At 38.2% G+C, this 52,807-nt stretch overlaps 3 protein-coding genes across 4 annotated transcripts; 2 read left to right on the top strand and 1 right to left on the bottom strand.

Moving 5' to 3' along the window:
* Positions 1–15,575: 15,575 nt before the first annotated feature.
* On the bottom strand, positions 15,576–17,724 carry kcnf1a (potassium voltage-gated channel, subfamily F, member 1a). Its single transcript, XM_058392912.1, has one exon. It carries the CDS (start codon positions 17,665–17,667, stop codon positions 16,216–16,218), a length of 1,452 nt encoding a protein of 483 aa, XP_058248895.1. The 5' UTR covers positions 17,668–17,724; the 3' UTR covers positions 15,576–16,215.
* A 2,621-nt stretch (positions 17,725–20,345) lies between these two features.
* Positions 20,346–24,897, top strand: erh (ERH mRNA splicing and mitosis factor). The gene is made up of 4 exons (XM_058390795.1): positions 20,346–20,489; positions 21,080–21,167; positions 21,255–21,375; positions 24,390–24,897. The coding sequence occupies exons 1-4, from the start codon at positions 20,487–20,489 to the stop codon at positions 24,490–24,492; spliced, it is 315 nt and encodes a 104-aa protein (XP_058246778.1). The 5' UTR covers positions 20,346–20,486; the 3' UTR covers positions 24,493–24,897.
* Positions 24,898–25,175: 278 nt separating this feature from the next.
* Positions 25,176–42,127, top strand: smek1 (SMEK homolog 1, suppressor of mek1 (Dictyostelium)). Of its 2 annotated transcripts, none has more exons than XM_058392019.1 (15): positions 25,176–26,171; positions 26,256–26,311; positions 27,151–27,249; positions 27,649–28,266; positions 31,610–31,687; positions 31,788–31,904; positions 32,299–32,415; positions 34,201–34,332; positions 35,644–35,746; positions 36,700–36,858; positions 37,726–37,895; positions 38,120–38,262; positions 38,492–38,682; positions 39,547–39,758; positions 40,916–42,127. In XM_058392019.1, the coding sequence occupies exons 1-15, from the start codon at positions 26,030–26,032 to the stop codon at positions 41,030–41,032; spliced, it is 2,454 nt and encodes an 817-aa protein (XP_058248002.1). In that variant the 5' UTR covers positions 25,176–26,029; the 3' UTR covers positions 41,033–42,127. The 2 variants fall into 2 exon arrangements, with proteins under 2 accessions (XP_058248002.1, XP_058248003.1); XM_058392020.1 differs by having other exon boundaries at positions 38,495–38,682; positions 40,916–42,012.
* The last annotated feature ends 10,680 nt before the right edge of the window (positions 42,128–52,807 follow it).

The following is a 52,807-nucleotide window of genomic DNA, read 5'->3' as shown; positions in this document are numbered from 1 at the left end:
GGTACTCGCCTCACAAATTCTTGGGACAAATTGGCCAGGGTTTCAGGCATTAGCAAGAGAAATGTTTGTGGATAATTCCTACAGCAGTGGCTTGATTGGGGAGGCAATGCCAGGGCCGTCAGCATCAGGTCAGGGATTCCCCTTAGGGATTTCCCCTTGGATCAGCCATGCGATTAGACCCTGAGGCACACCTTCGACTGAGTAGTACTTGGTTATTTAGTGAAATATTGAGTGGTGCAGGATACTTAAATTAAAGCTAAAGAATACACAGCCCAGCTCTTGACAGCTCAACACAATCATATTGCTTGGGCCGAGATTAAACATCTCATGACCTATTTCTACAGACCGGCATTCATGGTGATGTTTAATCAAGGTCCCATATGAAAGTTCTGTTCATTGGGCCATAAGAAATGTGCATCAAAAGCAGGACATCAGTCTTCCATGCTATCTCTTGTAGTCTGGATAAGAAGAGTTCCAGACTGACCAGGGTTTATGTTCGTGTTTATGCCACTATGTGAGCTCTACAATTATATACTGGGATTAAATGGACTGGCACCAGTGTTTATCATCTGCAAACTGGTGGAGATGTTTAATCAGACACCAAAAACATGATTCCTTCATTTGTTCACAGTTTCGAGAAACATTGGCTCAAGCACCTGTGATTGATTGGTGGTGTGGTGGGGGTATCTGCAACAGGATGGAGAGGAGGTGGTTCAAACCGTTAGGTAGTTTGTGATACTTCTCACCTTTGTCTGATTATTATGTTAAGGTTGTTATTGCAGACCATAAGATTCAGAGCCAACAGGCTAAAAATGTATCGTGAGCTATTTTAGCTAGTAAAGGAAATCTCCAGAAACTCCTGAAACTCATTAAATATTAATTAAAAAATTAAACTGAAATATCTGTGATTCACTAAAATTTTGATGGTGTTTCATTTGTTGGTTGATTTATTATTTCTTTCACGTTAGCAGTGAGGACTAAATCATTCTGGCACCACCTTCAATAGTCAAAGTTGATTGAGAATTTTATTTAAAAAATTAGAAAGGTGTACTATATGTACATACCTCACTACTTTGAGCTGGATTTCTATTATTTAACTGCATTTATCCAAACCTGTATATGATTATTATTCTACTAAAATGAATTGATTTTCAATAGATTATAAGAAGGAAAATCAGATCTCCATCAGTCAAAGTGAGTCTAGCCAGTAGGACTGACATCAATATTACATTGCATTATGGGATTGATTACAGAATGTGTGAAATATATATATATAATAAAATCTATATTTTAGATTTTATGTATATGATTGGATTGAAAATCTCTCAGTGGTGATTACAGCTCTAGGTTAAATAATATGCCCACAGACTGCAACAAAACAGATTTTCTAACTAGATCATTTCTCATGCTTTCAGTCGATCCGTAGCTCAGCTCTAAACAATAATGAAGCTTCGGAGTTCATAGTGTGATGTTAATGATGCAGTGATTCAGACCTGCAATGCAATTTAACACCCAAACCCGTAACTGAAAGAAGACAACTGCTACTGAATTCACAGCTATTATCTGAGATGATCTGTAAAAACACACACACTTTATTATATTATATTATATTATATTATATTATATTATATTATATTATATTATATTATATTATATTATATTATATTATATTATATTATATTAGAGAGAAGGCAGAAAGATACATAAGTAAAAAAAAACAATCTCACAAACACCATCTGCTCTTATAAATGAATAGAGGTGAATTAATCTAATTTCCATCTCAATTAAAATTACAATTCAGGAAGACATTCTGAAATGTATTTTATTAAGCTGCAGAAATGAATGCTTGTGCCTCTCTATAACCTTTTCTAACTTTTTTTTTAGATTTTTAGATTCCACAATCTATATCTGTATTTACATAATTAGTATCAATTGATCGTAGATACAGTGGGCTGAAGTAATAATCTTTGCCATCAATATGTTCTCTCCGTGTTCACATGGGATTGATTTGATTGCAGATTCCTTCACAGCTCAGTGGCACAACAGTATTCAGTTGTACACTATGACTATTTTGCAACTACAACTAGAAGAAAAAGATGAATTTTCACATTGTTTTCACTCTCTGGCCAGTGAACTAGTCTCTCTTCAGTGGTTAGTGAACTGACAACATGGCGTACTAAAAGAAGAGTTTATTCTCCGCAGACAAATACAGAGGTCTCTTCTTGAGTCTGTGGTGCGAGTCAGAAGTGGTAACATGAATAAGCATGAAACAAAACATAACCACGACGTTATCCACGACGGCGCCAGTGAAGTCGGCTTACCTCACGACAGCTCTGACCACACATTTTCTGCGCTTTTCACCACTTTTTTCTGTTCCACCCTGGACACTTATGCTCATTCTATTTAATTTTATTTTATTGTATATTTATAATACAGACAGTTGTTAAAAAGCGTCTCGCTGCATGTACCGTGTATGATTATGTTTGTGACTAATACAATTTAAATTTTTTTATAAGATATAGTCATCAAGTAATCAAAAATAGTTAAGTATTATAAGTTTGTATTGTTTTTATTATTCAGTCAGGTTTATCTTGGAATTTTATAAGGAATAAAACATACCTAACTGGAGTTTTACATATTTAACTGTTTCTATCTTCTTCACTTGCACTTACAAGGCAGACATTTTCAGGCATGTATTCTATAAAAAAATGTAAATAAGCTTGTGACTTAAACATCAGTGATCTTCATAACTGACACTGGGAAGGCAGTGAACCTCCCAAATCCCTTATCTGAAAATCCCTTCACACACGTAACTAATGCATGTTCCACCTATTAAAGTGTCCCAAAAGCATGCTTGTGCACTGTTACACTATTCCACTGAGAAAGGCCAGTAATCCATTACCGAGAGTCCAGCACCTGCACCACTTATGGCCCCTCCTCCAATCCTTCCATCACTCATGGCCAATTTTGTTAATTAAACATTTCCTGATTTATCAGGTGTGCAGGAAAAGCAATAGCAGGCAGCAGGGAGTGTGAAATGTGGCCACAATAATGACTCGCAAAGCAAAGCACAAGTGAAGCGTTGCATGAAGAGCTGTATTCAGACACGCGAACAGAGCATCAGGCGAGGACATCTCGAGATTAAAGAGGGTTGTTTACGCACTTTTATGGTTCCAAGTGTGCATCCGAATGACCTTGTAGAAAGGCTTATTACTCCTTACACCAGTGAGCTACATAGGGTTGAAATAATGGCGTCACCTCTAATCACCCTTGAAGCATTCTTGGCTGTAACTCCTTATAGTTCCAGTACAATTTTTTTTAAAGAAACTCTTCCAGCCTCAGAAAGTCAGAGGTCACATGATTTCCTTGATGGTTTGCCTGATTTCTATCTTTCCCCCTATGTACAGAACAAGAGCGCTGGCTAAGCTGCTAATTAGACACCATGTTAATTAGCTGGCTGGTAAATAACTAACATAATCATTAGTAAGCTTCATGTTCATCAACTGTTATGTCAACCTTTTCATAGCTTTTATTATTATTGCAACATACATTTCTATGTTAGAACAGAATGGCTCATTAAATAATTCCAATACGAACACAGATCATCAGAGAAAACACACACACACACACACACACACAAGCCAAACATGATGTCAGTCGTTAAGAGATGGACAATAGTGAGTCCTGCTTGGACAAAAAAGAGGAACTGGCGCCAAAAAGGGAATATAAATATGTAGGTTGGGAACCAGACACAATACGACAGGTAGTGAAATGCTTTATAAACTAATAATAATAATAATAATAATAATAATAATTATTATTATTATTATTATTATTATTATTATTATTATTATTATTATTATTATCAGCATCATAATAATCATAATAATAATAATATAAAAATAAAAATATATTAAGAATTGAATTTCAATAAAATTACAATCAAAATAGAATTTACTCTACAGCTTGGAAAGGGAAGAATGTAGATATGAATAAAGATCAGTGGTGGAACGGTATGACTATTATGTGCTATAAAGTGCAAATGCACGCAATTATCATGGAATATACTGTGCTTAGTGCAATATATATGTAGAAATGTTCAGTAGAGGTAGTCTACTAAATCCCGGGTTTGGTGAAAAAACATGTGTGGAGAAGTGATGAAAATAAAATACTTTTACTTTTTACTCTTACACAAGTTCAATTCAACACTTAACAATAGACATTGTTGCACAGCAGCTTTATAATTATATTTTATATATATATATATATATATATATATATATATATATATATATATATATATATATATATATTTGCATTTTGTTTTATTTGAGTTATTAAAGCTCTGCAAATACTGCATGATCTTGGGTTATTTTGATGTGTTCTCATTTCCTTTAAATATACACTCAATAACAATAGTTATATTTTGAATTTAAGAGAAATATTATCAGCAGTTCACAAAAAAATGAAACAAAACTGTTCATCTCACCAATACAAGCCAGAGGTGGTGATGAGGAAAAACTCCCTGAGGAAGAAAACCTTGAGAGGATCCAGACACAAAAGAGAACCTCATCCTCAACTGGGTGACATCAGTGTGTGTGATTATCTATCTACTTTCTTTCTACACTATATTGTCAAGTGCAATTCTGCAACCAGGAGCTTTTTAACAACTTGTGACTATGGGCATGATTTCATTTTAGCTTTAACAAATTTCTTCCTGCCGAAGCGATCAACATTCATCGATGGTGACCCGAATGCAAAACAGACGACAGCTACAGCATTTTGAAGCCGATGTCATGATCTCCAAGTGGGACCATCCACATCAATCCCATGTATCTCTACCTGTTATATAAATCCACTGCAATCCACTGCATTCCAATCGCCTGTTCATCAGTTCGTCCACAGGAACGGTTGGTGCAGAGTATGTAATGGATATTACATTTACAGCATTTGGCAGATGCCGTTATTCAGAGCGACATACAAAAAGCACTTTGAAGTCTCCATCAATGAATACATCAATACTGGTTCACTAGGACGTCTAGGGGAAGTTCATTCCACCACCTAGGTGCTAAAACAGTCTCGAGGAGTACCTACCCTGTACCCTCAGAGATGGTGAGTCCAGTCGAGCAGTGCTACTTTAAAAGTCTACACACAAAACAACTACTGATGTAGAAAAATTAAACCAAGATGAATCAAGTCTGAACTTTTTCCATTCTCAATGTGAAAGTACAAAGAATAAACATTTAAAAATAAAAAAAATTACAATAACTTGGCTGCATAAGTAAACACACTCTTTTATAATTGGGGGTGTGGCTGGATTCAGAATAAACCCCATCACATTCAATTCCATGTTTAAAATTGATCTTCAGTGAAGTGATTCTAATTAACCTTCACTAAAGATCAGTAGGTGCGTTTACATGGACACTTTTTAATCAGATCGGACTAAATTCAATCAGATTGACGAATCAGATCGCAGCGTTTACATGAACGCGGTATAATCAGATTGTTATGCGCGTTTACATGACAAGATTAGAAACAGATTAGATCTTTTGACGTGCACAGTCCATGAAAACAGGATTCCCGCCGTTTTGCTTAGCGCCCGCCATTTTACCTACGACAACATCCGTACGTCATACGTCATTCTTGTGTCATTGCACAGAACTTTCGAAGAACATATTCCATCCGATTAAGTGTTTACATGTCCTCTTGATCAGATTAAAAATGGTTTAAACTACCCCTTACCATCCAATTGAAATTTTAATCGGATGGTAAGGGATGGCAAATTCCATCCGATTGACGTGTTTACATGACACTTTTTTAATCTGATTGTGCTTCTAGTCCTGTTACGATCGGATTACAAGTGTCCATGTAAACGCACCTAGTGTTTTCTTAAGGATCTTCTTGATATCATCTGACTGCTGAAGCCTACACTGCAAGCACGGTGTCTCATTTGTTGAAAGGTATCGATCAGGAGAGGAGTATAAAAGAATTTCCAATACATTAGATGTACCGTGGAACCCAGAAAAATCCATCATCATAAAAAAATAAAGAAACTGAAGCACAACAGTGACATTGAGAAGAACAGGACATCCTTCCAAAATGAATAAAAGGAAAAGACAAAAACTTACCAGGGAGGCTGCCAAGAGACCTACAGCAAAATTAAACGGCTGCAGGAACATCTGACACGTACTGATTACTCTCTGCATGGGATGACAATCTCTCATATTCTTCACGTCTTAGCTACGGGGTAGATGGAAACATCCAAGCTGAAATAAATCACCCCAAACCACAAAAATGGTCTTTTCCAAAACCAATTCCATACTTATGTTTGGTACCAAACATATTCAATTCAATTCAATTTATTTGTACAATGCTTTTGACAATGGACATTGTCTCAAAGCAGCTTTACAGAAGTATAGCAATTTATAAATTATAAAGTTTAAAGCTACTATTTATCCCTAACATTTATGAGCAAGCCTGAGGTGATGGTGGCGAGGAAAAACTACCTGAGATGATCTGAGGAAGAAACCTTGAAAGGAACCAGGCTCAGAAGTGAACTTCATCCTCATCTAGGTTACACTGGACAGTTAATAATGTAAATGTAAATAATGTCCTTTCTTATAACAGTTTATAGTTATGAAGAATTGTGCAACCAAGAACTTCTGTGGAGCTAATAGGTTCTGAGTTCATTAAAAACTAATTCCTTGACAGATGCAATGGCAGTTCAGAGATGGCATGATCGTTTCCAAGTGGTTCTATCAACAGCAGTCCCCTGGGTCACAGGCTGTCCATGCAAATCTACCCCCAGCTGCAGTGAGCACCACCAAGACACAAAACTCCAACCAGTGGTAGAGCATCTGGATGGATCAGGCAGGTCCGGAAAGAAGAAGTGGTCACACTGGAAAATCTGCAAAGGGCAGGACAACTCCATATTACATTTATGTGCATCTAAAGGCAGGCATCCCAAAATGTTTGGCAACATAGTGTATTTGTTATTCACAGTTCTTTCACGTTTCATCCTTATATCATAAAACCCATATATCATACATCATAAACCTTGCCATTTTACCAGAGGTGTGTAGTCTTTTTATATCCAATGTGTATACACAGTACATGTTAGGATATTAGGTACACCTGTACATCCATGCAGTTATGTAATCAGCCAATCACGTGACAGCAACACAATGCATAAAATCATGCAGGTACATGTCAAGAGCTTTAGTTCATTTTCACGTCAAACATCAGAATGAGGAAATAGTCTGATCTCGGTTACTTTGATTGTGGCAAAGGGCTGGTTTGAATATTTCTCTATAAACTTGTGTTCTCTATAAACTAGTGTGTGAATTTCTCAGGAGATCTGAAGTTCCTGAAATACTCAAACCAGCATATCTGGGACTAACATCCACAACATGATTACTTATTATCATTTTGATGTTTGATGTTAACTGCATTTTGAGGCTAGTTTCAGGTCTCTGTAGTTTCTGAGATGTTACTGTTGGGCTGAAAATGTTGCTGAAACCTGACCAACACACCAGCTTTAATCCAACACAGTTAAAAAAAATGTTACTATAGGCAATTCAATCATTTGAATATAACATCTCATTAAAAAGGACAGATTTTCACTGTTTTTGTTGTCCTTCATGTTTGTATTTCTCACTCCACCCCCACAACCTTGTAACTTAATAAGCAAGTTGATTGATTGGGAAATAATGATGTCAGAATCACTGAAATCAACCTCATCTTCTCCCATGATTTTTTGTGCTTGTTCCTACAGGATCCTATTGAGCAACCTCAGTTCTTCTTGTTACTCTTCTTTTTTGACCCGAGGCACAAAAGCACAACCTCAGACTTTCCAGTGTTAGATTCATCACAATCTCTATCATAATCTATTGACTTGGTGTGAGTATTTTTTGTCTGTGGATCCATTTCAGATCTCAATTTGGTTCATTTTATCGAGGCTGGATGTCAAAAGGTTTCTGATTATTTCTCACATTGGATTCTTTGGTGCTTTTGAATCATTAAGATTCTCCTTCACAATCCTCAAGTCTGTCCTTGACTGACTGGTCAGCACAAGCTGGCTCAGCCCAGACACATTAACATTAATATATTGCTCTCATTTGTCCATTAATAACTCGAACATCTTTATATGTAAGTTTTAGGCTTATCTGAGCTCTTTTTTAGACAGATGATGCAATCTATAAGAAAGTTCTTGTGGAATGACCTCAGAGCTTTACTGACTCAGCAATATGCTTTTCAAGACACATTATTAATAGCTATAAAATTTATACAGACTGTAATCTTTTATTTAATCCATAAAACAAGGGTGAGTTAACCTGTAAAATCTGTTTTCTGATGTATGTTGTGTGTGCTGTAATCTAGGCAAAAGTATTCACTTCTTTAGAGAGTGATACAAGATAAAATACATAGACTTAAGATTAAAACAAGATCAGGGATAAGAGCGATATGGTCTTGGTGGTCTGTGAGTGAGCTTGTTATTAATGTATAATTTAAAAGTCCCTAACAAAGCTATTAGGTAGCAGATGATCAAGTAAATTGTTCAGGGAATCCTTCATCTCTACGCATTGTGCCATTTGTACATTTGCTACTTCTCACAGCTGAATTCTAAGGACCTGATGTGAACACGGGATAAATTTACTCTGAGTTGCTAGCTTACTAAGTACGAAGGTCAACTTAAAATATACACAGATAATTACAGACATGCAATTACTTAGAAGACACACAGTTGCTAACTAGCTCTTCAGTTGCTATGCAGAATCTTCCAGAAACCTCCATCACCATCATCACATAAGACGCTGCTGGTGCGAGGCATTGCTGTATTACATTTTTTACCATCTCAATATAACTTTGTTATTATATATATATATATATATATATATATATATATATATATATATATATATATATATATATCCAATAATGGCAAATTAATTATTTTCTGAATAATGTTAATATTTCAAACTATCTCTAGCACATCTACTTTTTCTTATTTGCTAAAAAGTAAAATTTGTTTGAGAAAAATCAGCTTCCAAAGCCGCAATTCAGATGTTTTTGACTATGTTACTGACTATATTTGCTTTTGAGCCAACAGGAAGACCTGATTGTTATCTCTTATAGTTGTGATTTTTACTTTATTTAACATCATTATAACAGTGTTATCTGTATCGTGATCTCAGCATGGCACATAACCACCATCCTCTTACTGGAATAATAAAACTACAGCACCAACCAGTACATGAGCATCAAAACATCACTAATATTTCATGTATTTCAAGCTGGGGTTTAACTTTAAACCTCTTTGCCAGCACACTGACGTTTCATTCTGCCAGCAACTTGTGGAACATTTGATCAGTATAAAGAAAAGAATGATGTTCTGTCTGTGAGTCTGATCTAAAATAAGTGTGTTGGCTTTCAGTGTTTTCCCCTCTGTTAGATAACCTTACACAGAATTTTACTGGTTGAAGATCAAATTTGAGCTGCTTTTTAGATGAACAAGCACTGCTTCAAGTCAGATGCTCCAATCTCAGACAGCAGAAATTACATTAACTTTGAAGATACAAACACTTCTGTGGAAAAAAACTGAAATCCTTATGAAACACTACAAATTCTTAAAGTCCTGAGTGTCTACTTTCATATAAGCTGAACATGAGTGGAATATGTAAAGACACTCAATCATCAGTGTGGACACAAAAAACAGGCCTCTGGTATACAAAAACTGACTAGAATTTCTTTCTCAAGTGCTTTATCGCAGGCTAAAGGTTAAATTATAGGAAAGGGTTTTTATATTCTATATCTATAACACAACATATTGTATATATGAAGGTGAAAACAGAAGACATAAGAGTTAGGTTTTAAGAAAACAGTCCGGGATAAGGGGGTGGGCATCTGGGCCTCTTCTCAGACAAGCAGGAGAGAGAGAGAGAGAGAGCAGCAATCTTCTTTTTATAAACACTTCCTGGCTTTTTTTTCCCCTCTCCCTGGTTCTGAAAGGTCGGTCTTGATTAGTGTTATTATTTTTTTCCTCCCTTATTTAACCACAGGCTTAGTCAGCCGCTTCAAGGAAGGAAAAGTAGTGAAAAGGAGGCGAAAAAGCACTTCATCTTCTCACCTGTAATGAGGAAAGTGTGCTTGTTTTAATAACGCTTCTCGGAATTTTTTAATACCAAGCACTGCAGTCTGCAACCTTTGCCATGCTCTCTCGCTCTCTCTCTCTCTCTCTCTCTCTCTCTCTCTCTCTCTCGCAGTCTCTTTGGAAACTGACGGAAGGTAGACGGGTTTCATAAATGCCGTCATTATCCGCCGACTCACTCTTTTAAATGAGAGCGGGTTGCCATTGTCTCGGCGCGCGGTCACGTGTGCGCGCTCCTTTCAGCTCGTTCATTAGGCTTTAATGTTGCCGTGAATGCGGAGGCGCTCCTGATTGACACCTGTTGGAGCGCAAATCATTTCTGCTCACATTTGACAGCTAAAGCACATTTCGCTTGAAATCATTCTGCCACAGCCGACTCGCCTAGTGCTGAATTACAGGGTTCATTTATGTCGAGCTCTACTTACAGCTGTGCAAGCTGTGTGGCAGAGAGAAACTAAAGTCACACTCCTTCTGGGAGAACTTAAAGAAAAAAACTATCCTGAGTGATTTATTGTTTCATGCATTTCAGCTACCTGTTTCATCTCTACCTAAACAAAGCAATGCAGCTGCGCTTTATTCCTCAGTATATCCATCTCTCTGATTTCCTCATTTGCTCAGAGTACACAGTTTAGGTTCCAAAACTGCAAGCTTCAGACTAATACCACATCACATTAATATATATATATATATATATATATATATATATATATATATATATATACAGGGGTTGGACAATGAAACTGAAACACTGGCCAATTTAGTGTTGGAGGTTTCATGGCTAAATTTGACCAGCCTGGTGGCCAATCTTCATTGATTGCACATTCCACCAGTAAGAGCAGAGTGTGAAGGTTTAATTAGCAGAGTAATAGCACAGTTTTGCTTAAAATATTGCAATGCACACAACATTATGGGTGACATATCAGAGAAAGAGGACAAATTGTTGGTGCATGTCTCGCTGGCGCATCTGTGACTAAGACAGCAAGTCTTTGTGATGTATCAAGAGCCACGGTATCCAGGGTAATGTCAGCATACCACTAAGAAGGACGAACCACATCCAACAGGAGTAACTGTGGATGCAAAAGGAAGCTGTCTGAAAGGGATGTCCGGGTGCTAACCCGGATTGTATCCAAAAAACATAAAACCACAGCTGCCCAACTCAGTGCAGAATTAAATGTGCACCTCAACTCTCCTGTTTCCACCAAAACTGTCCGTCAGGAGCTCCACAGGGTCAATGTACATGGCCGAGCTGCTATAGCCAAACCTTTGGTCACTCATGCCAATGCCAAACGTCGGTTTCAATGGTGCCAGCAGCGAAAATCTTGGGCTGTGGACAATGTGAAACATGTATTGTTCTCTGATGAGTCCACCTTCACTGTCTTTCCCACATCCGGGAGAGTTACGGTGTGGAGAAGCCCCAAAGAAGCGTACCACCCAGACTGCTGCATGCCCAGAGTGAAGCATGGGGGTGGATCAGTGATGGTTTGCGCTGCAATATCATGGCATTCCCTAGGCCCAATACTTGTGCTAGATGGGCGCGTCACTGCCAAGGACTACCGAACCATTCTGGAGGACCATGTGCACCCAATGGTTCAAACATTGTATCCTGAAGGCGGTGCCGTGTATCAGGATGATAATGCACCAATACACACAGCAAGACTGGTGACAGAGTGGTTTGATGAACATGAAAGTGAAGTTGAACATCTCCCATGGCCTGCACAGTCACCAGATCTAAATATTATTGAGCCACTTTGGGGTGTTTTGGAGGAGCGAGTCAGGAAACGTTTTCCTCCACCAGGATCACGTAGTGACCTGCCCACTATTCTGCAAGAAGAATGACTCAAAATCCCTCTGGCCACTGTGCAGGACTTGTATCTGTCATTCCCAAGACGAATTGATGCTGTATTGGCCGCAAAAGGAGGCCCTACACCATACTAATGAATTATTGTGGTCTAAAACCAGGCGTTTCAGTTTCATTGTCCAACCCCTGTATATATCCCTCTTCTGCTGCTAATGCCCTGACCTGTCAAGGCAAGGACTCCACTAGATCCCTGAAGGTGTGCTGTGGTATCTGGCAGCAGATCCTCTAAGTCCTGTAAGTTGCGAGGTGGGGCCTCCAGGGATTGGACTTGTTTGTCCAGCACATCCCACAGATGCTAGATTGGATTGAGATGTGAGGATTTTGGATGCCGGTTCACCGCTGTTCCTTCCTTGGACCACTAGATACTGACCACAGTATCTTTTGATAGATACTGACCATATAATGGCTGGTCTGTCATGACAGCTGTCGGGGAGACACTCGGCTTGGTCTATAGCTGAATATAGCATGCCTTTTGCAATGTTCAAGTATAATTTCTGCCATGACACTTTTCTGAGTGTGAAGTAAAATCTACTATAGCTAGAAGTATATACTGCACATTCATATAGAACATAGAACCTTTAACATGGTGGACATTTCACTTCAAATAAAAGTTCTAAGTTCTATATGAATGTACAGTATATACTGTTTGATGTGAGCTTAACTGCTCTTGATGTGTATCTGCAGGATTTTATGCTACAGTAGATTTTACTTGTCACTCAGAAAAGTGTCACGGCAGAAATTATACTTGAACGTTGCAAAAGGCATGCTATATTCAGCTATAGACAGAGCCGAGCGTCTCCCCGCCAGCTGTCATGGCAGACCAGCCGTTCAATCAGACACTGGCTGTTTCATGTAAACATATATCTGATTCATCATCAGGTCTGCACCACCATTGAACTTGTTTTCTGTGATGAGTTTCCATTTTTAAGTCATCATCAGTGCAGTGAAATAATGACTTGTCCTTCAGATTTTCAAAATATTATTCTTATATATAAATTCCTTATATAAAGGCGTATGTAAATTCCTTATATGGCAGAATCAAAGCAAAAGGAAGGAGTGTTGGCCAGGCAGTGTGTGTGTGTGTGTGTGTGTGTGTGTATTACAAGTGTTCATATGCTGCATTCGTGGTGCTTTGTAAGTGTTAATTTACAAGTTGCAGGTAATAATGTCATTTCCTACCTCAGGACATTTAACGTGTAAAGAGAACAGAAAAAAGCATGAACACCTACACAAAGTGTTTTTATTTATTTTGTGTTTTTTCTTTGCTCAGACACACTTGTTCAGTGGTGTAGATTTAATCAAGTACTGTTTCTGTATATGAACTGATCTAAAGTGAATACTGTTAGGAACTCATCAGTGGCTGAATATTGTTTACAGTGAGAGCGGTCATTTTGCTTTAACCTCCTACAACCTGGCGTCCTCATAAAAGGACATCACGCTTTTGGTTGTGTGCACCATAATACTTAATTCTTTGTAACTGGAACCTGTTGTACACACAAAAGTGGCTTCATGTTCAAAGATAATATCTGGTTATTATATTTATTGGTTCCTCCTAACCCCAAATAGGTAGAAGAAATCTAAAATGCAAGCTCAGGTCTTAGGAGGTTAAAGTCACTCTGTAAACAGAAAAGGAACAGGGTCAGTAGAGTTGAAATGTAAAGCTGAGGGGGCGTTTTCTGTCAAGAGAAAATGGAACTGGTTGAGGAAAGATTTATAATTTCACAAAGCACTACAAAGTTCTACAGAGTCCGAATTTCATCATTAGAAAATGTTACTGCAAAACATTTAAAAGTATTATCATTGTCTAAAAATATTGAGCAGTTTACTCCATTCTGTGTAAAATCTAGAGACTGTTGTGTGGGAAAGTTCCAGGAGATCAGCAATTTCTTCAATACTCAAACCACCCATTTGCTACCAAGTCCCACAGATGACACTTTTTCTTCATTCTGATGTTTGATGTGAGCTTAACTGCTGCTCTTGATGTGCATCGGCAGGATTTTATGCATTGTGTTGCTGCCACCTGATTGGCTGATTAGATACCTCCATGAATGGTGGACAGGTACAGGTGTTCCTATTAAAGTGGACAGTGACTATTTATGATCACACTCTCCGGTTTCACCCTGATGAGGATGGGATGTCTTTAAAGTCTCAAGGTTTCTTCCTCATATCATCTAAGAGAGTTTTATAAATTTATAAATGCAAAAATTTATTTCCAGAATTTAGATATTTCTATGAAGCTGTGTGTAAGAAAATGTTAAAAGTGCTATATGCACAAAATTAATTGAATTACACTGAGTATGTATATTGAATGTAAACAACACATTGTGTATGTTTCAGCCATAATAGCAACATGTTAAGATAGAAACCTGTCAGCTTGGTGAACAATGGACACTTTTAAAAAGCAGTAAAAACAGTGCTGAGTAAATTTTGAACTTTTTTCTGATAAGGACAGACATCATTTCACATAAATCCTACAAAATTCAGAAACTACATGTGCTAGATCTGCTTCCAGAGACCAACAGAGAGTCTGATCTGGTGTGTAACCCAATCCTGATCCATGTGTAATTCAAACAGAGGAAGAGATTTGTTCTGAGTGTCCAAAGCGTGACGCATGTTCTTCTTTTAGTTCATGGCTTTAAGTGAGCAGTGGGTTTTATCTACTGAAGTATGTGGCTCTGTTGTGTGTCTGGCTGAATGAAGAGTTCAGAAAGGACTTATATGCGGAGAGCAAACTTGTGCATGCAAATGTCTAAAGGAATACTTTAATCATACAGTGTTTGTTGAAAGAGTGCGTGTGTGTGTGTGTGTGTGGTACAAGACTGAGGGGTGTGGGCTGATTGCAGGCTATTAAGAGTGTCTGCTCATCTGTCCACCCACGTGCCAGCTCTGTGCCATATCTCAGACTCCAGGCATGAACACACAAAGCAAATACACACAAAGAAGCATACACACACACACACACATTCACTGCACATTCATACCATATAGACATAGTGCAACCTGCATCACCCTCACCCAAGCCTTTTGCTTTTTTCAACACACACACACACACGCCTACTCTTCCGCTCTTGTCTCATGACAAATGGCTCACATACTGAGACACTCAATGCACTGCTGCTGCAAAATGTACCCCCCCCACACACGCACACCCCTACACCTCTCCCTCCCCACTCTCTCAACCAACACACACAGAGGTCACACATCTTAAACACTCATAAAAGCCTGCCTTTAAACACACACAGCCAAAGAGCCTGCATGAAATGCATTTAATTACATAAAGTATAACATTCAGCCTTCAAAGCAATTTCTATTATTTCTGACTCATCTTATTGCATCATACGTCTATAAATGACTTACAGGACAATAGAACTCATTAAAGTGCTTAGCTATGGGTCAAAAAAGAGAACAAAGGTTGACAAGAAAATCAATGCTTTTTTCCCTCAGGGAGAATGAAGAGTTTTAACAATGTCAACAATGATGAGGTGCATGAAAAAATAATCCAACAGACTTGATTAGTATTTTTCCACAAAACATTCTTTATGTAAGGCAGTTTAATATTTAGAGTTAAGCGTACATGCTTTTCAGAAATCCACAAGATAGTAGAAGCCTAAAGACATACAGTTATATGCAAAAATGTAGCATATAAATCTTATTTAAATATAATATCCTCGTGTTATGTATAGTATTTTGCACATTTTGTAGCATTAAAACCAGGAACTTTACTTAGAAATTAATGTAAGTGGATAATGAATTATAAATATTTATTATATATATATAATATATAATAAATATTTATAATATATATATATTTTTTTCTATTTTCATTAATAGTTTGTAGAAAAGAGGCTCAAGCTCAAGCAGGTGAACCCTTTGGTAAATAAACTTACTTACATGACATAATTCATAAATTAGAATATATCACAGATTTATTTGATATTTTGTTGAACAGTATTTAACACTACAAATCTGTTAAAACAAATACATTTATCCTGGATTGATTTTCAGTGGGAAAAAAAAATTCCACTTGGCAGTTTGGCTCGGTTTCATGAATATATGGAAAATCATTATTCTTATTCCTTATTATAGGAAGTAATTACAGTAATAGCTTATAAAAGAAAACTGTGGTCCAAACGCTCCATGAATGCACTGAGCAGTGAACCCGTTTTCCAGTCTGTCTGTTCTCCAGTCTGTCCATTCTCCATTCTGTCCGTTATCCGTCTTGCTTTTTGCATTTCTGAAAAGTCATGCTCTGCCCAGAGTCACTGAGTAATGGATTGTGGCCATCACCTTGTGAGGTAAGATTGGAACAATCCCAGGCCATTCGTTCACCCATCAGTTGGCTTGATCTCTGGAATTCCAAACCAGTAGCATCCACAGGCTCTCCTTCCTTTGAACGCAGTGCCATGAGCTCTATCTCATGTTTAGCGGCAGTCTCAAGCACACGCTGCTTGCTGTAGAAGACAACAAAGTTGTTGATGATGGGGTGTATGGGCAGAGCAATGGCAATGACTCCACACAGGAAGCTGACAGCAGCGTTGCACCGGCCCAGTGTGGTCTTGGGGTAGATATCACCGTAGCCCACTGTCGTCATGGTAATGATGGCCCACCAGAAGGACTGTGGGATGCTGGTGAACATGGTCTCTGGGTGGCTTTGCTCCACCGTGTAGCCAAGTGCTGAGAACAGGAAGATGCCTATGCCCATGTACATGAGCAGCAGGCCGAGCTCTTTGCAGCTACTCCTGAGTGCGTAGGTGAGAGTCTGCAGGCCTGAGGAGTGGCGTGCTAACTTGAGGACACGTGCCACACGCATTACACGGAGCGCTTGCACCGCCTGCTGCACAGTGCCCAGCTGCAACACGGCAGTGCCAAGGTATGACAGCACCAGGAGCAGGTAGAAAGGCGCGATAGCCAGAAAGTCCACCACGTTCATAAAGGAGATGGTGAAATGCAACTTATTGGGAGCTGCGGCTAAGCGCAACATGTACTCCACTGTGAACCAAATGATGCACGCTGTCTCTATGGCTTCCAGGCTTGGATTCTCAACTCTGTTCCCATCATCGTCCTGCTCATGAAGCTCAGGCACAGTCCCCACACACATCACCACGGATGAAAGGAGCACGAAGAGAAACGAGAGAAGGGCTATGGTGCGTGCTGCCCAGGACGACTCCGGTTTCTCCATGAGCCTCCACAGGAAAGCCCTGCACTTTCCGCTCGAAGGGCTTCCCTCCATGTCGTCCAGAATGGCTCGGACCTTCTCGGCAATCTCAGACAGCTCCTCCTCTGCTTCCTTTAGGTTGCTCTTGCAGCACTCGTCCAGCAGGTCCATGTCCACTCCCCAGAACTCCATCTCCTTGCTGAAGCGTACCGGGCACGTCCCCTTGGCCATGTGCACCTCTCCATACTGATACACCTCGGCGATGCATCTGAACGCGTCCGGGTCGCGGTCGAAAAAGAACTCGCGCGTCGCCGCGTCGTAGTCGTCGCAGAATCGCGAGAGATCGTACAAGCCCTCCGCGGCGCGGTCGGCGAGGTGCGCGAGGCGCGTGGCTGGGTAGCGCTCGAGTACGCTGGCGCTCAGGACGTGTCTCACGCCGCCCACGTTCACCACGATCTCCTCGTCTTCGCTCGCCTCCGACCGCGTCCTCCTCGGCGTTGCCCACATCACGGCAACAGCAAGAAAGTGTTGTGTAGTTTAAACCAAGTCGAGTTTACGCATCGAGAACGTAGGAAATAATAGTAAAAAAAGACTAATAAATTATACAAACGGGATGATTATCTAGTTACAGCTTCACGCGCTCGCGTTTTTAGTGTCGAGCAGCGCTGGCGCAGTGTGCAGAGGAGAGAGCTACAAGCAACCAGTGAGAAATAGGACTAACACTGATGAATGTCACCGAGAGAGAGAGAGAGAGAGAGAGAGAGAGAGAACGACAGTGTTAGAATGATCAATGATCAGCCTTGTTAAAGACGGACGGGTTTCCAATTTACTTTTAAGATCATTTTCTGTTTATAGAATCTCTGCCTACTTCATATCGTTTTTGGTTGCCCAAAAACTTCGTAATTGTTTCACATTCAACCCAAAACGACCTGATTCTCCACCAGTATAACTGCTGTGGATTTAACCAGAGAATCTGTGCGCAATTACGCACGTGGCACAACATCAACATTACAGGGGAAAAGTCTCCCTCTAGTGACAGACAGCTCGCTCGGGCTCCTTGTTTTGGGTGGATGAATGAACAGTTTTCACGGACCTGCTCAAATATCTGCAAATGAATGTAAAATAGACACATAAACTTAACATAATATGATAATAGAAATTTGACATTAAGTCTGCGTATTTACATTTATTTGTGTTAATTTTGGATGAACCATTTTCTTAATATTAATTCTTAATCTTAATATTTATTTTCTTTTTATTTTATTTCTTCATTTTTCTGAACTTACTTTAATAATCAAGATATCGGTTAAATCTGTATTAAATGAATATTCCTAGTGCTGATATTTGTTTCTGCAGATTATATACAATGAATGTAAATATAAATAAATAAATAAATAAATAAATAAATAAATAAATAAATAAATAAATGAATGAATGAATGAATGAATGAATGAATGAATGAATGAATGAACGAACAAACAAACAAACAAACAAACAAAAACAAACAAACGAACGAATGAATGAATGAATGAATGAATGAATGAATAAATAAAAGAAGCAAATTCATAAAAAATATAATGTACACAAATACGGAAAGAAATATATAAACATTCTCACTAATTCAATTCAATTAAATTTATTCATATAGCGCCTTTTACAATGGACATTGTCTCAAAGCAGCTTTACAAAAGTATAGAAACAGAAAAAGGAGAAAAAATATTAAATTAAATTGTTAACTATTTTATCCCTAATGAGAAGCCTGTGGTGACGGTGGCAAGGAAAAACTCCCTGTGATGACTTGTGGAAGAAACCTTGAGAGGAACCAGGCTCAGAAGAGAACCCATCCTCATTTGGGTGACACTAGACACTAAATAATGTAACTGTAACTGATTAATGTCCTTTCTACAACAGCAATCAAGGGCCCATAAGGAACTATGACACTAATAAATGTCATTAAATGAGAGGGCTAAAATCTAATTTAATTATTAATTTTTAGACAATGCAAAATATCACAAGGTCTCATCAATGACCTAAAAAATGTGTCAAACGTTAAGACAAATAGGCTGCAACAGACTTCTATAAAAGTATTCTCAAGGTAAATTCTATTGTTTTTATTATACACTGAACTGAAGCCACTTAAGGTTAGGATTAAAAGATGACCATAGATCAGAATTGTAGATTTTATTTCCTGATATTTGCATCTAGTTGTGTTAAACAAATACTGGAACATGTAACTTCCAGATGTTTTTTGTTGCCCTGTAAAATTGATCTTTTATACGAGCTCCCAGTGTTCTGAGTTTCCAGTGTGACCACTTCTTCTTTCCAGACCTGCCTGATCCATTCAGACACTCTACCCCTGGTTGGAGTCTAGTCGCTTGGTGTTGGCCACTGCTGCTGTGGATAGATCTGTGTGAACAGCCTGTGACCCAGGGGACTGCTGTGGACAAAACCACACCATCAGAGATCTGCTGTTACATCTGTCAGCTTGCGACAGCAAGCAATTAGTGTCTACAATGAACTCAGAAACTACACTGACCTAATAGTTTTCACTTGGTTGCTGTTGTAGAAAGGACATTATTTATATTTACATTATTTGCTGTCCAGTGTCACCTAGATGATGATGAGGTTCTGTTCTGAGTCTGGTTCCTCTCAAAGTTTCTTCCTCAGATCATCTCAGGGAGTTTTTCCTTGTCACTGTCACCTCAGGCTTCTCATTAGGGATAAAATAGGGATAAAATAGGGATAAAATAGTTACTTAACTTTAAACTTTATATTTTTTCATTATGTTTCTATACTTCTGAAGAGCTGCTTTGAGACAATGTCCAATGTTAAAACCGCTATAAAAATAAATTGAATTGAATTGAATTGAATTGAATGGGAAATGAATGGTATTGAATGTCTACTCTTGGTTTGAGTCCTGGGTTTTTGAGTCCTGCTTCTAACACATCAACTTTGAGGACAAAATGTTCACTTGCTGCCTAATATATCCCACCCACTAACAGGTGCCATGATGAGGAGATCATCAGTGTTATTCACTTCACCTGTCACTGCTCACAATGTTATGCCTGATCGGTGTGTCTTCGGTTGTGGAATCTTCATTAAGAACAGAATGAAGTAAAGTGGTAATAAGTAACCCTCTCTCTTATGTTTTTTGAGTTTGCTTTCTGTTTGCGAGCATGTTCGTAACCTTTATTTTGAAAACGGAACAAGCCATTTGTCGCCGGAAATAGACTTTTGTTTTGTTCATACATTCGCAGCTGTTGTAGAAAAGAGCTGCAAGCGCTAACGACAGTCTCGCTCGTCTTGGCTAATTTTAGGTCCAAAAGATGGTAGGTTCTTCGGTTCATATTTTATCTTGATTTTGAATAGTGTGTAATGGTTATTTATCTTGTCAGATGTGAATAAAGTATGCTGCCGTTTTATCAGTGCACTTTAGCTAGCTACCATGTCATTTATTAGCATCGTGCTGTAATCGTCACGAATCCAGCAGCAGCTAGCTAACAAGCTGGAAGGAAAAATCACAGCGGATAAAACGCTCGATAGGATTGCTTAAAAATGTTTTTTAATGAACAGTACACAAAACTATGTACTAGTTAGTTATCTTTACTCAGATAATCTTTGCTCAGCTTTGCTAGTCTGTAAAACACGTAAGGTCTCGAGCTGGCTAACGAACAGCCCGAGACCCAGGCTGAGTCCCAAATGGCTTCCTGCTCACTTCCTTCGCGCACTACTTCCGGTCTTAATCACTTTTACACTGTTGTGAAATTTATTTAGAATTAATATGAATTTACATGGAATTCACCAGTGTATATTTGCAACACAGTAAAAAATAACCAAACTAACTATTTTTTTTTATTATTATTATTTAACCAGAGCTGATTTTAAATATGATTTTTCTGATTGATTCTTTGGGTTTTAGTCTCACACAATTCTGCTGGTTCAGCCAACCAAAAGACCAGAAGGACGAACATACGCCGATTATGAGTCTGTCAACGAGTGCATGGAGGGTCAGTAAAACCAGTTTACATGAGTCCCTTCGCTAAATGTAGCATTTTTTTTTTTTTTTTTTTAAATCTTTCCATCCCATGTTCTAGGAGTATGTAAGATGTACGAGGAGCATCTGAAAAGAATGAACCCCAACAGCCCGTCCATCACGTACGACATAAGCCAGCTCTTTGATTTCATTGATGACCTGGCTGACCTCAGCTGTTTAGTGTAAGTATCTGTAAAACCTGGCCAAAATTGTGTAGACATCTGACCACCATGACCTTATATGCTTGTTGTTATGTAGATGTTACAACGTGCCTAGTGGGAATTCATTCAGCTACACTATATTGGCAAAAGTTTTGGGACATATCCCTTTACATGCACATGAATGTAATATGGAGTTGGGCCGTCCTTTGCAGCTATAACAGCTTTATCTCCTCTTGTCTCCTTTCCACAAGGTTTAGGAGTGTGTTTATGGGAATTTTTGACCATTCCTCTAGAAGTGCATTTGTGAGGTCAGGCACTGATGTTGGACGAGAAGGCCTGGCTCACAGTCTCTGCCCTAATTCATCCCAAAGTTGTTCTATGGGGTTGAGGTCAGGACTCTGTGCAGGCCAGTCAAGTTCCTCCACACCAAACTCACTCATCCATGTCTTTATGGACCTTGCTTTGTGTACTGGTGCACAGTCATGTTGGAACAGGAAGGGGTCATCCCCAAACTGTTCCCACAAAGAGCATGAAATTGTCTAAAATGTCTTGATATGAAGCTGAAGCATTAAGAGTTCGTTTCACCAGAATTAAGGGTCTGACTCCCAACCCCTGAAAAACAACACCTAAATTCAATGACTTGGAGTGTCCCAAAACTTTTGCCAATGTAGTATACAAGATCTTTAGTGAGATGAGACTCTAATGTTGGGATGTTGAGGAGATTCCAGTTCATCCCAAAGGTGTTCAGTGGGGTTGGGTCAGGGTTAGGGCTCTGTGCAGGACACTCGAGATCTTCCACTTTCTCCAACCTTCATGTCTTCATGGAGCTGCTTTGTGCACAGCGGCATTGTCATGCTGGCAGTGTTTGTAGTTCCAGTGAAATGAGATTGTAAAGCTTCAGCTGCAGAGACATTTTATACAACAGTGTCCATTAAACTTTGTGGACACACTTTGGAGAAGTCCTACTTCTGGATTTGATTGTCATATGTCCAAAAACTTTTTGGCCATGTAGGAAATGCAGGGTGTGAACTTTGACCTCTTCACTTTACATCAGTCATTTGTGCATGTTATCTTTTGGTAAGCTGTAACATGGCTACAATCTTATTATTGATGATTATTAATTAAAAGAAGTTATCTGGTCAGTGCATGTGCTAGTTTGAGAGATCCTGAGCTGTTTCTCCAGAACTGTGTGCTATTTTTCCTTTCTTTCCTGACAATCATTGCACTCCAAACTATCATTTTCCCAGAATGTTTCAGTAGTATTTTATCAAGCTAATCAGGAGTGATGTATCTGTGTAAAAAGATTTTCCACTCTTAGCACTGAGACTTTTGCAGATGTTCTAGTGCCACTTTACTTCATACTCATGCTGTACAGATGTGCAGTATAGACGAGGGGACAGAACATGAGTGCACATTGAGAAAACATACCAGTCAGTCTAAGTATCTCTTCTAGTAAACTCCAGCCCTGTCCTTGTTTTTCGAGAAATAAATAAGACAAAATTACTTGAATTTGCTGACTGGACACTGCATCTTGAATACATTTCTCCTTATTGAAAGATTCACCATATTAACCATTATATCTTTGTTAAATAACATGTTTTAGCTTGTTAAGTGTTGAATTATGTTAAACTTTCCTTGAATTAGCTGTACATTATCATTTCTATGTCATCAGTACAAGTGCTTTAATTTAGAGTGTAGTTTAATCTCCTCTGATGTACTGAAGCAGCAAGTCCAACTCTTTTGTTTGTGTTTTACACTGAAGACGTTTGGGCTTGAGATCAAATAGGAATTTAATTTCCTGATACTTGTATCTAGATATCTTAAACAACTTGGAAGGTGGTACAGAATAAAGGGCAGCAATAGTATAGAAACAGAAGTCTTAAAGCAAATAAAAATTTATTTGGTTGCATATCTCTTGCAACCAAATAACTGCATCATGCCCACTGACTTCTCCAAACTACTGCATTTTTCTATTGTGATGCTTTTCTAAGCTTGGAGTAAAGTTTCAGTCTCCTCTATAGGAGCTAAAATGCTCCTCAGTTCGCTTGAGGTCTGACAATTGACTTGTGCAGTCTTCCTCTTTTCCCCCTGATGAAGTCCTTGGCTGAGTAGACAGTGTGTTTTGGATCTTGCTGCATGATGAAGTTCCTCCTGATTAATTTGGACACGTTTTTCAGTAAATTGGCAGAGTTTCTGAATTCATTCTGCTGCCTCCATCATGAGCTTCATCATCAGTAAAGATTTAAGAGAATGTTCCAGAAGCAGCCATGGAAGTCATGACAGAACCACCAGTGTGTTTGACCCATCATGAGCAGATCCACTATTTGGTTTTTTGATCACTTTGGTGGAAGTTGGTCCTGGTTCCAGATGTTAGTGGCGCATCTCTGCATTTCTTTGTGGATTTCATTCTGGCTTTCTGATCCTTACTGCTGATGAGAGGTTCTGGTATGGCATCTATATTTCTGCTCTCAGTTTCTTCTTGCAGCTCTCATCAGTTGCTGTTGTTCCTTTGGACCTGTTCCCTGTCTGGACAAGACAGTCCAGATTGTTGTATTAGCCAAATGTTTGTGCAATTGCTCTGCAAGGTTTTTCCCTGAGTAGACATTCAGAGCTTTTAAAAGTTTCAACAATTAATCTATAGATGGCAAAAACATCAGTGACATGTTTCAATATCTTAGATTGCTCGATTTGGTGGTGGTTAAACAAAAGGTGCTATGTTCTAAGATGTTTAACAATTCTAGATAGAAATTTGGATCTTCTGTTCATATTTTGGCTTAAACATAAATGTCCTCAGTTTTATAGAAAAAATCAAGTATACTGTAAATGATGATCCAATACTTTTGGAGACAACCATGTGCCTATTACTGACAGTACTGTCAGTTTATGGACAATATTAATAAAACTAAGACAATTTAACAAATTAAATAAGTGGAATATTTTCATTACTACAGGTCAGTTACTTGGTTCTTGAGACATAATTCGTGTATATAAAGCCTCGTGAATGTCTCTGTTGTTTTTGTTTTTTTTTTGTACAGGTACCGAGCTGACACGCAGACCTACCAGCCTTACAACAAAGACTGGATCAAAGAGAAGATCTACGTTCTGCTGAGACGCCAGGCCCAGCAGGCGGGGAAATAGAATGAAGGAAATGTTCTTGTGGGCTGCACTGATTTTTATTTCCACCCCCCAATAAAAAAAAAAAAGCTAATTTGATCGGATCTACGCTGCATAACCGGGCAAGCTAGCCAGGCGATGTGTTACAACACCCCTTTTGTTTGTAATCATTAAAACATTCACAAATGTGTACATTTTTCTTTTTTCCTTCATGTTTTTGTTTCAGGTTTAATCCTCAAGGTTATGAACGTGGTTTAAATGAAAGCTTGCTGTGTTCCCGAGGGGTCAGTTTTCTTGTGTGGGTTTGTTTTCTTGTGTATCTTTATGACTCTATCCAGTTTTATAAAACGGTAACTATGATGGGTAATGTTTTGATCAGCTTTGTATTTTTTGGCCATTTAGTACAATAAACAACTTGATTTAAATTAATTGTGTATTCACGTGTGTGTTTTATTTTTATCCCTGTTTGCACCGCAGGCTTTAATGATCTAAAATACAGCTGAACTTCCAGGTCAACTAAAGCAGATCAAAACTTTTCATGTCTGTTTTGCTGATAAACCTTGTTTTATTATTATTATTGTTGTTATTATTATATTTATTTTTTCTCTTTTTGTTGGCGGTTTTTTTCACCTACTCGCGCTATGTGGTGTACTGTATCTTTAAATTGTGGCGGGCCGCCCCTGCTTGCTCGACGAGGGAAACCCTGTAGTGGCTTTCTGAGGGGACCCAAGATGGCCGAACACTTACAGTGGGGCTAATCGTTGCTCTCCTTATAGACATTGTTATTTGATGGTGTTCAGCGTTCACGTTACACATTTATAGTACCGGAAAGTCGGACGAGTTTTCCCATTCGACCAGTTACGTTTTGAAATGTACGTCTGTGTTTGAGAAGAGAGGCTGGTCCTTCTACGGCCCGCAGCCAGAACATGGCGGAACACTTGGCCAAAATATAGCTTTGCTGCTAGGCTGCAGTCTCGCTTATAATGAAACACTGTTCTGTATGTGGTTCTTTCAACAGTGCATAAACACAGCGTCTTTATAATGGGCCATTAAGGTATCGGTACCACTTTTGAATATTTTTCTACACTCGGTTAGACATAAATTAGAGTCAGAATGTTGAACGCAAGCAGATAGCCTGTTAGCTGAATCGCTAGGACAGCTAGCTTAGCTAACTAGTGTTTGGCTCCGTTTGCTCGTAGCCGTTATCAGATGTGAGAGGGCGTCCAACATTATATACGTATATGTATATATTTCCACCTGCTGCAGTTCTGACACGAATTTTCACCTTGCTCACATGCCCACAGCCGGACAGACTTTAAGCTGTATAGTAATCCACGTTTGGGTGATAATTAAAGGACTATGTTGTGGCGAAGTGTCAGTGTAGAGCTAGCCCAGCGTTAGCGCCGTACGTCATTAACGTGACAACAGGTAGCGTGTAGATGTCCAGTTCAGACGGAGCCGTGCAACCGAGAGTCTAACAAGAAGGACGAATTCGGTTCAGGGATTAATATTTGTGTATCAAGGGCAAACAAAACTAGGAACTTAGAGTTGACTTGCAAGAATGACTGACACTCGGCGACGAGTGAAGGTCTACACTTTGAATGAAGACCGGCAGTGGGATGACCGGGGCACAGGGCATGTTTCCTCCGGCTATGTCGAAAGACTCAAAGGCATGTCTCTGCTGGTGCGGGCAGAGAGCGACGGTAAGTCCACACAACACTCCCTGGATCACTAAATAAACACATGCATCTGTCAGTGTCATGCATAAACGACTCTGTGTTTCACAGGGTCTCTGTTGCTGGAGTCAAAAATCAACCCTAATACAGCGTATCAGAAACAGCAGGTGAGTTTGAGCTTCATTTTTCTTGAAGGTTTCCAGTCCCTGAGCTTGTTTTCTGTGCAGCAAAAGTGCTTTCACACTTCTGTGAGGAACTGAGAGTTTGTTTGGCTTCACACTGCACATAATTAATCCAACAAAACATGATTGAGAGGGGCTTTTAGGGCTGTAAAGACATGTTTGTTATTTGTTGGTCAGAAATGGCACATCAGAAGAAATTACTTTTACCAAATGCGCTTAGAAATCACCCAAGCAAGGAGAACACGGAGCCCACGTTAAATAGCAGATCATTATATAAATATCTAGTTTAAAATGTGTTGTGTGTCATTCAGCTTTTATTTTCTCTGTTTGTTGGGCCACTTATCCAAAGTTTTTTAGCTCTACAGCTCTGCTCTGTGGCCCAGTAGATCAGCTTGAATCTACAAAAAATGGAGCACAGTCAAAAACCCCTTGCGTGTTTGATTCACTTCTTGTATTCTGGTCATTTCAGGGACAGATCGCTTTCTTTCAGGAATTGAATTGCACTTAATTGTTTTTTTTTTGTTTGTTTTTGTTTTTGTTTTGTTTTTTTAAACAAATGGAGACCACCTCACTCAGACTGTCCCAGCTGTCTTGGCCACTGAGAGAGAGTAAACACATTAGTGTTAGATTTAGGACTAGACACTAAGTATGTGAATGCAATCTAAGGCTACAACCAGCAACACAATGAATGAGGTATAAGATTCAGTCTGTTGTGCAGCTTGATATTTAGTGCCACACAAATGGAGACTTTTAAAATTCACAAAGTTTGAACTCTGTGTGAGTTATTATTAGTTTTTTTGCTTGTTTTTTTGTTTTGTTTTTAGGACACATTGATTGTTTGGTCTGAAGCGGAAAACTATGACCTGGCCCTGAGTTTTCAAGAGAAAGCTGGTTGTGATGAGATCTGGGAGAAGATATGTCAGGTGATCTGAGCACCCATATCATGTGTTTTTTTTTTAATTTGTTTATTTAATACTATAATTTTGATCATGGTCATTAAAGTCTTTGCTAGTATATTTATGTGAAACAATTTTTGGATTACTGATAGACTGGATTTGACATTTTTCCTGTCTTATTTTATGACGTGTTACATTTTAATGAAATAAGAAAGGCCAAACATAACCCTAGGACACAACATTTAAAGCATGTTATCATTCACGCTTAGATATTTTGCTCAAACAAAACTTGCAAAAAAAAAAATGTCTCCGTTACATTAAAGATGTAAGTATCGGAGCGTTGTCTGTTATGGAAAGAAAAAATAGGAAAAAGTTGGATTAGTGCATCCCTATTTATGTGGCTTGTTTGTCTTGTTCTTTCTGCAGGTTCAGGGTAAGGACCCATCGGTGGACATCACCCAGGAGCTGATCGATGAGTCAGAGGAGGAGCGTTTTGAGGACATGTCCTCTCCTGGTCTGGAATTGCCGCCATGCGAGCTCTCACGCTTGGAAGAGGTAGCAGAGCTGGTGGCATCTTCTCTGCCGTCTCCGCTGCGACGTGAGAAACTGGCCCTAGCGCTGGAGAATGAGGGCTACATCCGCAAGCTGCTGGAGCTGTTTCGCGTGTGTGAGGACTTGGAGAACCGTGAAGGCCTGCACCACTTGTATGACATCGTCAAGGGTATCTTTCTTCTAAACCGCACGGCTCTTTTTGAGGTTATGTTCTCTGATGAGTGTATCATGGACGTGATTGGATGCCTGGAATTCGATCCGGCATTGCCACAGCCACGCCGCCATCGTGAGTTCCTTACCACCACGGCTCGTTTCAAGGAGGTTATTCCAATCACAGACCCTGAGCTGCGCCAGAAGATCCACCAGACATACCGTGTGCAGTACATCCAGGACATGGTGCTGCCTACACCCTCTGTGTTTGAAGAGAACATGCTTTCCACCCTGCACTCATTCATCTTCTTCAACAAAGTGGAGATTGTCGGTATGCTTCAGGTGGGTCTCGCTAACATGTCTCCTTGAAAACACACACTCACACACACAAAAAAAAAATCTTGATGGCATACCTGCATTAGGTATAGCATGTCAGAGAAACATGACTTTCATCTGATCATGCCTAATGCATTAATAATATGACGTTCCCACAATGTCTACTAAAGTTTATTGATGATTATTTTATATTATCAGTCCTGCTAACCATATTGCATAGGAGCTTTGGATCCATAGGAGTGTGTGCTCATGTGTTATCACTCAAAAATACACCAAAAGAGCTGTCTTTTCTCCATAATAAAACAAGGGATGAACAAATCAGCATGCTCAGGTGTTTTGAACTATTAATTGAAACGTCCTAAAAGCCATGCACCTATCCTCCAGTCTCACACGTTCTTGTTCTCTGTCAGAGATAATGGAGAATATTTTAAATGTTTACCTAATGTATATCTAAGTTGACAATATGGAAAAAATACACTTAGACTTTACACATAATGTTAATGAAGATGTTTCTTAGAAAGTGGTTAAATGCTGTTTTTTTTCCTGGAAATGTCCCTGTTTTTTCTGGATTTATGTTGTTAAATTGCTTGTCACAAAATGATATATATATATATATATATATATATATATATATATATATATATATATATATATATATATATATATATATATATATATATATATATATATATATATATATATATATATATACTTATATTTGTTGTGGTAAGCTTTTTCGATTATAACATGGTAAATCGTGGGGAAACGGTATCACATTAGCCTGTGGTGAAATAAAATTTCAGCCTCACAGCCAGCATTTTAGTATTATCTTGCTTTTTTATTCCTTTTGGTTTTTATCAGGACCTACACTAGGCCAGAATTTGGAGGCAGGAAAGAAGACCTCTCGTCCTGTACATTTAGTTTTCGGCTGCTGTTGGTTCCTCTCTGGTTAGCACTGTCCCGCAGTTCTATAATAATTCTGGATTGAACTCTGGACTAAATATTTAGTCTTAGGATTTTAACAGTAATTTTGCAGGATATTTCTGTCACTGTTAGCTGTTATGAGTTCTGCTGAATATTTGCATTTGTATGCTATATTTATTTTCTTCATGTGAACATAGTAATTACACTTGTGTACTAACTAACAGAGTCCGTATCCAAGTGAACCGACAGTTTAGTTGCAGCGTGAGGATCTTGAGTCTATGTAATATATGTTATAATAATCATACAGGTTTACTGGACAATGCTGCAGAAATACACTGTATTTTGGATATCAGGACCAAAGTCTGAATAATGAGCACACAAAGGTTTAGTCTTATAATAATTTATACACTGAACAATATTTTACACTGAAAAGTGACGGTGAGATTTTCTCTTGTTGTTATGTTATACACCACACTTTAACAATGAAGAATGATGTTGATTTGCGTAGATGTTCCGAGCGAGTTGGAAGCTCCACCACTTCTCTGAATCTTACATGCTGTAGGCTTGTTCTCGGGGCGTCCCGGCTTTCTATCACAGTTAAAAGAAGAATGTTTGAGTTCATTAATATGAAATAAAATCATATGATGCTTGTTCGTTAACGTTAGACAAGTATACAAGCAAATCAGTTGACTATATTCTTTAGTGATGTTATCAAATATTGGGTTTTTGGCTTGAAAGGAAACAAGTTTCAGATTACTTGCTGTGCTGCCTGAATAACTTTACTGGTGATGATAATTAAAAATCAATTAAATCCTTTTTTTTCCTCTTGGATCTATCAGCGTACACAATCTTTCAGTGTAAACAGAGGAAAATTTCGCCTATGTGGACATTAGACAATGATTTTGTTCATACACACCCCCTCTTTTCGCTCCTCTTAACCTGAATGTTTACTTTCCTGCCTTTTTCAAGCTAATGATTCTGGATAATTTTTAAAAATGGTAACTCACAATCATGAGAAATCAAATTTTAAAAGATAAATACATTAGCTGTTTATATTTGGTTGATTTCTATATTTCCTGTTTGCATAAATAATGTTCATCGTGCATCAGAAACAAACAGCACTCAAACCGACTGATTCAGACTCTTCAAACAGACTTGTCCATATGCTTGATCAGATAATCCAGATGGAACTGACTGGATCTTTCCGAAGGACATACGCCTGGTATCTATGGTGTAATTTGATGTGGGCTAATTTGCTGATTTAAAAAAATAAAATAAAATAATGTTAACGGAAAGTCCGGGGTTTTTTATAAAGCAGGTTTCTGTAGAGGTGTTGTAACGTGTAATGTTTCAGACAGGAGGGGGGTTGGTTACCATGGAAACCCAGGGAGCTTAACATCAAGCTCCTTTATTTGCTGAGAACAATTATTTGTCCATGCGTTATTTTGCAAAAGAAGCACATTTTCAACCTTTTTCCTGAGAACAGGACGTCATTTTATTTCAGTCATTGATTGAGTGTTTCCTGGTGATTTCAACTTGAAGGATAATGTCAGAACTTTTTTCTGTTTTTCATGGGGTATTGTAACTGGAAAGAAATACAAAGCATATCCAGGATGTTTCACTCTGCCAGCATTTTCTTCCTTCTTGTTGTTAGCTTTGATTTACTATTCCTAAAATTAATGTTGAGTGCTTTATTTAACAACACCAAGCAAAACACTTGTGGAAAAACTAAAACAGTGTAGCTGTGAATAAATGTAGTATTTAGATTTGAATAATTTGCAGAATTTGGTAGTAATACAGACATTTTGCATTTACATGTTGTGTGTTTGTGTATATATATAGACACACACATGGAAAATGTTGCTTGATATCACGAATAAGGATAATTAAGTACAAGTGTGTGTGGTAGTGTTTTTCGGTAATACATTCAGACTCACAGCAGTGTATAATAAGCCCAAAATTAACTGAAAAAATTTCTAGCACTGTTACAGATAACAAAAAAAGCCAAGAAGAGGCGAGGGATTGGAATTTTTGACATGGTGGCATTTCATATATTGTGAAAGACATGGTCTCCATTTACTCTGTCAAAAAAAGAAGCGTTCAATAAGTTGTTAAAAAATATTAACAGCACCATCTACAGTAGCCAGTGCAGTTTCTTTTAAATAGTCTTTGTTCAGAGACTCACTCATAAATTCGAATAAACTTTTTTTTGTGCAGTATCGTGGTCCAGCCCTTCTTCTGTCTTCAATTCAATGAGCACCTTCCAAACACCAGACCAGCTTTATGGGAATATAGCATCTTTTTGCTTGCTCATAATGGTCATGGCTTTGGACAGCTGTGTGAAATGACATCCTGGTTGACCACAGGAATAATTTGCAAGCCTGATTACTCTCTGCTTCAGTGTTCTGTCTTCTTTTCCCCCCAGGACGATGAGAAGTTTCTTACAGAGCTCTTTGCACAACTAACAGATGAAGCTACAGATGACGACAAACGGCAAGAACTGGTAATGATTCTGGAGTTCTTCACTTATGTATAGTGTGAAATTTTCAAGCTTTACTCTACCCTCGTTGCTAACCTGCTACTTTTTTTCTTTTGTCTCATAGGTAAATTTTCTAAAGGAGTTTTGCGCCTTCTCTCAGACTCTACAGCCACAGAACAGGGATGCATTTTTCAAGACCCTCTCTAACATGGGAATTCTGCCAGCGTTAGAAGTTATACTGGTGAGTCTGAACATCTTCCATTAGAAGCTACAAAGTCCAGTATATGATTTGGTACTGATTACTATTTGCAAGTTTTAAGAGTTTTTAGTATTTGCAAATTTTGGCGTCATTATTGAGAGCTCTGTCGTGTTTCATCTTTCCTCTTTCCTAGCACAGAGTTTCCTGTGTCTGTGTAATTCTGTCAGTGTTACAATCTGTAAAATTATAGTACTGCTATAGTGATTATTTATTGATGGTGTCAGTGTAGGGATTGAGTTGTAAATCTCCTATTATTCAGCATTAAACTGAATATTTTGTGGACAAAGTGTTGATAATAGATGCATGTTCTAGTTCACACTAGAATAACAGTGATGAAACCTGTTTGACTTTGTGCTTATTTCCTGTTGGTCATCAGGGGATGGATGATGTGCAAGTGCGGGGTGCGGCCACAGATATCTTCTCTTACCTGGTGGAGTACAACCCCTCGATGGTGCGCGAGTTTGTCATGCAGGAGTCCCAGCAGAATGATGATGTGAGTAGCACACACACACACACACACCTTCCCAGGCCACTGATCAACCCATTTTCTCATTGTCCAATGCTTCTAAACAATGTTTATTGAATCACACTCAAATAACCCTTTCCAGTGCTTTAGCATTCTCTTAATGACAGTAAATAAATGTTTTAGTTATTTTTAGTAGCTTGAAGTGATTATTCTTTTCTTTTTTTTTCAACTCATCATTTTCAGATTTTTTAGATTTGTTATTAGGATATTGATTTTTAGGAGTTGTTAGTCTGACTCACATACATTAAATAAGTTTAATCTAAGATGAAAAACAAATGGCCATATATAATTAGGCCTTCAAGTGATCTCTGGTGTAGGATTATTGTACACATTTAAATAATGAGCACTGAGGTGGTCTATGTAATTTATTTTCCAGTTAAAGAGCTCTTTGGGTGCAGAGATTTTGAGAACCAATTGTCTTTGTAATATAAACTGGGGAAGAGCGTTTTAGAGAAACTGTGCTGGACGAGCTTTGTAAATCCTGTTAGCAAGACTTTTCTATTTGATGTACACTCAAGAATTATTTCATTTTAATCAATTTTCTATTTATGTTAGCAGTAATATTTGATCGGGTTATGTGCCATTTTGTTCTTCATAACCTGCTCATTATGTTTAGTCTATTTTATCAGCATTCCTACAGCTCATTCTCTGTGATTGACGGATAGTCTTTATTTTTCATCTGTCCAGTCTCTAGCCAAGCTAAACAGAAAAACATTTGCCTTATTAACTAGTGATCACAATTTCAAGTCTTGATGATGCCACAGCCATCCATGGCAGGATAGAAGGACAGCACGTTCCTCAGAGTGTGTTACGCCATTCCCCTGATGCTATATGAGCATCAGTTTGAAAAGATATGATCAGCCAGCTTTATGTAGGATGTACACAATGGAATTGACCCTTCCTGTTTTTGTAGATATTGTGTTATAAGTGAATTTGGTGGGACAGTCCAAAACAAACAAAAAAGCCCACAGTGGAGTGTGTTAATGTTGAAAAATAATTTCAGTGGGGTGCTGTGATATGGTCCAACACAAAGCAGAGGAGCCTGGTTTATATTTGATGCATATATATGTGTGTGTGTGTGTTGGGGCAGGGGCAATGTGAGCTGCATAGCTTACACATTCGCCTGTCTGTCTCCACCTACACTATAGCTGCCCAAGCCAAGACATCCTGTCTGTCTGTTTGTCTGTCTGTCTGTTAAAGACTCTTGTTTCTGTTTATAACTTGACTTTGAAACCAATGAGATTTTGTATAATAGTGAGCTTTTCTTGTGTCCCATGTGTAAATCAACCCTTGATCTAGATCCTTTATGCTCGCTCCAATGAAAGATTTAATGCATCATTAATTTAGAAAGGGTTAAATACAGATGCAAGCAACTGACTGCATCAACAAATGTAAACGTGTGCATCCTGGTGAGAAAGCTAAAAGTGAGAGGAAATAATTTTGTTTTAATGGTGTACCAGTATATTTTCTAGGTTTGTAAGTCGATAAGACTGTATGATCAAGACTTTAAAAACAGTCAAGAAATGTTTAATGAATTTCTTTTTATTTAGAAATACGGTTGATTTGTAGTATCAGAAACTGCTGGTGCAGAACTACATTTATATTAAAGAAGACATGAACAAAAAACATTATTGTCAATAGAAAATATATTGTTGGATGAATATTTTTTTGTTGAAATGATTTTATTTTTGATATGAAATCATTTATTTCTTACTCTCTTGTATATTGCCGGTCTCTTTTTTTTTTTTGCAGGATATCCTGTTGATTAATCTGATAATAGAGCACATGATCTGTGATACGGACCCTGAGCTTGGGGGAGCTGTGCAGCTAATGGGGCTACTGAGGACCCTGGTGGACCCTGAAAACATGCTGGCAACTGCTAATGTGAGTCTTTTTTGCCCAAAATGAAAGACCAACATCTTCTGTATTTTATAAAGGGTTATAGACACGGATCAGTCATAACATTAAAACCACTGGCCAGTGGCGTGAATAATGTTAATTATCTTATTACAGTGGGATCTGTCAAGGGGTGAGATATCTTAAGCAGCAATGAATATTTATCATGGTATACAAGATCTTCCTCATTGCATACATCTAAATCATTGCACTCATTGTACATAACTCCTTCTCTGAATACTGTTTACATATTTAATTATTTTCATGGTATACAATATCTTCTTTATTGCACCACCTATAATCATTTGCTCATTTGCACTCATTGTATTTACCTCCCTCTGTGTACTGTGTATATATACTGTTTATATATGCAAATGATTTATATATTTTTATATATTGTTTATATATGCAAATTATTTATTTGTTTATATACTGATTATATATGCTAATTATTTGCACTGCGAGAATGCACTTCTGGTTAGATGCTAACTGTATTTCGTTGCCTTGTACCCACATGTGCAGTGACAATAAAGTTTAATCTAATCTAATCTAATAGTCAGTTCTACATGTTGATGTGTTGGAAGCAGGAAAAATGGTTAAGCACAAAGATCTGAGCAGCTTTGACATGTGCCAAATTGTGATGGCTAAACTACTGGGTCAGAGCATCTTTAGAACAGCAGGGCTTTGGGGGTGTTCCTGGTATGAATGTGGTTAGAACCTATCAAAAGTGATCCAAGGAAGGACAACCGGTGAAAGTTTCACAGACACCCAAACTACTCACTGATGCACATAAGGAGCAAAGGCTAGCCCGTCTGGTCCGATTGCACAGAAGAGCTACTGAAACACAAATTGCTGAAAAGGTTAATCCTGTCTGTGATAGAGTGGTGTCAGAACACACAGTGTATTGAAGCTTGCTGACTGTGCACATGCAGGCTGGTCACCTGTCCATCACCAAAAGGACCTAAAATGGGCACGTGAACATGAGAACTGAATCATTGAGCAATGGAAGAATGTAAGCGAAACTTGGTATCACAGCACACCTTAAGAGGAGGGGCAGAGCTGTTTTGTTGACCTTGATAGGACCTTCACAGTATTATGCAGGTAGTTTTAATGTTATGGCTGATTGGTGTAAGTACATCTACAGTTTCTAATACTTGACCTTCGCATTAGCATTGTGTATTAGCAGTGAAGTAACAGATTATGTAGTGTTGTTATGATACAGGCACACATTCCTTTTGCTGACCTTTTGGATCTAATCAGTTGCATTTGTAAAATCAAGCATGTTTTTCTCTTTTGCAGAAAACAGAAAAGACTGAGTTCTTAAGTTTTTTCTATAAGCATTGCATGCATGTGCTTTCTGCTCCATTGCTGGCAAATACCACTGAAGAGAAGCCCAGCAAAGGTGAGAGAGAAAGTGTGTGTGTGTGAGGGAGAGAGAGAGAATTAGGGGTGCTCCAATCAGGATTTTTGGGGCCGATCTCCGATCACTAGAAGCTGTATCGACCGATACCGATTACAGGGTCTATTTCAAGCCTTATCATATACCATTATTTAGTAAACTATATTTAACAACAATGTAAATTAAGTATTGAAATTACAAGAAGAGGAATATCATGAATTGATAACTGTATTTATTGGCAAGCAACATGTGCAACATGTCAACTTAAAACATAGCAGCCTGTGCTTGGTCAGTGCTTGAACAGCTTTCCTGTAGATTATATAAAAATAAATAAAATAACAGTCAGAACAAACAGAGTCTACCTAGAAATTAACTGATGTTATGTTGTCCTTCATATGGCTGTGGACATGTGTAAACACTGTTTGGTATAACTCAGGGGCGTTTTTAGGATTTGAAAACATCAGGGGCTTTTATTTAGATTTTTCTTTAGGCTTATTTAATTTAAGGCTTTTGTACATATTGGGTATGGAATAATAATCAAAAGGGTCCTTATATCAGGGGTTTTCAGAATCAGAGAACTCTCCCGCTCTCTCGTAGCGCTAGCCAACTTCATACACTATGTAGAATTACCAGACAGGTGAAGCCATTTTAGCAGCGTGCAAAAAAAAAATTTGCGTCATCTGATCAGCTTTTCTAGATCGGCCATTATAGAGACCGCCGATCAAACTTCCCGAAGCAATTATCGGCCGATTTTGATCGGCGACCGATCAATCGGAGCACCCCTAGAGAGAATGACAAATATATTTTGTCTGTGTTTCACAAACTGAACTGGGGAAGTGAGCTGGAATGTGTGATGAATATATGTGGGCTTTCTTTCAGATTTAAACATTCTGTATATCAGTGGTGCTACAGACAAAAACATTCCCTCTTCTCAGCCTCTGTGTTCCTTTTCGCAGATGATTTCCAGACATGCCAGTTGTTGGCGCTGATTGTGGAGCTGCTCACCTTCTGTGTGGAACATCACACGTATCACATAAAGAACTACATTATCAACAAAGACATCCTGCGCAGAGTCTTGGTGCTCACTGCATCCCAGCATGCCTTTCTAGCTCTCTGTGAGTAATCAGACTCTCACACACAGATAAAAACACTTCTTCATCCACTAATCTTGTCCTTCAACTAAAATATAATTTTTTTTAGTAACTTACTCTTTATATCTGTTTATGGTGTAATGGTTTTAAAATTCATAGGTTAACTCTAATAAGAGAATGGGTTATACTCACGTTCTTCAGTAGTACATAAGTATGTGATTTGAGACAGAGTAGTGTGAAAAATCCTAGATTAGGCTGTAAAATTGTAGACCAAGGCCATGTCCACACTAATATGTTTTTGTTTAAAAACACACATTTTTTACCTTGCGTCCACACTGAGACAGCGTTTTTAGTCAGCGAAAACGTATCTTTCTGAAAACGCTCTCCAAAGTGGATAAATTTGAAAATGCTGTTTTTCGCATTGTAATGTGGACCGTGAAAACTGAGGCCTTCAAAAACGTTGACATATTTTAGTCACGTTACTGTTGGTCCATTTAAAAAAAACAAAAAAAAAAACCAAAACCTCAGTCCTTTTCCTCTATATATTGCTGCAACGTTTCAAAGAGCCGGAAACTAAATAAACGGCAGGCGGAAATGCGTCTAATGTTGTACTCATGCAGTACAGGGATGTAAGTGTTTTCAGACGTTTCAGTGTGGATGACGAACTTTTGAGAAACAATTGAAACGATGTGGACGCTGAGCATTTTTTGACGCAAAAGCTGTTTTCAAATTTATCCAGGTTGTAGAAGTACCCTAAACCTGTATGTTTCTTAAGTAAATATTGTACTGTGTTATTAAGGTGAGTTTATATCAGTATGTTAATGATTTTAATTTAGGTCATTAACACATTTTAACTGCGTGTTATTCATCTGTGTTCTCTTCTCTGTCCAGGTTCATTGCGATTTATGAGGAAAATTGTTGGCCTAAAAGACGAATTCTACAACCGCTACATCATGAGGAACTTCCTGTTTGAGCCAGTGGTCAAAGCATTCCTCAACAACGGTTCCCGATACAACCTCATAAACTCAGCCATCATAGAGATGTTTGAATATGTGCGCGTGGTGAGTACACTCCACATGGCAGCCAGGATTTTCCCAAGACACTTTTTCTAAGTAATCTAATGTTTTGTAATTGGGAAAATATGACCTTGATTCAGTGTATTTCTATTAATGTTGATATTCACATCCTATTGTAAATTTATTTTCTTTATAGAAGTATGTAGAGACCAGCGTTTATTAGTAGTGTTTTAGTCTAATTACCTTTTAACTGAATTTACCGTTTGTAGGAGGATGTGAAATCCCTGACAGCTCATATCATAGAGAACTACTGGAAGGCCCTGGAGGATGTCGACTATGTCCAGACATTTAAGGGCCTCAAGCTTCGGTATGAGCAGCAAAGGGAAAGGCAGGACAACCCCAAACTGGACAGGTCAGTCTGAGTCTATGTTATTTGAACAAGATCTGTGTGTTAATGTTATGGCAGTGTGTTTACATAAAATAATTAATGCACTGTATTGACTGTTAATTTCATTTATTGTATTAACTGATAAACTATGCACTTCAGGAGTTGTGTATTGAAAGACTTTCCAAACCTCAGTGTGAAGTACTGTGGTTTTTTGCATAGCAACCAGACATTATTTTCTTGCCGTATGTTTTAGCAGCATGCGATCGATTTTACGGAATCACCGATTTCGACGGGACGCACGGACCTTAGAGGACGAGGAGGAAATGTGGTTTAATGATGAAGATGACTTGGAGGACGGGGAGGCGGTGGTACCACCCTCAGATAAAATGAAGAATGACGAGGACCTGATGGACCCTATTAGCAAGTTCATGGAAAGAAAGAAACGTAAGAGTCCATCATCTTGTCACTTGTGGCTAGTACGAGTCAATACCGATCGTAATTTGTCTTAAGGTGTGTATGTAATCTGTACCTTAAAACACAACTGTACCTGTCTGTGGTATCGACAGTAAGAAAACAGAATATTACACATTATTGCGTAGTGCATGTGTTGCAACCGACTGAAAGAAGACAAATATGTGATTTTCTGTTGCGGTGTTCACATTGGTTGCTCACATTAATGACCACACAGCACGGCACCTCAGCACTAGCAAATTGCTCGCTTCGCCTGTTACTCGTCGTCTATTCTTCACATTGCTGTCATTAGTCTGGGTATGAAATTGAATGTGTTTTAAAGGTGTAATGTATAGTGAGACGGACAGACTGGGTGAACAGAAGAAATGGGTCCTGTATTAGACTGGAGGGTGTAGACTAACTGCTAACTAACATCAGTTCAGTGCATGAAATTCTTTACTCCTCACCTATCACATCAGCTTAGGAAGCTGCGGTCAGAGCACAGGGCCAGTTATGATATGACCCCCCCGGAGCAATTAGGGTTAAGGGTCTTGCTCTGGGGCTTAGCAGTGGCAGCTTGGCAGTACTGGGACCTGAATATGAACATCCGGGTGTTAGATAAAATCCAATTAAAGCTCTAATGACCATTGTATATTGTGTTTTTTTAATGGAGTTATACTGAGCATTACAAGATATTGTATTCACTCATACTGTAAGCTTCATATCTCCCACTCTTAAGGGGAAAAAAGGATGACAAGCTGTGTCATAACCCCTTTTAAGTGTTTGACATTTACAAGGTACACATGACCCTAAAAGCCCTTCATTTCATCTACTGTTTTTGTTGTCTTTCTCCAACAGTAAAAGAGGCAGAGGAAAAAGAGGTTTTGTCAGGGAAATCTAGCTTGTCCGGGAGACAGAGCCCCAGTTTTAAGCTGTCCTTCTCTAGCTCGACCAAGCCCAGTCTGTCTTCACCTCCCACAGCCTCACTGCATCCTGGTTCACCCGGATCACCAGGTTCCCCTGGCACGGGGACCAGGAACTCTCCGCCCACGGCAGCTGTCACCACAAAGGTAAATTACTGACTTTTGTCTATCTCTTAGTTATATACTGATGTGACATTTGTTTTTATTTCTGTTAATATATAGTGAAAAGGAAAGATATAATCCATAGCTTTAAATCACTTCATAATGCAGAATAGTTTTGACAATTTATTGTACACATAGATGTAATTGTGGTACCATAAGGTAAAGTCAGCAGTCTTTCAACTTTGACACTGCTTCAGAATGCAGAGCAAGCCAGACACTAGCAAGATGGGCCTTGTTAAATAAGAGATGCTTCTCAATATGGAGCCCTTGTTCATGAGGTACCATATAATTAAAGTGAACAAACAGCATTAAAGGGTGTTGTAGAACTTCAGTCAATTTCAGATGGGTGTGAAAGGATAAATCTGGAGACAGGATCTTCACACTAAAATGAATTTTATGTGCAGAATGTTTAGATGTTGAAATACTGGAGTGTAGTTGAAGTTCTGTTTCTACCTTGTTCTTCCATTCTTCTCCAAAATAAATGTATGAAAGATTACTGAATATGCACTGATCAGCTACAACTTTAAAACCACTTACAGTTAAAGTGGCGTGTTACACTGGGACCTGTCATGGGGTGGGATATATTAAGCAGCATGTGAATAGTCAGTCCTCAAAATTGATGCGTTGTAAGCAGGAAAAACAGGAAAGCATAATGATCTGAACGACTTGGGCAAGGGCTAGATTATGATGTCTAAATAACCAGGTCAGAGCATCTCCAGAACAGCAGGCTTTGTGAATGTATTGCCAGTATGGAGTGATTAGACCCTACAGAATGTGGTCCAAGGAAGTACAATCTGTGAACCAGCAATATGGTCACTGATGTGTATAAAGAGTGTCTGGTCTGAGCGACTGTAGCACAAATTGCAAGAAAAGTTCATTCTGGCTTTGATAGAAAGGAGTCAGAAGACAGTGCATTGAAAATTACTGCAGACTGGTCCGAGTGCCCATGCTGACCCTTGTCCACTGTTTTTGTGGCACAAGGTGGACCTACAAAATATAAGGCAGGTGGTTTTATTGTTATGGCTGAAAAACCTCTTTAGATGTTTTATGTGATAACATATTCAGTGAGATTGTATAGGTCTCCACATGACAACTCGGTGCCTTCTCTGCTTAATTATTATAATTTTTTGGCGACTGTTTAGGGTTTGGTGGGACTTGTGGACTATCCTGATGATGATGAGGACGACGAGGATGAAGAAGATTCGGACAGTAAAGAGGAGAGCCCTCCGCTTTCCAAGAAATCAAAGCTGAGCTCCTAAAACACTCCCCTGCCCAACTGGCACAGTAAAGCTCGGAGGGAGCCTTATCTACAAACTCATTTCAGTGCTCAGCCTAGAACTCAGAATTCAACAATATGAATGAATAAACAAATGAATGGTGAAAAGAATGAATGCTGCCCCCATAACCCCCATCAGGAGTCCAAGCAGGGGTTTGCCATGTGGAAACGGAGAAAGGGAGAGCAAGAAAGAGGGAGGAAGAATCAGTCTCGGCGCGAAGAGGAAAACGTCTCCATGCAGGAGTTCAAGTGCCAATCGGAGACAGAGCAAGAGAGAGACTCGGAGCAGAAAGAGAGCAAGATAAAACTGTGGGTTTGGACAAATGATTGAAAGGATTTAATAAAAAAAAAAAATAATTTCAACAAAGCTAAAAGTACTGGGGGGTAAACACACACACACTCAGAGACTGGTGCCCTATAAAGCGTCCCAGGCTCGGACCAGGACACACTGCCCCCCCCTCTCAGGGAAGGACGTCACATGACCCAAATGGGCCAGCCAATCCTGAACCACCGCTCACCTTCGCTGATTCCATTCTCCATTTCTTTCTCTCCTTCCTCTATCCCTTTTTTCTGCCCCTTTTGATTTTTTTTATGCTTCTTTTGATTTTTGTTTTTGGAGCCTGACAGAATACTGGGGGCAGAACAGTCCGGGTTGTCATTGTTGATGTCTTCGTTGTCCTTGTGGCTCAGCGGAAGTTCTTCCTCTTTCAAAGCCAGCGGTTTCCTCGTTTTTTTTTTTTTTTTTCTTGTACTGTTCTGTTCTTCTCTTCCTCTCCCTTTTTTAAAATGTAAAAAAAAGAGACCTGCCTTTAAATGTTCAGGACGTTTTCAGTCGCACTTGAACAGGTTTTTAAAACCTCATTAGGGGGAAGAGTTAGTTTTACCCTTTTTTTGCCCTTTGAAACTGCAGATTTTTTGGAAAATTTGTAAGCCCGTCTTGATTAAAGATTGAGTGGAACTCTAGATGTGATTGATTTTTTCCCCCCTTTTTGTCATATCTTCATTTTTCTTTTACATGAGTGTACTCTTAGTTGGTGGGTATGTTTGGGACCATTAAAAAGATCTTTGCTGTAATATATCTCATGGCTGTGCTGGTTCCCTGAATGCTGTTCATTTTGCTGGTCTTTTGTACATGCAGTATAAAATTCATTAACAAATTTTACAATTACTGTCGTGAATTCACCTTTTAACATGCTAATAGCACGCAACATTAAAAGGGTTTGGTGAAGCCATGTTTTCTTAAAACCGGTAAAAATCTGTGAGCCAGATCTTTACATGGGAGTGCACTACCGAGGGCCACCACTTGATGGCACCAACGATCCATCAGCTATAAGAGTATTACAGACTGCGGTGTGAAGCAGCTGTTTCTGGAGCTCTGTGTGTTTGAGAACAGGGATGTTTTTACTAAAGCCATAAAAAGGTATAAGGAGTTTTGTCCAGCAGTGGAATTAAAGCAAAGGATATTTAATTTCACTTAAAATGTTTGGATTTTGGTTTATCAACAGATTTGATTCAACAGAAATGAGTTCTTTCTCTTTTCAGTGGATGGGCAGGGGTAACTTCTGGTTGAAAGTTGTGGCTAATAGTTGACCAAACAGATTTATCATCAGTTGATAATATTCCAAGCAGTGTTGATGTAACAGACATTGCTTCTGATTGCAGCAGCAGCATTTAGGTTCCATTGTTTGTATATAATTTAACATTAAACAAAGCTACATTTTATTTTTGATCACCATTCAAAAGAAAAAGAATATCCATTTAACCTCAATCCGGTTACTGTGTGAAAAGAATTTATCTTCAAGACCCAGTAAAGTTAAAATGCAGAAATTCTTCACTTTGTTTGCTAAACACTTTATTGAGCAGCAGCAATATCTGTGACAGTGAAGAGCCATGAGCGTCCCTCTGCCGGTTTATCAACTATATTCAGTTTAATTGCAAAGGAAACAGCTCGTTAATGATCTGAAAATTACGTGAGCTAAAACCTGTAGAGATACAAGTTCTCAGTAGATTTTCCGGGTTTTCTGTGATTTCAGTATTTAACATTCTGAGTTGAGCCAAGTTGAGACTAGCTAGCTAGATCTTTTGAATCTAGTATTAGAGCTCTAGATTTATTGTAGGATGTGATTTCAGTGTTCAGTAGTGATTGCCTGATGTGTTAAATATACCTCTCTGCTGCTACATCCTATAGATAATGCTTATGAGGTATCTTTGCTAGATGTATGAATTAACATGAGCTAGCTAGTATAATATTCATCTAACACTAGCTAACACATCTAACCAGCTTCTGAAACACCAACATCAGTTCAGCAAAGCTCACTTGTTTATTTAACAACTTAATTCCTGAAAAAGTGTCTTCCTATAGGGATACTTTAACTCATGTAGTTTTTCTAGACAGCCAAATGCCATCACATAACTAGGGCAATTTTGTCCTCTCTGTGATATCTAGATAGATGATTTAAAAAAATCCCAGAGGTTATCTGCAGTATGCTTGTGGCAGTGTGGAAATACTGGTGATGGTAATACCCATGACAAAGCCTCCTGAAGAAATTAATCAAACGCAACATTTCACTGTTAGCTGACCCAGTTTCTTCTCATGGTTCTGATAAAGAAATATAGAACAGTAGAATACAGAAAACATAGTGGGATTAGTTGTGATGTAAAAAAAACCTCCTTTTTCAGGGTGGTAATGGATCTAAGACCCATCCCAGGGGACACTGTGTGTGAGGCAGTGCACCCTAAGTGGGACATCAAAATCCATCACAAATTTCCGACACTCCTAAGGGCAATTTAGCATAGAAGCGTGTTCCTGGGAGGAGAACTGGAGAACCCAGAGTAAACCCCACTACAAGAACAGGTTCGAACCCAGATCATGGAACTGAAACATTACCAGGTTTGACTGTGACTTTGAGCAGGATTAAGCGCTTACTAAAAGTGAGAGAGACACAAAATACTTCTAGCCTAAATCATGCATGCTACTCTAAAATCTTGCTTAACTCATAAGTCTGTGTATTATGCTTTGCCCTCTAATTCTTTCGTGCATGAATGCCTTTGCTCTCTCTGGATGCAATATGGTGCGCTTTTGGACAGCTTTAGGCCATGAACCAGCAGGAACGCAGTCGCTCCAATGGTTTAATCCTGTTTCGTTCTGCTGTGACCAGTTGCGCCACTTGAACGCCACATGATAGACTCATCACCCTGAGATGCCATTCAGACCCTATGGCCTGCACGGCATGAGGGGATGAAGCGGCGCGCCGTGGCTGGCTGATCCTCAAAGCAAAGGCACTTGGCCAGAGGGGTCTCTGGCTCTTCGTGTGTGGCTAGGATGTGTGGGAAGTGACAGATTGTTCGTTTTGATTACTGACCTGAAGGACTTTTCTCAAATTCTGGCTGCTAAAATTTGGCTACAAGCTACACATTTTGAAAAGCTTTCTAGTTTCTATGCACAGAATAAAAGCAGGCAACTGACTTGTTTGTTTTTTCCTTTGGCTCTTGCAGTACTTTCATGATACTCGGAATGAATCACGGAAGAAAAAAAAAATCAAAATGCGTGTGAAAATCTCATTTCTTTTTCACACTGATCACACTTTTATAGCCTACGTTAACGTGCAGTACTTGCAAGATACTTGCAAACTAAACAAAACTCTTGTGATTCGACTCACTTCAAAGGATTTGTTTGGAAGAATCGAATCAATAAACAAAATCTTCATAGTTTATCTGATGTTAAGGAAGTTTAATCATACACAAGCTGTGTCCAAACTAATTGAATCAAAATCATTTGATTCAGTGATACAATTCTTCCAAACAAATGAAAACTCGAGTGATTCGGATTTGTATGAAAGAATCGAATTTAAAAAAATCCGTAATATCCTTCAAATGAAACAGCTTAATCAAAAACAGTTTACCGTAGTGTTATTACTGTAAACGTTAGATATTTCCGTCCGGGTGAGCGGCAGATGGCGCGCGCGCTCAGCAGAGCAGGGGGAAAAAAAGGCATTTGTGTGTCGGCGCGCGCAGTAAAGTCTGCTGAACCGGAAATCCGAGGCGCTCTTATCCAAACAGCGGCACAATGTGCGCCTTTCACGCGGCCTCAGCGGCGCGCGCTCACAGTTTGCTCGCTCTCTGACACAAAGCGCCCGGTGTGTGTGTGTGTGTGTGAGAGAGAGAGAGAGAGAGAGTGTGAGTCACTCGGTCGGTTTGGGTGATTAATCACCGTGTTAAAAAGCCGCGCGTATCCGTCCCCGGCGCCCCGGTAAAGAGATCTCCGTTCATGCGCCGCCGTGTGAAGCATCAGGGGTCAGCGGCGGCCCGTGGCGGAGAGAAAAGCGCACACAGTCCCGCATATGGTTGAGATTAGGACGCTACAGTAAGGAATTGATGCGCGCCTTCGGGATTTGCTGAGTGAGCGCCGCGGGATTTGGAAACAGAAAGAAAGGATTTAGAAGAGTGATATTCTTGTAATGCTAAAGAAAGGTTTATGATACTGTTCTTTGTGTTTTTTCTTCTTCTTTTACGTGCAATTTTTAGTTGATCTTAATCTTATCTTTATTTTTTATTTTTAGTTTAGCGAAAAAGGCTAAAATATCCAGACACACCTTCACATACAGGACAGGACACGGGTCAGCACTGTGCATTGTTAGTAAACATTTTTAATGATCATTTATTCACTATAAAAGCAAATCTTTTTTTTCTTTTTTGGAAATACTTTTAAAGTTACAGTACTGACATCCTTTAGCTCACATTGAGCAAAAATTATTCTCTCTCTCTCTCTCTCTCTCTCTCTCTCTCTGATATATATATCATGTTTCCCTCTAAAGAAATCGTAACTAACAATATGAGACATTCATTTATTACGTGACTTCTCACATCTTTGCTTTCATTTTGTTGATCATTGATGACATTTGAGTGAAGATTTAAGAACAAAATGATGAACAGTTATTTATTTATTTAAATATAAGCTCCAATAAGCTTCCTCATATCTCTGTGTGTTGAAGAAGCAGATGCTTTGCTTCAGGTATGTGAGAAAGTTCACACTGAAACATGAGCATCTGTAATGTAAAGGACTGAATTTGTGAAATGTTAAGTGCACGCTCATGTTGCAGGTTCTGGGTCTTGACCGTTGTTCCTGCTAATGCAGTTTACTCGCTGTTCCTACATCAGTGCCATCTGTCATCCTACATCAATGTGCCTCGTCAACTTTTAGCCACCGAATTAACTTTGAATGATGATGCTGTTTTCTCTTTGTGTATTTTAGTACACTCACCGTGACGTAAAAACAGACTTACAAGCAGCTGCTGAGGAAAGAAAGAAGTAGTCCTGAGATTGTGTGCACCAAAACAATGAACATAGTCATGTTTATTTTGGTCACGTTTCGAGTGAGAATATTAACATGAATACGCTAATTGTACCTGTAGAGTATGAGATTTACTGGATGTGGTTAAGTAGAGCTGGAAATGTTCTCACTGGGAGCTGTATTAAATTTACTCCAGGATAGTGTTACATGAATGAAGGCATGGAAGGATCTGCTGCAATCAATAAAAAGGCAGAAGGAATAGGGATGATTTTGCCTTGTGGGTCTCACACACACACACATGTTGGATTCCTGGAGTTCATTTGTTAGAGGATAAATATAACTACTGTGCTTTGCCGAGTTGCTGCTTTCCTTGGCAGCAAGTTTAATGTTACAGCATCGTCATTAAAGTTTACAGACTTAACACACACTACTGTTACCATGTTAAAGCTTCTGGAGAACGATGCTTAAGTAAATGTCATGCTCTGTATTTTCAGTCCCAGACTCACTGTGTTGCTGGCTCTGGTGTTCCTAGTGCCAGGGTCATGACTTTGTTCTTCCTCTGTGTGTCTATCAATAACCCAGAGGCCTCAAAGAGCCTGGAGGAGACGATAAGATGAACACATCAAATGCCTCTTCAGCACAACTCTCTCTTTATCAAAATAATGTTCTACTGGAGAGGTGAAGAACATGCATGAAATTCACGTGGGTTTGGCTGTTTATGGGTAAACAGCGAGATTTCCAGATGTTGTGTAATGACACGATGGAAGTGAAAATATCTTCAGAGGTAAGTGGGAGGTTGATTGACCTCCGTTCGGCTTTTCACGCTGCCAGAAAATGCTTGATAGCGCTGAGGTCTGCATACAGTAGACCAATTGTGCTCCGGCACATTGACTCGATTATAAGGGAAATCCCACTCGTGTGTCATAGCTAAAAAGGACAGAGTGGATATGAAGGGAGTGTTTCAGGGAGCTGATGAACATGTAGTTCATCTTTTGAACCCTAATGAAAATAAAGGTGACTTTGCTTCAGCAATAAATTAGATTAAATCAATGAAACGGCGATTAGGGATAAGGATTCAGTGAGGAGTAAAATGTCCTGGGGGTGATGTTATAGGAAAATAATCAGACACCTCCTGGTGTGATGTTGAGTTTATATGACCACCCTGCAGTTGATATTTTATTCCTCATACACCACGGCACATTTAATTACTAATTAGAAAATGCTAATCTTTATCAATTTAAAGTTACTTTTAATGCTATAAAAGCTACTGTTACTGCTTATCTTCTTGTTACCTCATATCTCTCTTTTTCTTCTCTCATGAAGTCAATAAGACTGACAATCCACAATGGAAAAGATGTTTATAAAGCAATGACAGTGGAGACTCCTTCCACAAAATGCTAATAAATTCCTCACTAAATTAAAGATTACACAAAGTAAGACACTTCTTATAAACTTGGTTATGTGGAGCATCAACACAAGCCCCTGTGTAGAAACCATAACATAACAACAATTCTCTGTTGTCTAAGTTACTGTTATAGAAAATAAAAATGGAATTGAATAACGGTGTGGTAAAACTCAAACACTGATCAGAATCAGCTCAGCCGGGGCATTCTTGCTGTCAGTTTTTCAAGATAATCTGATGAGGTTTCACCCCATGCTTCCTGGAGCATCTCCCACAAGATGGATTGGCTGATGGAGTCTTCCTCTGTAGCTGAAATCAAACTGAAATATGCAAATGAGCCCACACTTTTGAGCGGTAGTGTAGGTAATAAAACAAGATCTAACCTAACATGCATCTGCGGTATGTAGTCAAATCAATACAAATCGTTTTCTTTCTTCTCCTTTTTTTTTTTTTTTTTTACTAAATTTGTATTATTTATTATTTATTTATTTAATCAAAAATATATTTTTTGTTTTCAAATGGTATATTGTGCTTCAATATTTATGATTTATTTTTGTATTTGTTTAAAAAGTATTTAAATATTTATTTAATGAAAAACACATTTTTATTTATTAATTTAATTAAAAAAAAATTCAAACTGTATATTGTGCTTTATTATTTATGCTTTATTTTATTTTATATTATATTTCTTTATTTTAAAAAAGTATTTAAATATTTATCTGTTGAAAAAATATTTTGTATAGATTAAATATTTATTTTACTTTTTTATTCATTCATGATATACATTATTTATTTATTTATTATATAGATTATTATATAGATTCTTTTTATTATTTTATCTGACCTTTTATATTTTGCATTTTATATTTTGATAATAAGAACTGTATTTTTAACATTTGACTGTTTTAAAAAGGTCATACTGAAACAATTCATAGCATGATGTCATGAATAAATTTTTCCGGAAATGTCTGTTTATTCATATGCAGCATCCCAAAACACATATTTCAACACTTCTCCACATTTCTCTTTCCTCTTGTAGCCACTCATTAAGTTCCATCAATGACCAATCAACGCTGTCCAGTTACTTAGAAATCAGCACAGATTTATTTCTTAACTTTTCTCTCACATCAGCTTGTCAAGTCTTTTTTTGGTGCATCCAAAGCTCTTATGTTTTGGTGGTGTAAGAGGTTTGGAGTGGTGCTTGTGAGTGTAGTGGGCTATTATTAGAGCGTTGTGCCAATGGAAATGGAGCTTTGATGGGCCCCAGAGCAATGCTCTCTTGTTAGCACTCATGATATGTTATGGCAGGGGTTCAAACAGCTAGACACCTGTGTCAGAGCCTGTGTGGGAGTTATGACAGCCATTTTCTCACCCACTTACACACACACACACACACACACACACACAGACATGGTATACGGTAACACAGAGTACTCAGGAGAGTTTAGAGCAGGGGTCAGCAATTCAGTTTAGTGACAGGCCGGTGTGTGTTTAGTCAGTTTAGTTGGTGCACAAACAGCATACCATATACTAACTAATGTTCTAAAATAGGAAATATTTCTCAATATTCTACTAATATGCAAGAAAAAGGGTGAGTTAAAAATAAAGAAATAAATTTTTACAGTTTTCTGGGTCATTGGTGGGCCAAATAAAATTGTTCTTTTTACAAAAATTATTTTAATTATGTATTTGTACTTTATGTAATTATGTATTATTATTATTATTATTATTATTATTATTATTATTATTATTATTATTATTATTATTATTAAAATATGTATTATTTAATTAATAAATCTTTTATATATTTTAAATATTTATTTATTTATTTTTAATTATATAGATTTTTTTTCTCAATATTCTACTAATATTACAAGAAAAACGGTGAGTTAAAAATAAACGGATGAATTTTAAGGTATTCTGTGTTACCAAAATTTTTTTTGTACTTTGCAAGCCATCCAAGTTAGTTAATAATCAACCTATGCTCACTGTCCACTTTAATAGGAACACCTGCACATTCATGCAGGTGTTTAATCAACCAATCATGCTCTCTTTGGATGTTGGACTATGTGACAGAAGGTTTTGTGTTCAAATCCCACCACTGCCAAGCTGCTCCACTGGGTCCTTATTACCATCAGTTCCTGTAGATTATATAATTCCAGGTGATGCTGCATTTTGGTTTATTATGTAATATTTTACTTCTTATTAATTAATCAGCAATTTTGTAGTGTTGGTCATTTGATACAATTTGATTCACTTTTATTGATATTGTCTTTTTAACAATGGACACAAAACAGTTTTACAAAAAAATCCAGATGCAGATTTCAATTCAATTCAATTTATTTGTATAGCGCTTTTAACAATGGACCTTGTCTCAAAGCAGCTTTATAGAAGTATAGAAAAAATTCTAAAGATTAAAGATATAAAATTATAAGACAGACAGACAGACAGCAACAGACAGATAGATAGAGAGAGAGGAGGAAAGAGAGAGAGAGAGAGCTTCTAAACATCCTGTATATCATCTCAGTCATGCATATAAGCAGATAACTTCCAGAGACTGAATGTTTTCAGGCAAACTGGTGTTAAAGTCTAATCCCAGTTTCAGAGTCATCAAAGTTTTCACATGAAAGGATAAAATTCACATTCACTTTTTTATGTTTTTATAAATACTTAAATTCATTTAAAAGAAACATATTTTTATCTTCTACTGAAGTACATTTTGCTTTTCTGCTTCCACTTTCTTTAAGTATGATGTCAACACATTATCTCTACTTTCACTTCAGTAGAATTTCTCAGTACTTTTTTTATCCTTTAACCAAATACAATGTGCACTTTTTTTTTTAGAAGTAAGCTTTAGCCAAAGATATTAACTTCATATAGAATGGCCAACAGATCTGCACCAGACAGTGGTGTTTGGCTACTGAGAGACACACCTAGCCAAAAAAGCTGCTCAGGCCATACCAAATGACAAAATAACTGTCTAAAAGTGGTGATAAATTCAGTTATTACAATAGTGTACATCTCCAAGCAGCTCAGTGTTACAGAACAGAGGTCAAAGAAGATTTAATAAAATAAGGAAGAAAAGAGACAAATAAAGTCATACTGCAAAATATAAAAGGTCAGATAAAATATAAAAATAAAAAATATACATATAAATAAAATAAATATTTTAAATGTAAATATAATGTAATATAAATATAAAACATTTGTAAAATAAATAAATAAATAAATAAATAAATAAATAAATAAATAAATAAATAAATAAATAAATAATACAATACAAATATTTAAATATTTTTTTAAATAAATAAAAAATATCTAAAATAAAATGAAGCATAAATAACCAAACACAATATACAGTTTGAAAACCAAAAAAAAAAAGAAAAGAAAAACTATTTGTATTGATTTGGCTATATACACCAATCAGGCATAACATTATGACCACCTGCCTAATATTGTGTTGGTCCCCCTTTTGCTGCCAAAACAGCCGTGACCTGCTGAGACATGGACTCCAGTAGATCCCTGAAGGTGGTCTAACCCACTAACAAGTGCCATGATGAGGAGATCATCAGTCTTATTCACTTCACCTGGCACTGCTCAGAATGCTATGAGTGATCAGTATAGGTTATGCATGTAGATTCCTCACATTTAGGTTGTGCTACTGTTGTAGAGCCTCCATTCTACACTGAGGGTGAATCAGTGTGCTGCTGAAGGAGCTACCCAGGGCCTCCAAAGTCTCATGCAGGGGTTTTAGTTAACATCCTTTCCTCACTAACGTCCTCTGTGTCATGAGCATGTTTCAGGTTTATTGTCAAGTGTATAAAGAGTGCTTAAGCATCATGTCTATGTCATAAAGTGGAAAGTGGGAGATTTAGTGCACATATTCAACATAGCCAGGTGGAAAGTTCTAGGAATTTCTTTAGGAAGAAGGTGAACTTCACTAGGATGTTTAGGATGTCTTTTCATATTTATGGGACATTAGCTTCATCTAGAATGGCAAGTTTAATTTCTAGATAAAAAATTTTTACACTTCATAAAATATCATAACTGCTTTATGAACACTGCAAAGTGCAGGCAGGTCAAATTAATTGTGTCTTGCATCCTTCTAGTTCTCCTGAGAGCCAGGTAGAAGACTCGAGGGCTTTATGTCGAGTCAAGGCCCTGCTCCTGGACTGTATTGTTAATCCTCTGTGATTGTTGGCATTGAATTTTTGAGAGTTTTGAGCATGCTCAGTGTGGGACAGGAGTAACAGGAGTACCAGGAGTAATGAAAGAAACAGTGACAATAATGCATGAATTCTGTTACAACATCCACACTTGTGGCTTGGACATCCTGAATAACAGAAATTACCTGTGATGCTGATATCTTGAAGAAAAATCAGTGCTTATCTGTACAGCAAGAAAAAAAATGAGCTTGTTATTGTTTCAAAAGATCGCTATTATCTGCAAAGTTCATTTTAAATGAATGTTTGATTTTTATTGATGAATATCACACTTAGTGTGATGTACTGTTTAAACCCCAGGAGAGGATTGTCCTGCCCTCGATCCTGCTGCTCTTAGAGTCTGTTTATTGTGCTGCAAAATCCTTCTTTGCATGACCGTAGCTCCATCTGCCAGACCACAAATCAACCCCACTCATCCAAAAACTCAGGAACTCTGACCTGCAGAGCGGAGTTTTACCTCTCCGTTCCCAGGAGGCTGAAGACTAATGCATGAGCGTTTACACTTTTCACTCGAGAGGTTGTGTGATTTATCTAATCGCACTGCAACTAATTTAACATCAATGCTTTGTAGAAGAACAAGCAACTGGTGGGTCTTTCCTCCAGCCAGGAGCCGACAGAGGATCAGTGTGTCATCGTTAAAGTCTTCCTTAACACTAATGTATTTAAACGCTGATCAAACGAAAGGAACCAAAATGCGAGCTTCGGTTCTGAATGTTTTAACTGTTTAGATGCAGGGCTCTGAATACTAATTTTCTGAATCTTCTCATTTCTATAACTACACATTTTATACTTTTCTGCTAATAAACAGATTAAAAATGTGGGAAAGGGATTTGGAAAGAGTCT

This window comes from Hemibagrus wyckioides, linkage group LG06 (genome assembly GCF_019097595.1).
Source record: "Hemibagrus wyckioides isolate EC202008001 linkage group LG06, SWU_Hwy_1.0, whole genome shotgun sequence".
Lineage (NCBI taxonomy): Eukaryota > Metazoa > Chordata > Actinopteri > Siluriformes > Bagridae > Hemibagrus > Hemibagrus wyckioides.
This window is presented reverse-complemented; position numbering and strand designations above follow the sequence as displayed.

Bases quoted from the DNA above. Each gene is read 5' to 3' on its own strand.
- smek1 (XM_058392019.1), top strand. From the start codon at position 26,030: ATGACTGACACTCGGCGACGAGTGAAGGTCTACACTTTGAATGAAGAC. The intron at 26,312-27,150 runs GTGAGTTTGAGC...TTTTGTTTTTAG, and splicing joins CAGCGTATCAGAAACAGCAG to GACACATTGATTGTTTGGTC. The intron at 36,859-37,725 runs GTGAGTAATCAG...TTCTCTGTCCAG, and splicing joins GCATGCCTTTCTAGCTCTCT to GTTCATTGCGATTTATGAGG.
- erh (XM_058390795.1), top strand. The intron at 21,168-21,254 runs GTCAGTAAAACC...CCCATGTTCTAG, and splicing joins TGTCAACGAGTGCATGGAGG to GAGTATGTAAGATGTACGAG. The intron at 21,376-24,389 runs GTAAGTATCTGT...TTTTTTGTACAG, and splicing joins GCTGACCTCAGCTGTTTAGT to GTACCGAGCTGACACGCAGA.
- kcnf1a (XM_058392912.1), bottom strand. From the start codon at position 17,667: ATGTGGGCAACGCCGAGGAGGACGCGGTCGGAGGCGAGCGAAGACGAG.